This window comes from Alligator sinensis, unplaced genomic scaffold (assembly GCF_000455745.1).
Source record: "Alligator sinensis unplaced genomic scaffold, ASM45574v1 scaffold216_1, whole genome shotgun sequence".
In the NCBI taxonomy this organism is placed as follows: domain Eukaryota; kingdom Metazoa; phylum Chordata; order Crocodylia; family Alligatoridae; genus Alligator; species Alligator sinensis.
This window is the reverse complement of record NW_005841868.1, coordinates 2,115,194-2,187,282: the sequence shown is the minus strand read 5'-3', so window position 1 is coordinate 2,187,282 and position 72,089 is coordinate 2,115,194.

Here is a 72,089-nt window from a genome sequence, read left to right as displayed (position 1 = left end):
CTCACCTGATTGCTTAGTGCCCAGGTGCTAGACCAAATGAGGGTGAAAATGTTTCAGAGCAGCCCTTTGATAATAACAGGCATAATAAGAATTAGATGGATGTGTTTGTGTTGTAGAGAGAAGGAAGGAAAGGAGAAAAGGAAGAAGAATAGATCAAACAAGGGAGAGAAATGGAAAAAAAACCCTCTAAAAGATGGAAAGAGTTAGGAAGGGAGAAAGATGCAGGAACATGGAGAAACAGACAGGGAAAGGCCAGGAGGGGAGAGAGAGAGAAGTGGGCTGCCATGGCACAGCCTGACAACACATGACAGAGTATAGATTGGCCCTAAGGCAGCTCTGGGAACAGGTCACTGCTGACACCTTGACAAGGACAGAGAGTAGCACACAAAAAATGTTCTAAGCTATTAGACAAGCCCCCTATGTGAACAAGAGGGGAGGGGGCCACAGACCAAGATCAGAGACCCTTGCACAGAACCACCTTGCCATCACCTCAGTGAGGACACAGAGAGCCTCCTTCGTGGCCCTGGGGAACTGAGACACTGTCAAAGCTGTGTAGGTGTGGCAGAGAGGTGACTGCTCCTTTCTCAGCAGAGGACAGGCCAGGCAGCCTTGGCAGCAGCAAGGACTCTGTGTCAACTCTGGGAGAGGTTTGGATGTCTCCTCCGCCTACTTTCCCCTGCTCCGACATGCATCTTGCACACTCTTCCCTATCAAGCAGGCTTAACATGGTGAATATTGAAAGCACCTGCCTTCCCTGGAATGGCATCAAAGGCCACAGCGCACCAAGCCTGCCATTTGAACAGAACAATTATCCCTGGCCAAATGCTGTGCAAAAGAATTTAGGGCACCCTCTCAATTTGAAGCCTCCTAAATAGGAGCACAATGCAATTAAAATAAGCAATGCCAGATGGTTTATTAGCAAATACAGAGCTGAGGGCTGAGGCTTGTTTTCATGTTCCAGCAAGCAGATTAGAAGTTGGTATATCACCGACACACTCACCACCCCCTGCACATACATATACACACCATATCAAGAGGAAAGTGGGTTATTTTATTTATTCAGAACCATGGCCCATGCTAATTCTCTGATCAATCTGAGAGACAGGATTGACACAAATACAGACCAGTATATTCTATTAACATAGCCAAAGATTCAGAAGACGTAAGGTCAAAAGGTGACCACTGGATCATCTAGTTTGACCTGCTGCAGAACACAGGCCATTGCTTTTCACCCTTGAAATTGTGTTCGCTTGTTTATGTTTGACTTACTTCTTTTGGAAAGACATCTAGTCTTAAGTAGAAGACACTGAGCCCTGGTGAATATATATCCTCTTTTGGTAGTTTGTTCTGATGATGATTCACATTTGCTGGTAAAAATTGTGCCTAATCTTAATTTGTCTTGAAATGGGCTTTCAGCTTTTGGTTCTTGTTTGGGCTTTTGCTGCTAACAGAAAAAGCAGAGTGCTGATGTTTTAATCAGAATCTCATGTGGTCCTAAGACAAATCCATTAGACATGTCTATTGCATCTACATTGTTATCTTTACAAACCAGCCTTGTAATCTCAAGAAAGGATAAAATCTGGCTTGTTTGACAAAGTATATTTTTCCATATGCCCATGTGAGCTGGCATTAATTATATTCCTGTGAATATAGTGGATTTTTTTTTCAGTGACAGGATCCCACTTGGTATCCTACCCTGTTAAAAGGTGTTGTAACCTGCATCTTAATTGTTCCTGATTTAGGGGGACAGATGTGACTTATTAGACTCCAGCCTGCATAAAAGGCTGGAGTCTAACAGGAGAGAGGGAAAGTTGCCTTTGTTAATGTGACATCTGGTATGAATAAAGTGAAGCAGGTGTGTAGGCATTTTGCAGGAGAAGAGCTCTGTTAACATTTTGGGGAAAGATACCCAGTCTGTATTGTCTATGAAGACTGTCACAACCCAAAGGGTGTGATTTTTGTTTTTGTGTGCTTCGGCACTGCTAAATTGTTCCCGCTAAGTTACAGCTTGCACGGTGGAGTTTTCTGCTGCAAAAGAGAACCCCGGTGCAAGGGAGAATTTCCCGCCAATTTGAAGCTTTCTTTGCAGGGTGCATTTCTTTGTTGCAGCACAGAAATGCTCGTTGCAAAGAGTTCCCGCCATTTGTATGCTAATTCGAGTCCCATTATTGGTCAGTTCTAAATTATTCACACGTGGCGGCTAGTGATTGGCTTGCTAGCCGTATAAAAGGCTTGAGTGGTTTCCGCCCAAGTTGGAGGACTCCACGAACAAGGGAGGAGGAGACTTCACGCTGTGTGAAGATCTCTAAGCACTGCGGATCCTTACGGACCCAGTGCATTTAAAGCAGGCAATAGAGGTCTGATCAACCTCTAGCCTCTCCCCGTCGCCGAGCGCAATCCAGACGTATCCCTTCCCGCGCGCAAGAGAACTGGACCCACGGAGCCTAGCAAACTTCGTGTGAGTGAGTGAACAGAAGAACCCACGGAGCCTAGCAAGCTTCGTGTGAGCCCTTACGACCGGCCTCAGAGCTCTTCTACCCGGGTTCAAGTCCAGCAGGTTTATTTTTCCCGTCGCCAAAACCCTTTGCGACGTACCCTCGTGCCCTGCAGGTTCGAGTTTTGTTTTCTTTTCTGTCTGTAACCGCAACTGAAACAAGTTTTCCAGCCTGCACCACTGCCATCTCGGTGTAAGTAAACAATCTTTTAAACTACCGATACGCGTTTGTGCCTAATTCCAGCTCAACGGCCTTCCCTCTCTGACCCGGCGTGCCCGGGCTGCTGGCCACAGCCCGCATGCAGCACGAAAAAGGGCTCGGGTCGCTCCCGGCCCGCACAAAGACTACAAACCCATGGCAGTATATTCAGAGGGGCCAATAAACCAGTGGAATAAACGATCGAAGGAGACAGGATTTTTTGTCTCTTGATGCCTTCCTACAAAATATGCCATAGCCAAAAAGACAAGTTATTCAGTTTAATACAAGATAAAATTCGATGTCTTGTGTGATTAGATGATCTAATGTTCCCTGTGGCCTTAACATTTCTGACTGCTAAATGTTAAATAATAAAGATGGTAAGACCCTGCAGTTGTATGGTGAGATTTTTTGCTCTAGGTGGTGAATTGTTTATAAGTGTTTATGAGATTTTTGGACATCTTAAATTGTGTAAGTCTCATCAAACTAGTTTTTCTGATAAGTTTTTCAATGTGTTGGGATTTACAGTGTTGCTAACTTCCGCAATTTTGTTGCAGATATTATGATCAAAGCCTCCAATTCCGAGTCATGAAAATCTCAAGTTTTTATTAAGAAAATAAAAGTAAGTTTCTAGCTATCACTGTTGAGAAATTAGAATACCTGTCTTAAGTGTAGAGCAAAAGGTACAAAAAAACCCATAAAACAAAGTATCCCAAATGTGTAATATTTAAAAAAAAATCATGAATTTAAAACAAATCTCATGATTTTTTTTTTGAGTCCTGATTCACTGTTTTGGAACATCTAGGGTTGAGAATAATGATTTAATTTATAAAATACATAGCAAACAGGTTTCCTGTATTTATTATGTCTTATGTTGAAATAATGCCTAAGAAACCTAGTCATGGATCGAGATCCCATTGTGGTAGGCATTGTATAAGTACAGCACAAAGGGGTGATCCCTGTGTTAAGGAATTGAAGTAATGCTGGCAGAAATCTTGTCATCATTAACTTTTCCATTAGTTCAAATGATACAGGCATTTGCTGACAGAGCTATAAGACATCTCTTTGGGAGTTTATGATTTATATTTCATGGAATCATAGAAAAATAGGGCTGGAAGGGACCTCAGGAAGTCCAAATCCCTGCTCAAAGAAGGATCATTACTATCCAAACCATCCCCTACAAGTGCTTATTTAACCTGTTCCTAAAACAACCTTGTTGCACAGGAACATGTCAGGAACCTGTTTTTTTGTGGTTTCTGTTTTCCTTGTAGTTTTGGCATTTGTTTTCTTCTCCCCCCCGCCACCCCCCCCCGAAATCCCAAATCTTCTTAAAACCATGTTGCAATTATGTTTTTTATTTCCCAGGGTGGATACTTTGATGGATATTTGGTGACTAATGTTTTTTTCATTCTCATGATTGACTTTGACTTAGCATCAGCACGATCATGTAGATTCATTTATCTTCTGAATCAGCTGTAATTATCCTATAATTATCCTTCCATAAATTTAAAGATTTAAATTTATGGAAGGATAAATTTAAAGCTATTTAAAGAACTGGTTGCAAAAGTTGAAAGTGTATCTGATACCTCATTCTAACACTTATCTGTAGATCTGAAAAACATTTAGGAGGAGGTTTATTATCATTCACTGTATTTTATCCACTGACACACAAAAAAAAGGACGCTTAACTGAAAATCAGTCTTTAGCAGAGTCAAGAATAGATGCCATGTTTTCCATGTCACTCCAGAGCATTGACTACACACAAAAACCAACTGTTTCATACTCTTTTCTAATATTTCAGAAAACCAAACTGCTTGAGCCTGGACCCCCATATTGCAAATGTGTTCATGAGAGGAGATCCTTTCATTTTAGTAGGGACCCATGGATTCTATGCAAGTCCGAGGACCCAGCCAAAGGGATCTGATTGGGACCTTTCTGATAACCTACTTGCAATGACCTATCCATCAATCTTCTCAGCAATAACTGGTATGACTCAGACTGATGTACAAGGCTTTCAATTACTTTGCATACTGGCACATGGCATATTTGATGATGCAGCCAATAAGAATGTTAACTTTATTATATTCAGGGGTAATTGTGCTAAGTACTGTATGGAAAGATATGGAAGCACTGGCCATAAAAAGCCAACAACCTCAAGTTCTGTTCCTGCAAAGGTTGCAAACATATAACTTCAGCATACAACTGAATTATCCAGTCTTCTGTGTATTGTTAGGATTGAAAATAGCACTGGAACAGACTTCAGCAGGTCCTCTAGTTAACACCCTGATCAAGGCAGAAAAGTCCATGTCTACATCCTCCTGGACAAATTGCACTTATAAACAGCCAGTGGCAGAGATTCCACAGCTTCTCTAGATCATACAATGCTTAACCATCCTCACAGTGAGAAAGTCCTTCCTGATATCTGGCCTAAATCTCCCTCACTGCAATTTATGCTGATTACTTCTTGTCCTATCCCCTGTGGGCACAAGCAATTGATCTCCATCTCCTGTATAACAACCTCTTTTCTCCTAATTGAAGATTTGGCCAATCTCTCCTCAGTCTCCTCTTTTCTACTCTCAGTTCTTCCAACCTTTTCTTCTAGGTCATGTTTTTTGGACTAAGATAATATTTGTTGCTCTTTTGGATTCTCTACAATTTGTTCACATCTTTCTTTACTGTGGTACCCAAAAGTGGATACAGTGCTGCAGATGAGGCTTTAACATTTGCTGAAGACAGTGAAAGAATCACTTGCTGCAACTTGCATATTCAGGATCATAGGTTTAGAGTGCTTTCAACTGGAGAATAACTTCCTGAGCTTTATTGGTTACACCAGGAAATGTTTTTGTGTGTCATGGTAGTTTTTTGTCTGTTGTCCGCAACACAAGTAACATAGTTTGGTGTACTGTGCTTACAGGCAATGCCAAACAAAGCTGGAATTAGAAAGTGCTCCATTATACTTAAATTGTCAGAATACTTCTCCATCAGCCTTGCAGTCAGGTACTGGTTCCTGCTACATTGCTCTAATTCCAGAGTCATGCCATTGTGATAAAATCACAGCTGCAACCAGTGAAACCTGGCATAGTTGGGTGAAATGAATTGTATGCAGTTCTGCAGTCTTGCTTGTACACTGACCTGTTCACAGGCTGGCTATGCAGCAGCCTTGTGACTACTCTAAACTTCAGTGGCTGGCTTTTCAGTCACAAAGGGCCAGATCCTGCCTGGCCATTGGGATGAAATCCAGAACCCTGAGTTAGGCACCTGGCTCCCTGCATAATACCCGAGTAGAATCAGGCACTCAGAATGGCCAGTACATTGAGTGGGGAGGAGGGAAGCTGAGAGTTAATAATAGGAAACTGAGCAATAGGAGGTAGCAAGAGAAAACTCTAATGTAAAACCAAGGGGCCTCCCACTGCTTCTATGGGATACTACCTCCGTTGTTGGAAAGTAACTGAACCAAACCGCTGGGCAGCAACAGAATGGGACAACCACTGAGAAAGATCAGACCTATTCCTACAGCGTTTTATGCCAACATCGAATGAGTCCGCCATCGGGCACAGCCTTGACAGAAAAGCATGGGTCAAGCTGAAATGACTGAGATCTGGATACAGATGCTTCAAAACAACACTCTACAAGATGAATATCTTGAATGGACAGCCCCCTGCGTGAATGCAATGTTCAACAACCAGCACAGCATTTAATAAAAGCTGCAGCCTATACAAAGGGCTATTACAAATGTGGAATCTGCACATTGAGAGATAATACCAGGCAGTGGATCATAGATTTGGAAGCTGTTATCTGATGTCATACAAAAGAAGAACTCCACAGCTGAGCAATTCTCTCCAATAGGAGAGGTTTCCCCTAAGCCCCAAGCATTTGTGCTCATTTTCCTTCTCGTATTCTACAACCCGCAGACCTATTCACAATAGCTCTACTCCCTCTGCAGTGTTTATGGTCCTGTAAGCCCACATCTGAACTACTCACTGGACGCCTCTAACAGTTTATATACTGTGTCGAGGTTCCCTTGAACAGTAGTAGGAGATTTTAGTGCCCTTTTAAGTATGGTTAAGTATTACAGCAGATCTTCCCAGGAGAGGGATGGGAACAAGCTGTTCCATCTGGGAAAATCTCCTCAGCCCTCCTGTTACACAATGGCTTGGCAGCATCTGCTAGTACAGAGACTCTCCATCCCTAGTGGCTAACAAAAGATAATTGATCCCTGCAAACAACCGTGGTAGCCTCAATAGTTAGAGCAGAAGCAGCACATACTATGGAACAATAGAAATGGACCAGCAGTTGAAATGAGAACAGTCTGATATGTAATATGACCAACTTTGGGGTACCAAAATCAGGATACAGTCCTAGATGCTCCACAGATGTGAAGCCCACCACAGATCTCCAGAATCAACATTTGTCTCCACCACTTGCAGTCAGAGGAACTGCATCAGTGTGGTTCTGCAAATAAGCTAATTAGCTGTGCAAATGTGGTCATGACTCTTCTGGTTCAGGAGATAGCTGACAAGTCACCTCAGATAATTCAGGACAGCTAGTCACTTTGATTTCGCAGCAACAGCAGGAGCACTGCATGTCATGGACCCATGGCAAGGGCTCTCTAGAAACATTGAGAGGCCAGCAGTAATAGCTAGATCTTCTGTAATACAGGAGATGAGGGCTCCTCATCTTTCCTCTGCACATTGCTGGGGCTGTTTGTTTTTCTGTCTGGCAAGGCTGGATGAAGTACAGTTGCCAGTCGAGGGGCTCTCCAGTCCTGCAACTACAAAGGGGTCTGACACTTTTAATGAATTACAGTAATACCAGCTTGAGGTGAACTCTAAAGTGCCTGTTTACACAAGCACTGAACTCCCTTCACCCGCTCTTTGGCACAATGAGTCCCGTCCTTGATGGATCACAGCTGAATAGATGTAGAGGCTTGTGTTTATCATGTCACGGTGACAGACTTTTGGAAGGGAAATACATTACTGTATTTCCTTGACTATTGGCCACAGTTGGTGATAAGATGCCTATCTGACATTTGCTCCATAAAACATAGTTCCCCGCCTGTTTTCCAGCTGCTGGAGAACAACTCTTGTATATATAAAGCACTACATATTAGTGCATACCAGTGCTTTAAAGCTACAGCTGCTGAGAATGGTTTTGATGCTAAGATGAACATAGATGGTGCCCAGCATAACAGCAGTGTAAGAATACAAGGTGTGGCTGCTGCACACAGGGGCAGCAGTGATTTCTGGTTGCTGCTGCTGGTGAGATTTCAGTCATGTGGCAAAAGTTGTTTCTTCCATGCCCCACCATCCCTGTTGGCACCTAGGGTGGTTGCTTCTGTCACCCTACCCTAGTTATACCAGGGCCCTAAATGAACTGGGTGCAAGTGTTTTCCTACTTTCTGCTTGAGAAATGAATGCCCTCTGGCCACCTGCCCACCCTTTTTTCCTTGCAATGCTCCTGACTCTGACAGTATGTGACATAGGGCCTGCAACATTGGCTCTGAATAACAAGACATTCTCCATACCATGGAGTGATCCTGCTGTGGACAGCAGTGCTGCTTCAGGGCAGCCAAACATCACCCCAAAGTCTCATGTGTTTGCGTAAGGATCAGAAAGGAACTATACTATGAAGATGTAGCCTGGGTGTACATGGGTTTGTACTCCCCTCTCCAATTGAGGGAATTATTGGCAGGGTGGTGTGCTGCGGAGAGACACAACAGCCCAGCGGCCACTTCCATCCCCTATAGAGTCAGGCCCAGTCAATCAATTACTTAACTATATACAAATTCATTATTACAACAAAACAATTAAAGGCTAAGGACATAAATTATATATATATGTACAAATTTACAAAACAATAAACCCTATACCATTTATATACACAGACACACACACAACCAATTATTATTTAAAAATACAGATGAACCATAGAACAACCCAGAACAAAGGATATTGACTGGGCAACCTTTTAACTCTGTTAATATACAAAATATTGCTTCAACTTATTCACATAAACTATAAGGCACAGACTACAAGTATAACCAGCAATCCTAGACTACCTGGGTGCCCTCTAGGGCAGGGGCCCCACTCCCAAGGTACCACTACAGGAAAGGAGTGGGGGGAAAGAAAAGGAGAGGGAGATCCCAAAGACTCCTAAGCTCCCCCGGTATCACCCAGGAGCAGCCCACGTGGTGCCCCTTCGCAACCCTGGGAGGTCCCTCCCCTGTTGGGACCCTCTCTCCAGGGTAACTTACTACTTCACAGTCCCAGAGGGTTGCCTCCTGTTCTCCAGGTCGAGCACTGTTCCCTGCCAGGCTTTATTGCCGCCCAACTTTGCTGCCGCCGCCCTGGCTTACGGCCACGTGCACTGCTGCGTGTAGTGGGCGTTTCGCCTTGTGCTAGGGGTTGGAGGCCCGGACAGCCTTGTGCAGCACCACAAGGGGGCTCGGTCTGCTCTCAGACCCTCTGGGCAGCGTCGTCTGCACTGAGCTGCTGCCGCGAGTCAGCAGCTGTAGACCCGAGCCACCTCAAGAGGCTCCCAGGGTGTCTCACCCTCTGTGCAGCACCTCCTGCACCGAGCTCCCAGCCTCATGCTGCGGGCTGTGGACCTGAGCCTCCCAAGGGGCTCCAAAGACCCTGCTCCCTGCATCAGCCTGTGCACCGTGTCTCTGGCCGCATGCCAGAGGTTGTAGACCCAAGCCACCTCATGCAGCTCCCAGGGTCTGGACGCTGTGCGCTGTGTTGTGCACAGAGAGCCTAACCACTGGAGCTGTCCCCCGCTCCCCGCTGGTAGAAGTCTTCTGGGGCTCTTCTTGGGCTACTGCTTCACCCTGCTGAGCAGCTCTCTTCAGCTCTTCTAAGCCCCACTCTTCTCTCTCCTCTGTCCCCCACGCATTTCCCTTGTGCCGGGCATGCAGCTCCTTTTATACACTCCAGGGCTCCGCCCCTGAAGTCTTCCAGACCTGACAGTTTGCAGTCTTAAATCAGGTCCAGCTAAGCTCCTCTCCCCCTCCCCTCAGGAAAGGGGTGTGACTTTATTTCCCTTGGTGCCTCCTGATTGGTGGATAGGCTTCACCAATCTAAACAGCAGGATCTCAAGCCTGGGACTCAACCCAAGCTCTGAAAGGTAAGCCTGCTACAAAGCTAAATATGACTGTGACCAGGGAGCCAGTGAACAGGGACTGCAAACAGGGGAAGCCAGTTCATGGGTAATAGCATAGCCCATTACCACACAATCACTCTCAGCCATGGCGATGGCTCGTTGTACCCACAGGTGTCCCGGCATCGCTGAGACCTCCACCCAGACAGAGGCCATAGCCCTGGACTGTGAGGGCTGCCTGGCACAGCTGCTGGTAACTGGGCAGGGGCACCCCCACTTGTGGGGTGTGCTTCCTGGTGGAGTCTCTGGAGGGCCAGGTGTGGGAGCTCGAGGAAGAGATACGTCAGCTGTGCACTGTCAGGGCCCACGAAGACTTCATCAACGGCTACTCCAGACCCTTTTCCGACAGAGGCCATAGCCCTGGACTGTGAGGGCTGCCTGGCACAGCTGCTGGTAACTGGGCAGGGGCACCCCCACTTGTGGGGTGTGCTTCCTGGTGGAGTCTCTGGAGGGCCAGGTGTGGGAGCTCGAGGAAGAGATACGTCAGCTGTGCACTGTCAGGGCCCACGAAGACTTCATCAACGGCTACTCCAGACCCTTTTCCAGAAGAAGGAAGAAGAGAAAGAGATGGAGATGGTGGCCAACATGATAGCTAACCAAGAAGACCCACTCGGAGTGACCTGGAAGACAGTCATCTCATGCTCCAGGAAACACAGGGCCAGGGCTGCTCCTCCCCTGGCCCTGCACAACAGGTACGCTCCCCTCCCCACGTATGAGGAGGCTCTGATGGTGACACCAGAAGAGGAAGAAGGTAAGCAGCTTGCTGCTACCCCTAAGAGGAGGCACAAGGTGGTGGTGGTAGGGGACTCCCCCCTGTGGGGCTCTGAGGGTCCCATCTTCTATCTAGACCCCCTAGCCCATGAGGTCTGCTGCCTCCCAGGGGCTTGCACCTGAGATGTAGCAAAGAGGATCCCCAGGCTCGTGCAGCTCTCCGACTACTACCACACGCTCCGCATCCATGTGGGAACTAATGACATGTCCAGGAGTAATCCAGACCAGGTTATGAGTGACTACAGGGCTCTGAGGGCTGGGCTTAAGGCGTTGGGGGCCCAGGTAGTCTTTTGTGCTCCCTGTTGCAGGCTGCGGTCCCAGAAGAGAAGGATGCATCAAGGAAGTGAACTGGTGACTCCGACACTGGTGTCACCGAGAAGGCTTCAGATTTCTTGACCACAGCGCACACTTCAGGGAGAGAGGACTCCTGGGAAGGGACGGCATCCACCTCACGAGGAAAGGGTAAGTCCCTGTTCACGGCCAGGATGGCCAGTCTTCTGGACAGGGCTTTAAACTAAGATTGCAGGGGGACGGGGATACACAAATTCAAACATGTCCAACATACAAGTAAGCCCTGTAGATAGGGACACTGGGAGAGCCACTTTTGTGGGAGCTGAGGGAATAGTTCTTCATCAGTGGGACAGGGAGATGAGGGCCTCAGTTGGAGGACTCAAGTGCCTATATACCAATGCTAGGAACATGGGGAAAAAGCAGGAAGAGCTACCCCTCCTACTCTCCAGTGGGCATTATTTTCTAGTAGGGATTATGGAGACCTGGTGGGTCTCCTCACATGACTGGAGCATATCTATAGAGGGCTACACCCTGCATAGAAAGGACCAGATGGGGAAAAAAGGTGGAGGCATTGCTCTCTATGTGAAAGAGAAGTACACCCCCTTGGAGACTGACATTGGCTCCAAAAATGAACATCTTGAAACCCTCCAGGTTAAGTTGCAGTGTACACTACAGACCACCAAACCAGGGGGAGGAACTTGATCTGGAGTTCACCCGATAATTGACTGAGGCTGATTGACTGAGGCTGAGGCATGATATGGTTGTCATGGGTGATCTTAATTATCCAGACATCTCCTGGGAGAAACACTTGGCCAAATTGGATTGGTCATGTTCCTTCCTGACCTGTGTTGAGGAGCTTTTCCTGACTCAGGAAGTGCATGGGCCAACCAGAGGTGATGCTCTGCTAGACTTGGTCCTGGCCAAAGGAGACGACCTAGTGACCAGCTTAAATATAGAGGGAAGTCTGAGTGATAGCAACCATGAAACCATCGTGTTCACTGTCTGACATACAGGAGACAAATCTGATAGCAGGATTGAAGACTTGGACTTCAAAAATGCAAATTTAAACAAGCTTAGCTCACTAGTAGGGGAAGTGCTGTGGAACCAGGGACTGAAGGCGAAAGGTGTGCACAGAGTGGTTGTTCCTTAAGGACAGGATCCTTGAAGTACAAAGGAAGTCCATTCTCATGTGGAGAAAAGATAACAGAAGGACTGGGAAGCCCTCTTGGCTAAACAGGGAAATCACGGTCCTCTTAAGAAAGAAGAAAGAGGCTTATAAACAATGGAAGCTTGGGGCAGGCCCCAAGGAGGACTGCATTTGCAGGGAACGGATAAGAAATGTTAAAGTGGTGACCGAACTTAGATTAGCAACGGGAATCAAGGACAACAAGAAGACCTTCTTTAGGTACATAGGGAACAGGAGGAAAACAAATGGGAGTGTGGTGCCATTGCTCAACAACTCAGGAGAACTGGTAATTGGCACCCAGGAGAAAACTGAACTCCTGAATGACTACTTCGCCTCAGTCTTTCACTGGACCAAGGGGAAAACAACACCAGGTAGAGTACAGGATGAGCATGGTAGGAATAATCACCTTCCTACTATTGCTATAGAATTGATGTATGACCAATTAAAAAAATTAGACATATACAAGTCAGCAGGACTGGGTGATCTTCATCTGAGAGTGGTGAAGGAGCTGAACAAAGTCATTGTGGAACTCCTGGTGAAACTCTTCCACAACTTGTGGTGCTCTGGAGAAGTCCCTGAGGACTGGAAGAAGGCCAATGTTGTGCCCATCTACAAGATGACGGGCTTGAAGATAGGCTACAAATACAGATGGACCTTGACAGGCTAGCAAGTTGGGTGCATCAGAACCTGATGAAGTTCAATGTCAAGCAATGTAAAGTGCTCCACCTGGGGATGAGCAACCCCCAACACACCTACGGGCTTGGCAGCACCAAACTGACTAGCACCACAAATGAAAGGGACCTGGGGGTAATAATAGGACACAGTATGAATATGAGCCAGCAGTGTGATGCTGTAGCCAGTAGGGTAAATGATACTCTGGCATTCATCAATCAATGCATCTCCAGCAAAACCTAGGAGGTGATTCTTCTGCTCTACTCAGCACTGGTGAAACCACAGCTGGAGTACTGAGTCCAGTTCTGGGCACCACACTTTAACACATGGACAAGCTTGAGAGAGTTCAAAGAAAAGTCACCTGTATGATCAGAGTCTTACACAGCAAGCCATACGAGGAAGGGCTGAGGGATCTGGGACTCTTTAGCTTGAGGAAAAGAAGGCTGAGGGGGGACCTGGTAGCAGCTTACCACTACACTAGGGGAGTACATCAAGGGCTTGGTGAGCAACTATTCCCCAGGGCATCCAAGGGGAAAACTAGGAGTAATGGCCACAAACTCTTGGAAGATTGATTCAGGCTCAACATTAGGAAAAACTTCTTCATAGTCAGGGTGTCCCGATTGTGGAATATACTCCCTCCAGAGGTGGTACAATCACCTACCCTGGAAATTTTCAAGAGGAGACTGGACAGTTACCTTGCTGGGGTCACTTGACCCCCCAGTTGTCTTTCCTGCTTGGTGCAGGGGGCTGGACTCGATGATCTTCCGAGGTCCCTGCCAGCCTTACAATTTATGATGTGGGTTTATCAGCAGGTGAAGCACACTGAACTTGAAATTCCTTCCACTCAAGTCAGAAGAGAGTCACTATAAAGGAGAAAGACTTGCTCTAAATGGGACCCTGGCAAGAAGAGGTTCTCTATCTGGGAAAGTGGAGGAGCTGAATTTCACCTTTATAGATGTCATATAACTGGCACCCTCCAAAAGAGTTGGTAGCAGTGCTAGCTTGATGGTTACTGAAGAAAGCTGCTTTCAGCCAACAAAAAAAATGTATAGAAAGCAATCTTATCCTCTCTCAGACTTCACCTTTCTGGGCTAACAAAGCCCAGCTCTTCTAGTCTCTTTTAATAAGACAGGCTTTTGATTCCCTTTACCATCCCAGTAACCCTTCTCATAAGTTGCTCTTGTTCAAATTCATCTTCCTTGAATGTAGGTGACTAGAATAGGAACAGTATTCCAGAGAGGGTTTTACCAGTGCCTTGTGTTATGGCATTAATAATTCCCCAGCCCTTCCAGATATACCCCAACTGATGCATCTTAGCACTGAATTTTCCCTTTTGATGACTGTGAAAGCTTGGCTGGACCTACGCATGAAATTAAAACAACAGTGCATCTTGCACACAAATGCAAGATTGTGATTGGGACCATGCAAAATAAAGCAATCCCAATTGATTTCTTTTCCTGTGCTAGTTGCAAACGTACCCAATGTTTTATTATGCGAAAACATTCATAAATAACTGCATATCCCTATATGACTGTATCCTCTTTGTTGACTCATTCTTTCTTGATTAAGGCATAGTTCTCAGAACAGGCATTAAATGTCTGTTTGGGGTTTTGCAAATGTCTCCATAGAACTTCACCAATGCCGACTACTTTGAGTTCTGCCCCACTGTCAAAACACCTACCCAAAACAGTGTCCTGTAATCAGTGCCCCAAGGTATCCCACTCAGTCAGTCAAGACCCATCCCATCTGATTGAAGTGTAACCTCAGGACTGATCAAAAGCTTGCAAAAACAGGTTTCACAATTGGACAACCCAAAACAGGATCCAAGCAGTTAGCAGCTGTAATGTGATGGCCCCTCCCTATCTGCTTTGTTCCGACTTTAATCAACCAACTATCAAGAAAGAATGCTTTGAAGCTATACAATTGAACAGTATAAGAGGAATGCTGGTAAAAGGTGCACTCCAAGAGAGAGAGAGAGAAATCACTGCAACATTGTAACCTGCACCCAGAGGGGCTGCACTAACCTGTCTTTGTGGCAGGGAAACACCATGTGTCTGGATCCATGAAGACAGTTTTCCTTAAGCACTCCGGGGGATAACTGTTCTTCTGGCGTGGTTTAGTACCCGCCAAGGTGTTGGGGCTTAAAGCCCACTTTATGAAAATGGGAGGCGCCTCCCTGTGGTGTCCGACCGGCTTGCCGGGCTATGGCCAGGAGCCCGGAACGTCAGGAGGGTACTTCGACGAGTGGAGTGGAATTAGGCACAGATGCGTATTGGTAAAATAGATTGTTTACTTACGCCGCCGATGCGTGCAGCGCAGGAAGAAGCTGACTTTGAAACGCAGTTACAAACGTAGCGGGAGCTCTTTGAAACGAGATGAGATGTTCCGTAAACGGCTTATCGAGCGTGCAGGGAAAGGGGTACGTCAGGGAGGTAGGTGACGGGGAGTCGTTGGTGGGTGATCAGTCCACCAAGTTTACTCCAGGATGCGTGCAGAGTTCTCCAACGAGGGCGGAAACTGCTTTTACTTTTATATAGTCAGTAAGCCAATTGCTAGTTGCCAAGTGGGAATAATTTGTAACTGACCAATGGGTGGCGCGCATGGTTAACTAATTATGAGGACTTGTTAAAGTTTAAACAAGTGTAGCCGTTGGACTTGGCGGGAGTTTTGCTGGGGATTTTCCACTGTGCCATAGGCATTTAAACAATGGGTACTGACACTCCCCAGCGTGCTCCTGTGGCCATATGGCTAAGAGCAGGAGAAACTTGGGGGCATCTGAACCCCAAGCCTCTGGGCTTGGGCCTGCACATAGGATGCCTGTCAAGAGACTCTGGGAATATCTGAAACCCCTGGTGGGGGTGGAGGATGTTTGCCGGTTGTAGGGCCACTTATGGTTCTGGATTGACTCACGGATTTGGACTTGATTTGGCTGATTTGGCTTGGAACACGAAAAATTTCATTAAAAAAAAAACAAAATACAAAAAAACCTGGACCCAGCTGATCACTCTGGGTGACAAATCCATACCCAGTGAAGGCTGCAAATACTGAAACCTTTTCCTGCCTGCATTGGTGAGACACTTCTGCAGCTAACGTATACTAGGACTTTTGTGATAGCTCATTTACTGAATATTGGGAAGGAGTCTTTTTCTATCTTTTTAGTTTTATAGCTTGTGTGTGGTATAGTTATTAAAGTCTTTCTGTCGTTAATCAAATGAGGTGTTATGCCAATCCTTAGCTGCACTAGGTTTGAATCCTGATTTTGACAGCAACCCTTTGACCATTCATATCACATTGGCAGCTCACAGCAATTCTGCGAACAACTAGTAAAGTCAGGTCCTCCTCCTCCTCCTCCTCCTCTTCCTCCTCCTCAGTCGCTGTTCATGGGCTTAACAGTGCTTGAGAAGGTGTACTTTGGGTAGTACAGTCAGTACAGACACAGACATCTCCTCCTAGCCAGCACCCCTCTTCTAGAACATCCTTCTCCCTGAAAAATACAACTTGAATCTTCAAGGGAATCTCCTGTCTCATGCCTCAAATTAACCACAGATCACTGGGCCACAGAGGAACTCTTGAGTTTTTGCCTCTCAGGTTCATTTCCTAAACTTTATTCCAGCTATCATTCATCAGTTCACCAAGAATATCTCCATGCCACACTACAAGCTCTTTGGACATGATATTGGAGACACGCTCCCCCCTCCACATACACACACCTTCCCAGCATAGTACAGTGACTGTTTAGGGGATGTCCAGAGAAGTTTTGTCAGAGTCTAAGTTAGTCATGCTGTCTCCCTTTAAATTTCCCCCTTAGTAACATCTACTGGATTCCAGGTCACCACATTTCAATGATGGTGGCTGGGAAGTAATGACTTTACTAATAGAAAACCTTGATGCTGGGAAAACTGAATATGAAGGCAAAGTATCATCTACACCTGTCCAGTACAGAGCCAGGAAGCACAGGTGGCCTCAAGGACAGCACAGGCCAAGCAGCGCTCTAGCTTGGTAAAGAGACTTTAAATGGGATTACAGACCTGGCTTGGAGGGTATAAGAAGGTGTTTCTGAGACTCTGAACACACCATGCCTTAACTCAGCCACTCCATTCTGATTTAAAACTATAGTTCAAGCTGACCTCCTTGCTCAGTGGTTATAAGTCCTCATGAAGAAAGATGGGTAAGAGATAGAGAAATGTTTGAGAGCAAAAAAAGTTGACAGTGTAGCTGTTACACCATCCCCTGATAGGAAATGCCCCCAGTCCCTACTGCTAAGGCTGGCTAGATAGAAGACAATGGGAGAGATAAATAGGGTTAGACAAGGGTCTGAAGGGAGTTGTGGGACAGATAGCAAGCAGGGAGTAAATACAGTAGGATTTTCCCCACCACTATCATGTACCTGCTCACATCTCCATATTGCTCACTTTAGCTTTGTCAGTGGGGGAATGCATTTTATTATAGCCAAGTGTTCCTTCTCCAGTTATTTGGAGGAAAAAAGTCAAGGCTGGCCCTTGGGGAAGTTGCTTCTCCTTCCCCACTCATCTCCTGACCCCCTCGTTTTGTTCGAGTTATTTTTGGAAGTAAAAGCTTTTCTCCCTCTGCTTCTGGCATGCAAAGTGCCGTTTTAAGCCTCCTGTCCAGCCAACCAGAAAAATGGTGGCTACGGCTTGGAAGAGTTAACCTTTAGAACCACTAGAGGAAATGAGAGGCCTTCTCCATGGATTAACCCTCTGTTAACTCCTCTCACATTAGGAAGCTAAAATGAGCAACCACAAGTGAAGTAAGCTGCAAGCTCTCAACCGCCTTTTTGCTGCTCAGTTACTTGAATAAGAGCTCTGATGAGAAAAACAATTTTGAGGAAGGGGCAAAAGGATAGATGGCAAGAAAGAGAGATGGATGAAAGAGACAGAAACAGCGGAAAGGCTTCTCCTAAGGATGGAGTCAAAGGAGGAGAGAGGTGTAGGAAAGCAGTAGCATATTCATGCCAAGTGCATCAACCTCCATTCTTAACAATCATCTGGTCAAGCTCTTATCAGCATATTATTGTAGAATAGCATCACTCTAAATTATTATTATGTATTATACCTATTGCTGGTAGGTGCCCCGATTTTAGACCAAGGCCCCATTGTGCTTGCTGCTTTATAAAACCAGAGCAAAAAAGACAGTCCTTCCCTCAACAAGCTTACGATCAAAGTAAATGACATCAGCACCTCTAGCATCTCCCCCCACCCCCACCCCCACACCAGCAGTGTGTGCACATAGTGGAGAACAGTCCTGGTCCCAGAGCTTGTGGTCCAAATAGACAAGATAGATAAAGGGAAACTGAGGCCCAAATGGGGAAGTGACTTGCTCAAGATCACACAGCAGGTTAGTGGCAATGATCTTTAATGTAGTTAACTTTATGCCTTCATTTTACAGTGGGGAAACAGAGGCACAGAGAGGCTAAGTGACAGGCCTCAAGTCACACAGATAGTACATGACAAATTGTTCATGGGAGGTCTGCAATGCTATTTCTCCATAGGAGGGGTCTCCCATCTTCCTTCACAAAGCAACCAGCTTTCCCTTCACAGCTAGCAAGGCAAAATGATGGTGTAGGCAGTGCTGTAGCAAGAGGGGGGCGATGCAAGCAGGGTGACTGCCCCGGGTGCTGAAGCGAAGGGGCACCAACAGGTGCTGCCTGCCTGGGTGGGTTGCGGGACGGAGTTGTGAGCAGCTCATTTGGGGAGGCACAGGGATGGCGGAAGGGCGGCTCCTGCCGCTGCATGCACTCCCGGGCAAGCATGGGGGGTCATGTGCCCCCTGTGATCTAGGGTGGGCTGCTGCTGTGGGCTTTGCCCCGAGCGCCAAACTTTGTTGCTATGGCACTGAGTGTAGGTTGTGGTCTCAACCAGTTCTGGCAGTGAGTGAAGCTTTTCTGGCAAATGATGCCAAGTCCATCCCATTCACCAGCATTATCATGGGTTTACCTCAAGAGAATACAGTTGGCCATTTTTTTGGCTGCAATTAGCTTTTCTCAGCACTGCTAACAGTTCCTTCAGAGGGCACTAATTGTATGACAGCTCAGAGGGGATTGTGCAACTCTTCTGTATGTCAGAGATGACCTAGAGGCCCTGCTAGAACTTGAGCTGTGGGACTGAACTGCAGAATCAAGGAGCCACCTTTACTCTATTTCACCCCTTCCCTTGTAACTGCGCTTCCTGAGGCCTAGCTCAGTTCAGGCACAGCATCTTTAGCTTATGTCAAAACTAGTGACAGACAGGTCGGGGAGGTAAGATCAAACAGTGTGTTGCATTTCTCACAAATTGCACAATCCTACAATCATAGGCTGGAGAGAATACTCCACTGCTCCCTGCAGAACTTTTGCTTTAGGCACTGATTTACCTTAGGAGACCATAGACCTGAGTCAAGATCAACTCTCACACAGCTCCTCCCTGCTGCTGCTGTTCCTCCTTGCAGTGCAATCAGGTCTCCTTTTAAAGGGCTAACAAGGGACTTGGAAAGGGGCCTAAGATAAATAACTGCTCTGATACACCCTGTGACATGTACATGAACTGTCTCACTCACCAGCCAAGGCTTGAAACAGAACTAAGTGTGAAGAGGCAGATTGAGGTGGGGCGGGGAATGCCAAAACCTCACACCAGTGGTACACTTGTTTTCAATATACATGCCTGCCCACCACCTAATACACAAGTGGTCATAGATCTGGAGTCATAGAATTCAGCAATTATGAAACACTGTTTTCAGCTGAGCCCTGGAAATTCATGACACTTCTGCCACATTCAGGGCATGCTGCTACATCCTCTGCAGAGCAGGGGTTGAAAGCTGAGAGTCCCTCAGGCCTGTCTAGATCATGGTAACTACCCACTCAGTTAATGTCTCAAAAATACCCATTTCACAGGTTCAAAGAGATTTTTCAGGGGAAAGTGGAGAACATTTTAGTCTCCATCAGTCTGAGCAAGAGCCAGCCCTTTGGTTAAATGATCTTTGCTGTGGAACGAGGAAGGAAAGTAAGCACTAGAGCACGTTTTGCCTGCTGGAGGTGTTACGGCTCATTCAGCAGTCATAGAGTTCACAGGGGGCACGTCTACACATGCATTTGACCATAAACTACTCCCGATCACAGAGCTGGTGCTGGGACATAAGGATCTCCCAGTGCTGGCCCGTCTGTCATGGAGCTGGCAGTGGGAGATAAAGATCTCCCAGCCCCACACTCCCCAATCACAGCGGTGAAACTGCTCCCTCGCTCCCCCAATCGTGATCTTGGAGCAGGGGGCTTGGAGCTGTCTGCTGCCGGGGTAGGGGGGACATAGTTCCCACCTGGGTTCTGGTGGCGAAGCCCATCCCGGCAGCAGGCAGCTCCCAGGGGCACGGAGAAATCTCTTGGCCCCTGGTGGATGGCTGACCAGGAGCAGATTTGCTCTCAGTCAGTTGCCTACATGAGCTCTACTGCACTGTTACTAATTGAAAGTTTGCTACTTGAATTTGCATGTTACAAATTTACTCATGATTAGCAAGGTTTACTGTATAGTAAGTATGTGCACATATAGACGCACATGCTTACTTTGCGGTAAACAGTGCTACTGCACAGTTAAGCATCTCATGTAGATGGGCCCAGTGTCCAGTATAGATGGCAGGGAAATGGACACCTGTGGGTGGAAGGAAGCAAGTGTGCTGTCACAACTGCCCTCTGATAGCTTGGGGCACAGGGCTGGAGAGTGAGCAAGGAGAGAGGAATGCTCATATTATAGTTCACATGGATGGATGCTGCCCCAGCCATCTGTCTGGGACCAGGCACAGCTGCCAACTAGTTCTGTCAAAGCAGGCAAGTTCAGCATTCACTCAAAGGTACAGCCCTCAGTTCTCCTCTTACCTCCACCTCCATCCAAGCATTCAATTACTGCTTCAAGTTTCCTGGCACTGTCTGTTTTCCTCCACTTCACCGCTGTTATCATGACACCAGTGGGAAGAGACTTGAGTATGAGGGTTGGGGGGGGTTAAATAGGTTAAATACTTTGAGATAGGACAGAAAGAAAAGGGGCATTTTCCACATTCATTGCATGAGCCTGGAAGTCAGTGTAGGTCAGGCATCAGGTTAAGACTATGGCAATAGACATTCAATGAGAGATTAAAATTGTCTACAAACATCAGTAGATCAAGCCTCTCTGGCACCTAGGAAATTATTCTGAGTGTTTTAATGAGGCAGCCAAGAGACATAGAAGGTAAAGGGTTATTCAAGATTGTGTGTAATGAGTCACTGGGTGAATCTAAGAACAGAATCCAGGCATCCTGATTCCTGATTTCCCATTCTAGACAATAAGCCACAGCCCCCTCCCAAGGCCAGGCACAGATCTGAAGCAATGGGCTGTGTGAGCCTTCATTTCTCAGTCTGTTGCCTGAACCAGGTATCTAATACATTCTAATCGCTTCAAATCAAGCTGACACCAACCATCCAGTTTTCACACTGACAGAAACAATCAAGGGGCAGAGAGAAAGTTAATATGGAATTAACAGAGATCTTTTGTTTCATATTTTGATGTTTTCTACAGTTCTTTCTTTATATTTAGGCAACTTGGTCACCAAACATTAATGGAAAAGAAAAATTATGATGTCTCATTTAGAGAGGGCGCGTCTACACATGCGCTTTAATACACATTAGCCTATTTTAATGCGCATTAAAGCGTCACTAAGGGCATTTTTATATTTGGCTCCAATGCGGCACCAGGCGCTTTTAATTAGTGAGCTATGCTAATTAAAAGTGCCTGGCACCACATCAGGAACACATGTATCAGCGGTGCAGCACACCTCCGCTCTGAGAAAATGGTGGTGGTGTGCTTTGAACTAAGACACATTGAACATGTTCTAATTCAAAGCGCACTGCCTCCATTTTCTCAATGGGGAGATGTGCTGTGCTTTTGAAACATGTGACACACAAGGCTGACAGAGCACATCAATTTACATGCTCCAGCAGACTCAATTAATCAAGTCTATTCTGAAACACTGGATTTCTAGCGCATCAGAGCAGGCTCCTCGCATGTGTGTAAGTGCCCTAAAATAGTGCTATTTAGTTAATGCACATTAAAATAGGCTAATGCTCATTAACTGTCACTTAAAAATTGTGCTCTTTAGTTAATGTGCATTAAGACAGGCTAATGCGCATTTTCCTAGTACCTCACAATGGAGGTACTAGATTTAATGTGCATTAACTAAATAGCACTAAACACAGAATATTCATAAACACAGAATATCCAAAAGTAAATGTCACAACTTTATGAACTTTTTTCTTTTGGTTTCCATCCAAAACGACCAAGTTCAGCAGTTCTCATCCACCTGAAATTGCATTTTCCAGTGAATAAATTATTCTTCTAAAAAATGTTGTGCAGTTCTATCCATGTATCCATCCCAGCCCCTTGCTCTAAACACTGGACCATGCTCTATCCTTATAAAATCTTCATGGCAGCAGAGCAACTTTGCATGGGTGCATGATGATGATGGTGTCATGGCACTTTCCCTTCATTGCTGAGCGTCAAGGATCACCAATGTAGCAGCACAACAGGAAAACACAGTGCTGTTGAGAACATAAAATTGCTCCATGGCCCAGCATGCCACTCAGATCAGACTCCAGACTCTGTCCCAGGGTATCTTTGTGAAGTTCAGGATGGCTAGCATCCCTCCTGCCCTCCCAGGGGCCTCATGACAAAGTTGTCTCATCTTCCTGAAGCTCATGTGTGGCTCCTTTCCAGACATGACATCTCTCTATCACCCTGTCTTTTTTTTTTTTTGGCTATTTTTGCCCTTGTTTTTGTGTTTTCTTTGAATGTTTGGAGCCCAGCCCACAATGACTGTCACAGTCTGAGAAAGGGGAAGAAGGCTTCAGAATCTGACAACCCCTCCCTCGGGCCCAAACACTGCCAAGTCAAGGGCATGCATGGCATCCATGGACATTAAGGTTGACATGGTTTCCACCCAGACTCCAAGGAAACAAGCCCCTGTTACTCACAATGACGGAGACCAGACTGTGGCAGGAGACTGGATGGGAGCCAGAACACAGACAAATTCTGAGGGAAAAAGAAAAGGCACTTGGGCTTTGTGGCTTCTACACAGATGATACAAACATGTAACTGTGGAGGGGCAGAGCTCCCAGAGATTTGCACCGCTTGGAACATTAACCTCTTCCTTGCCAAGTGTGGAGAATGATGCTGAAGTCCTAAGAAATCTGATGCCTTTAAATCCCATGTGCTCTCTAACCTCAGAGCTCTCTTCTGCATAAGGTGGATGGAGACTAGGACCATTCTAGACTAGATCACCTTTCCCTCACACTGATCATCAGAGGTGAATGTGGGACGAAATGGGACACTTTTTGCTACTTCTCTCAGGTTATGTCTTCTGGATCTCAGCAAGGCATAGGCTTATGATGGGGTCATCTGAATTGTGTCACTCTGCAGCCAAACAGGAATGTGCCTTAATGCCCCATTGTAGCCTGCAAACAACCTTTTTCAAAGGTTGGATCAGAGAATGATTTAAATGGTGCAGAAGTAAAGCCAGCACAGTTCTACCCATTCCATTGGAATTATTCAAGAGTCATCCCACTGGAGGCCTAGACCAGAACCTGGCTACTTATTCTGTGCATTTCCCTTGTTCTTAAAAATACCAGATAAGGAGGTTCTTCAATTGCTGCATGCTGTTAAAAACATTTACAACTCCCATTAAGCTCTGGGAAGAAAGTCCACGTGAGGTCTATGTTCCATGCAGTTCCCCCTACATCCTTTTTTGAAGTTATGCATAGGACTTGAGCCATAAAATATCTGAGCCTCTTCATTTGGATAATTTGAAGCAAAACTCCTTACAAAGTTCAATGACTAGTCTGCAAGAAGCAAAAAACTTTACCCAGCCAGGATTGAGAAGGGGGAACAGATCAGAGGATGCTGGAAGGTCTCGATCTCTCTGATTTGAACAGATCAAGATTTTGGATAAGCTTCCTCTGCTATTTTAAGGGTAAAGTGCACATGCCACTGGTGAGGAAAGACCTCACCACAAGATGTCACCAAAACCCTTCAAGCAAGAAATGGAGAATCCCTTGTGTTTTGTTTCTCAGGCAGGGGGAACATGATGAACTGCACCAGGGAAAGGTATTCACAGGCCCTTCCTTGTGTGACTACAGCCTGCTGCTTTCTGATGCAAAAGGCACATGGGATATGAGGAATAATTCCAAAGTAGCATACTGCTTCTACATTGTTACTATGGTGATGGCCTGGATAGAGCATCATTAGTGAGGTAAACTAGATAGCAGCAGAACTGAATGATATCCACCTGAAGGTCAGGCATGGAATGAATTGAATCCATTCTCCACATCCAATATGTTAAGAAGGGAAGGCACACAGATTCCTTTAATGATGAGGCCATATCCGTACCTGAAGTTACTGTTTAAACATGAAGCTCTCTAGTAGGGCTGTGCAAAGCTTTGGGTGGTGATTTGATTTGGAGGAGATTCGACGCAATTCGGTGGCCAAATCTCTGAATCCGAATTGAATCAGGGGACCAATTTAAAGGTCCGAATCGATTCAAAGCTTTCCAAACCTTCGGAAAAGATTTGGAGAACTTTGATGATTCGGGCAGTCCCCAGTGGCTGCAGCAGGGAGCTACGGCCGGACTCCGAGCTGGTAAGTAGGGGGTGGGGGAGGGAGAAGGGGACCATGGGGGGATCCCTGCCAACCCCCCCAGACCTCTCCCCACTCCCCCAGCCCTCCGACCCCTGCCTGCTGCCCCAGCACCCCCGCCATGGCTGCCTTGCCTGCCCCAGCTCCCAACCCTTTAGAGAAAAGCCCCAGTATTCAATGGATGCTGCCGGGTGGAGGCGGGGCTGATCTCTGCTGCCCCCCATTGCCCCACGCTGCATGAGTCCCCGATCCCTCCCCCTTGCTCCTCCAGCCCCGCCCAGGCCAGCTCCGGCCCTTTAAGGAAAAAAATCCAAGAAACCCCTGGGACACCGCTCCTGCAGCAGCCTTGGGGCTTTGGGGGGCTTGTGCAGAGCCCCCCATGTGGTGTGGGGCAGCAGGGGGGGTAGCAGGGATCACCCCCCCGCTGGCAGGAAGGGTGTGTGTGGGGCTTTTCTTCATGGCAGAGTCCCCCATGCAGCATGGGGCAATGAGGATTGCCCCTTGTCTGGCAGCACCCAGTGAGCTGGGGAGGGGGGCAGTTTTAACAAGTGTTGGGAGCTGGGTCAGGTGGGGCAGCCATTGCTGGGCTGGGAGAGGGGTGGGGGATGGGCCTGCCTGCTTTAGAGATTCGGAGATTTGGCAGCAGCCAAATTTCCGAATCAGATTTAGCCGAATCAGTTTGGGACAGTGATCCGAATCACCGAATTGAAGCACTGTCCCCCAAATCAACTGAATCCGAATCTGAAGCGAATACTAGCCACTTCGCACAGGCCTACTGTCTAGTGAACTGAATTATTTTACTGTAACTTTGTACCTATTGAAAACCTTGGGGACAGAAATCCTAGTTCACAAAGGATACTAGCTAGTCTACACTTAGTCTTTAGTAAACCGTTTTTTGTAGATACGGATGGTGTTGTCTTGAGTGGGGGTTGGACCAGATTCCCTCTGGAGGTCCGTTTCAGCCCTACTTCTCTATTATTCTATGAAACTTTCATTGTTGGGAATAGAATAATGCCAGTCTGATCTCATTGGTATTTCTGCTCGGAAAAGGCATCTATCTGCATAAGTATGGGCCAATTTAAGTAGGACTGGTGAAAGTTTGCTTCTTTTTCCTGTTGGTTGATTAGCCATTTCAATTTCATTTTTTGCTCCATTTTCATTTGGAACCAAACTTGAATTTTTCAGCAAAATGAAATTAAAAAAAATTACTTTCAAGTTGATCCAAATGTCTTGTTTTAATTGAATTTGAAGCATTTTGTCTTGGGCTTGAGCTTCGAAAAATGGTCTAATTTAAAAACAAAATGAATAATATTGGCATAAAAATGAATTTCCATGTTTTAAAAAGAAAATCACAAACCTGGATGTGTTTGAAATCATCACAATCTGAAAAAAAATCAAAACCGAGTTTCCTAAAACGGACATATAGTTACATAACAATTCAATGCCTTGACTTTGCATATGTCACTGAGAAGAGTTTGGTGTGAAGAAAATTCCCTCTGCTTCAGTCCTAGGCATGTGGGCAGAGCAGCGTAATGAATGCAGGAACCAGCCACTGCTTTTTATTTTGTGACCCTAGCAATACGCAGGGTTGGGCCAAAGCAGTGCTGGAGCCCTGAACTCTCCACGCACATGGAAAAGCTGCTTGATGTGCAGGTGGAATATCAAACAGCAGTGGTATGCTAAGACAGGCATCTCCTTCCAACCAAGAGAATTGCACAGTTTACATTACTTAAGGATTTGTCCCATCCTCTCTGAGCTCCTGCTGTTCCAGATGGAGGCTATCAGCAGGGGGATTTGGGGAGGCTGGTTTTAAGGCCTAGCTTGCTTTTCCCAATGCAATTCCTGCTTGAAATTTATCCACAGCTAGATGCCTCTCAGTCAGCCAAATGAACTCACAGAACCCTGCACTTAGGAAAGTGGACTAGGTGCAGCTTTCCTTTCAGCTACCTGGAGGGGTCCAGAGGCGAAAGGGGAGAAGAGGGAGCTTCTTGGTTTACTAAAAGCTTTTAACATCTGTGGCTTTTTTCTGCAGAGCACTGATAGACTGTGAAAGACAATAAGCCAGAGTATGCCCCTGCCTTTCACATACAGTGCTTAAACTGGGACCTGGCTCTTGTGTATCTTGCCCAAGTCAGTGGGGCTAATGCTTCTTCCCAGCCACCTGCCACTAAAAGCAAAGAGAAAAAAATAAATCCTAAATTCTCTTCCTCTTGCAGATGGGAGTTAGGGAGACAGCTAGGGAGGGGGAAATAAGGGATGAGACAATTTAGCCAAGCAACTATTTCCCGCCCACAATGTCAGCATAGATGTTTGACTGTGGAGATGCATATTCAGCTCTGAGGAGGAAGCAGCCAGCTACCTCAGAGCACTGTCTCCTTGGCTGAATAATAGCAGAATGGCCAAACTCAGATCTAGGGTCTAACTTTAAATTTCAAACCCAACGTTTAACTTCTGTTTGGCACAGGGCTTTCAAGTACACTTTGAGCATCCTAGGCTAAGTACAGACAGTCAAAAAATATGAGGCTGAATCGATTCAATCTTTGCAGGTTAATCTAAGCTGCATAGATTGAACTAATAAGCAAGTGAACAGACATTTACTTTCGATTCTGGAAGTGCAGCCACATGCCTGCAGTGGCCCAGGCCACAAGCTGGCACTAGAGCACACCTCCCTCTGGGCTGGAGCAGACAGCTTGGGCCAAGGCTAGCCCATCTACCTGTGAGGAGGGTGGGGATTTGCAGGGGAGGTGCAAAGCATTCTGGGATGCAGAGGGGACTGTGAGTTAACTTGTATCTGGAGGGAATCTGGGACAGGAGTTCAATAAACCAATGAAACCTAAATCAGTTAAGTCTGATACTACATCCATCCAGGTTTATCTTAAACCAGTTTCACCATTTTGAAAGTGGTTTATGTGCATTGAATTTCTGTTGTGTTACAGATCTGAGATGGTTTCTGATCACTTACACTGGTTTATATGTAATTTCTGTCCCTAGCTACTGGGCTGTGCAGTGCAGGACAAAAGGTCCCCAACTACAAAATGTGTATCATAAGAAGTTGTAGAGACACTTGAACTACAGATTTGCAGGCTAAGATCAGGCTTGAGGAGGGGGCACATGCCTCAAGTTAGCTAAATCCTCAACAGAAAACTCATATATTTTCAGATTCAATTCCTTCCACTCCTTCTTGGCAGCCAGCCTATGCATAATCCCCTCAAGACAACTTTTCCAGGTCTCTTCTCTCACAGAAGCATCCGTAACTCAGAAGCTTCTTGCTTCTGACCTTCTTCTCACTCATCCTATACATCCTACTAGTTTGCTTTCCTTATTTTCTTCCTCAGTAGCACAGCCCTACCTTGCAACAGCGGGATTCAATGGGGAGTACACCTCTCCTGCAGCCTGACCATGTTCCGTTTAAGTTGGTGGGAGCTTTGCTTTACAGAAGAGAGCAAGTACTGTTATCCAGATAGGGAGACTGAAGTCTGCCGGGGTGAAGTTACTTGCCTATGGTCACTCAGCTGACCAGTAGAAGAACCCATGTTAACAACTGATAAAAAGAACACATGTTAACAATTGATCCCCCATCTCCTGAACGTCATTCCTGTGGGCTATACATTAGGCCATACCAGCTTTCTTTTAAAAGGAAACCTGAGAGTCTTATGTAATCACATGGCTCTGGGAGCCAGGGCTTTAAGAAAAATCAATGCTACAATAATATCACAGGAACTGGCCATCCTGTTTCTCCACTGATTCCATGTGAGCACAGTAAGTTCAGCATGGACCACTGGAAAGTCCCAGCCCAGGTCTTCATCTTTGACCTTCTGGGTAGCAATGCATTAGATTCTCTGTACACGCGCTGCTGCCTGTGTTGGAAGCAAGATGCCACTGAGTTTATTACAGAAGAGGAGATGCTGACTCTGCAAGGTCTTCTGAGGCCTCATCCCTTCCCCCTACCAACTGTTTAGATCAGGTTGCATTGTTTAATGGACTGGCTTACAAAAGGCACGTCTGTTGCAAGCCTCCGCAGTGTCTTATAAAAGTCAGCACTGCCGACGAACTGCAAGCTTGGCTGTATGCACTCACTGCTCTGCTTTGCAAGCCAGTTATTGCCTTGTAAAAGCCTCTCTCTGGACTGAGCAACACTCCAAGAGGGCAAATCAGTGTTGCCCTTTGATTTGTTAAATAAAAGCCCCCTCAAAGTAGATTTTTCAAGGAACAGTTGGTAGTTGTTGCTCTGTGGTGGCCAGAAGGAAAAAAATTACTAGCCTATTAACAACTACCCTCTGGCCTGTTTTTCCCCCCTCCTGTTTCAAACAATGCACTCAGAATTGGCAACTGGGTCTGCCTTAAACATTTGTTTTCCCTCAGATCATTTGCAACACCCTGTAAACTTGATGGCTTTTCACTCCCTTGCTAAGGGGATTTCTCCTATTCATATTTCCATGTGCTTCCAACATATGGAGCAATAAAAAAAATGAGCTTGTAGCTGGTGTCATGAAATTGTTTTTGGGGTAAGGAGGGGGGAGAGATTCAGATCTGCATGACCTGGCGGGGACCTGGTCCTGAAGGAAGCTCATGTTTTTATTAGCCAGGAAATTGCAGGCTCAGCTCGGGTGGTGCTGGCTGTCCCTATTTGTCCAAGTTTCACATCATAACTTTTATCTCCATGGAATTATTAAGATGGAAGGAGAAATCGGTATGGATGGGATGGTAGCTGGGTGTATGAAAGGTGTTCGGGGAAATAGATGGAGAGTTTCAAGGAAGGACCAGCAAAGGTGTGAAAGGAATAAGAAATGGATGGGTGGATAGATGGGCTGGTGGATGGCTGGATGGCTGACTGAAGAATAAGTGAACATGTAAAAGGAGAATTGAATGAGTAGAGGAATAACTTGGGGCAGGATGGACAGAACACAAAAGGAAAAGGAAAAGGACACAGCAAAAACAGAGGGGTGTGCTGGTTTGTAACAAAGCTCGTGTATCAACGAACCTATTGTCAGGAACTGGAGTGCTGCATATAAACGTTAACTGGACTCCACTGAATTTGAGTAACTGTGTCCATGCTGCTTTGCCGGTGCCTGAATGTGTTTGTATGTTCTGTGCATGTGCATTTATGTCTATTAAATGTTTGTGTGTGCATAGTGCAGATGAACAGGCTTGCAGGCAGCTCTTTAGGTGTGTGATATATCTGTGTGTGAAAGGTCTGAATTGATCACTGCCAGCTACTATGAGTTTGGGAAGAGGGGCACTGTAATGTAAATTTCTTGATAAGGAGTATTTGAAAAGTCTTTTGTGCTATCTTCTCTTTCTGCCTTCCTTCCTTCCCTCTCTTGGGTTTGCAAGGAGGGGTGGAGGTGAGGAAGGCAAGCAGAAGGCTGGAGTTTGTAAAATTGTGTCCAGCTGTCATCGCTGGCATTTGTCAAATGAAGTGACCACTCTCAGGACAGGTACTATTTCAAAAGTGGACATCACTTTAAAAAAGTGCTAATGTACAAGACTGTCAGGTCCTGGCCTCAGGAGCAAAATCAGTTCTCTGATGTTTGAGAGAAAGATAAGGCCGTGGCATAATCACTGGCTGTGGTCAGTCTCTCTCTATAACATACCCCCAGGAGGGGGTTGTTGTCTGGGCTGTTTCTACAAGTCACTCAGCACAGTGCAACCAAACCTTGTTTTTCAGAAATGCTTGATCCATGGAATATCCTTCTAGGCATAACAATCCTACCGGTGCTATTCCAGAATACGAAAAAAAAAAAATTTACAATGGATTATTGCCTAAGTAAGCTCAGGGCTATTTTAATGTTGAGAAAAATAACAATATTATAGATCAAGCTTGTTCAGCTGGTGGTCTGCAGGCAGCATGAGGTCTATAAGGAGTTAATGTGTAGCCCCTGGGTTCGCAATTTGGGCACTGCTCCCCCATTTCTCTCTTGCTGATGCTACTGTGGTCTCCCTCCCGCAACTTCTTTTTCTTGTCTCTGCCCTATGGGCAGGGTGCTGGGACATGGTCCACAGGTCCCAGGGAGCCCATAGCCTAGAGGACTCAGGGGCACCCATGCAGTAGGGCAAAGTACAGTGGGAGGCTGCCTGTGGTGTAGCAAGGAAGAGAAGGCCACGTGGCACAGCATGTGCCCGGAGGGTTGTGCAGTGCCCGGCCACACAGAAGTTGAAGGGCCCCATTCTAGATAGACAATACTCAACTCAGGAGCAGGCAAAGGCCTCAACTGAGATCAGAGTCCCATTATACTAGGCTTTTCAAGAGCTGATACCCCAAAGAGACAGGACACAAATAGGTGATATTCATGTTTTATAGATGGAATATTAAATACGTTGCACAAGATCAGAGAGAGAGGCTGTGACAGAGCTGTGAACTGTATCCATCTCCCGGTCATGTCTACATGAGACGCTAACGATGAAGTAGCTCATTACTACTGCACAGTAACATTGCATGGCATGAAGTGTGATGCAGTGCTATTGTGTAGTAGTAACAAGCTACTGAGCAGTCAACGTCACCAAAAAGCCAGTCAGGGATACTATTGCGCAGTAACTCCAGTGTGTATGCAAGTACTAAATGACTGCACAGTAACAACTGCAAAGTCAGCATCTCGTGTAGATGCGGCCTCCCAGATCTTACTCCAGTCTTAACCACAACACTATCTCCCTATCTCAACACTGAATGAATATTTTTTATTATGGCTATTATTTGGATTATTCCACTGCATCAGCACAGGATCCTAAGTATTCCTGAATTATTCCTGTAGCTATTAAAAACTCTTAAAGGCAGGATGTGACAGAGCAATGTGAACAGTTGTTATTAACAGGTAAGGTACAGAAGTCTGTCTTCCCACCTCTCCATTAGGGTAGCCCCCCAGTACCTTACATGACTCTCAACAAGCATATTTTTTCTAACTCCAACATGATGAGCATCACACATGACAGACCTTGTGGAAAGCTGAGTTTGCAAGAAATCAGCTAAGAAAAAGAAATGGAGATATTTGTACTGCAACAAATTTTCCTTGCAGGATAAGCTGGACCTCTCTAGAAACTGGCCTCAGACCATTTTTCAATTTTTCATCCCAGGAGGCAAGAGCTACAAAACCATGACTAGTTCCCCTGTTCTCCCACTGATACCTTTCCATCTTGTCAGAAATATTGGCTATGCAGTAGACCAACTGGTTTGGCAGGCTTGCAGGGATAAAGTGGTTTGGCACTCCTATGGAAGAGCTATTACAATGTCTACAGAAATCAACAGCAGTTTTTACACTGATTTCAGCATGATTTAGCTTTTGGCCCTTTGTGAGGAATCCTAACAAATGGGTTTCAGCACAAGGATCTGCAGCTGGTAGCTACCTAGAATCAAAGTAGCACATTTCAAAATTTCAGTTAATACCTATCCAAATTGCAGATTGCTTAAGGTGCTGGGAAAAGCTATTGGTGTGGTCCATTTCTTTTCCCTGCCTTCCATGTTGCATCTTGTCTCTTAACACAGACATCTCTTCAGGCCAATGATCAATTCTTACTATGACCAACTTTTTGTTACAGCACATAACTGTAAGAGACTGAGGCATTAGTGGTCTTGCCAAATGGTTAGGCTGCCAAAGGACAGCAGGGCCTGGGGCTGGGTCAAAGGGCAGGAGCCAAATACCAAAGCCAGAGGGAGATCCAGAAGCTGAGTCCAGGGTCAAGGTCTGTGGGTCAGATCCTGAGTACCAGTCCATAAGGCAATCCACAGGGTGAAGTCCAAAACCAGTGCCAAACCAGGGGCAGGAGCCAGGAGGACCGGGGCAGGAGCCAGGAGGCTGGCCACAGCACAGCTGTTGACTGGCATGCAGACCCAGTGCCTCAGTGGGTGCTAAATGGATGGGTGGTGCTCCCAACAGCCCGTCAGTTCATTAGCTGCGGGTTGCTGCATGTGTAGCTGCTGTGGTACTTGGTTCAGGCTGGTCTGCCTGATCACTCAGAGTGCCTGACAATAATAAAAAGAACAGCGATCTCCTTTGCTATTTCTTGGTGTGCTGTACAAACAAATAGCTATGTGACATCAACAACCTCTTCATCAAAATGGCACCATATGTTTACCATTTCCTGTCTAGTATCTAAATGACTATTGCCTTACATTTTTTCCCCACTGGACCTGCAGTCTCATGATCTGTGCTGCTAAACCCACAGTGTGACCTTTCAGTACCTCACTTGGTTTAATTTTAAAATCGCACCATCTTATCTAAGTTTGTTATTCCACTTTATTTCTCTGCCAGGTGTTTATACAGATAGGCAACGGTTGTCCAAAAGCTTTTCTTCTAGTGCAGTGGTACTCATTCTTCTGGCCCCATAGGCCAGGTCAGTGTTGTAAGGCCAGCCCATGAGCTGGATCAGGCCATGTGCTGCCTCTGCCTAGACCCACACACCTGGATCAGGCCTCATTTTGTCCCTGCACACTGGGATTGGGCCTCATGCCAGGATTGGGTCCTGGGGAATCCCACCATTGGGATTGGGACCACCACCACCTGGCCCCACCTGCTGGGATCAGGTCCCATGTGCCACAGGGCCATGCTACCTGGTCTGTGGAGCTCTACAATGGTCTGGAAATTTGGTAACTGGCAAGCTGTGCCACAGTTCCCCTACCACCAAATTTACAGACCCATGGGGAGCCCTGTGGGCCAGATGACCAGGTTCCAGGAGCCAGATCTGGTCTGTGGGCTGAAGGTTGAACACCCTTACTTTAGCATCATCGCTTTGGGTGGGGGGGAAGGGGGAAAGGGAGGACCCTCCCCATTTGTTTCTCATCTCTGCTGTTTACTAGTTAAGTGTGCAAGTAATCAAGCCCCAGACTGGAGGGCTCTTTTCGGTTTTTAAGAGATCACCAGCTTTGCCCTGAGAGGAATGATATAATTACCTTGTTTAGGATCTTCAGGATCTACTGCAATGTCCAAGAAATTAATAAGAGCCTTTCCATTGGCTTCCCCATGTACTAGTTTGTGCCCTTCATTTCCCTCTACAGAAAGGTAAATACTGACCCTGCTGTCTGATAGAGGATACTGAGCTGGGTGCAGCAGATATGTGAAACATCCTTACCAGAATAGAATAGGTATATGTAACAGGGGACCCAAGCCTTTTTAAACAGGTAGAATGGGTGGGGGAGGAGAGGGGACAGTAACAGGGAGCCAGGAAGCTCCTGTCCCTTTAACAGGAAGCAATAGGCTAAGCCACAAAGCCAGCTGTTTGGGGTTGCAGCTGCAGGAGGGCAAAGTGGCCCTTAATTAACAGGGAAAGCCCCTACATCAGTTGGGGAAGGCACAAAGTGGGCCTGGTTTCCAGGAATATAAACCCAGGGTCTGGGCCAGAGCAGGCAGTCTGGCCCTGCATGCTAGAGGGACAGGAGCTGCCTGCAGCTGACAGATTAGTAGTAGGATGAACATGCATCCCAGTTTGGCTAGGACAGTCCCAGATTTCAGAAGCTGGTCCTGGCTTGCCAGTGAAAATTAAAATAAGCATCCTGGGCTTGGGGCAAGTAGGCAGAGTGGCCTGAGCTGTGAAATAGGAAGTCCTAGCAGACAGCAAGGTTGCCCTACAATAGGTTAGCTTGATTAGTGTAATGACCATTAAAAAGGGGAGATGGTTGTTAACACCTGTGAAGTAAAGAACAATGGGTCATTAATGGGCTACTGACTCCCTTAGCTGCCTGAATAGTAACACCAGAGCTGATCCATGTTGTTCTGCCTGCAGCAGTGCTGCTGACTTGTGGGGTGGGACCGTGTCCCAGATCTCACGTTGTCCGGTATGGTTACCCTAACTAGTGGGCACCTGAGCTGTTCTCTGGAATTGCCTAGAGGGAACTAAGGGGAGCTGCTGGCCTGAGTGAGGCAATGACCCTGAGCTAAATAGGCTTTTAGTTGGGAAGTAGTGGCATATATTTGCTTTGTGGTTAAGCTTTATACTGGTGGACTGTGTGGCTATAAGGAGTGAAGTGGGAGCCACAGGGGTGCCTAAGAGGCATACTACTGAACCCTGCCAGGGACAGGGGTATGAACCAAAGGGGTGGCACAGGGGCACCCAGTCTAGAGCCCTTCCAGGGTCTGGGACCTGGGAGCTGCTTGGGGCAGAAACCCAAATACTTGAGGCAACAAAGTTGAGCCCAGTTAAAGAGTCAGAGGCAGGCATACAGGTATAACAGCCTTGCCCTGAGCCAGGGATGCCAGGGGAGAAGAGCAGAGCTGAAAGCAGCTTTGCCCTTAGCCCAGAGATGCCAGGGGGGCGGGGAGGAAGCAAGGGCAACCTTGCCCTGGGTCAGAGACATCAGGGAGGTGAGGCAAAACTGGGTCAGGGATCACCAGGGCAGAGAAGAGCACCTAGGCTCACCTACCTCCAAGGGCAGCCTCCCCTCATCATTTTCTAACAACAAGACATGGCAGATGAGAAAGCAGGGTGACACCCTAGGAGGCAAGACAGAGAGAGCCAGGCAGGGTCAAGATGGCCACAAGGAGGCATCATGGCAACCCCAGGGTGCTGCCCCTGTTACAGCATGCATCCTGATCCACTGATCAGGATAAAGTAAAGGACAGGAGATGGATTAGTTTGTGGACTAAAGCATCCCTTTGGATAAATGTATTGCAGTTCCAGAAGTAAATGATGACAGGGATAAAAGATTGATTTATTTTTAAGACTAGCCAAACTTAGGGGTATTTTGGAAAGAAAGGTAAGTTCAGCCTGGAAATAGAAGCCCAGGGGGGTGAGCCTGCTGCTCCTGGAAGTTGTCCAGGAGATAAGAAATCACTCAGAAAGGAAGAGAAGAGAAAAAAAGATGCAGAAAAAATTCAGATTAGGAACTTTGCTGTTTGTGGACCCAATCCAGAGTGGTTTGAATACCCATAAATCATTTTCAAGAGAATCACTAGTTCTAAGCACCAGTCTGAGTCAGGCTCTCTCTTATCTACAATAGGGTGATGTTTTGGAACTGGAACTGGTACACAGAGATTTTTATGGGACAAGACCCAATCTGCCACCTGGGTAGGAAATATAGCAGTGAGAACTCAGCACTTCTGATGAACAAGGAGCTACGGTTAGTTCCAAGTCATCAGAGCTGACATATCAGATCAGGCCAGTGCTCCATCAACTCTAGCACCCTGTATCTGGCAGTTATCTCAGAAGACAGTACAAGAAACCAGCAGTAGGTAATAACTTGCTCTGTGGGGAAATTTTTTATTAACCCCATTAATTAGAGTAGGCTTATTCCCTGAGTTTCACTTGCAGTTTCAAGTTCAAGTACAGTCCCTAAAAAAATGATTTTATGCCTATTTTTGGTTGCTATGCCATGCTTCACTCAACCAAACAAGGCTTCTTCCTTTAGATTCATTGCTCTCAGGTTCGGTCCCTATTGCAGGTAATCAGGTACAGTGTAAGTGTACCAACTAATCCAAATTTACTTGATGTGCCAGGGTCCAGTGTTGACCAGGATTTCAGGTCCAGATATCTCAAACTTCAGAGCCCTTGATTTATAAATCTCAGTTCAGTGAACAGAGACTAAAATCCAAATCCAAGTCCAAAGCCAGCTAAGTGGTGCCTCTTTGTAGACTTTGTCAGTAAAGCTTGGCCAGCCTCACTAAAATAACTTTAGGGGGAATATTGAAAGACACTAAGACCGGTGAAAGTTCCACCTCTTTGACTGTCTGAAAGTGCCAGGTGTCACTTCTCTGAAAAACCAAACCTTTAAGGCACCCAAAATGGACATACCCCAAATCATTACTCAGTTTTAAAAATCTTGGTCATTACCTAAATGATCTCTGGGTTAGGAGTTTCAAAGCTCATTTTTAATTTAGAAGATCACTCTCAGACTGGGTGCTGCTAATTTATTTGTGTGTTTAACCATCTTTCCGTCTCTTTGAAATGTTAGCTAAGTTCTTCTCTATCAACCTACTATGAGAAAGCCCTGTCTTTTGCTCCCTTCCATTGCAGGTCCCTGTTTATGAACTGATCCCCTTACTCATGCCAGGGTGAGAAAAGCCATCTGACTATTAGCGCTGACCACTTCCTTTTAACCCTGCTGTTCTGTCTCCAAAGCCAATTTTGTTGGCAATGGAGCAGGGAAATAGCAGAGGCACCCATGTGACCTCTGTTGGCTCAGAAGGTAGGCACTGGCTGTGGAAGAAACACCCAATTACTTAGCAGCTGTCAGCGTTAAGCTAAATAACCCCAGGACAGGGAAGGTTGAGCTGTGTGTGAGAGAGAGCAATCTTCCTAATGCAGAATGAGGAAAAGAAGGATGTATGAATCAAATATATTGCACAATACTGACTAGATGGATCCCTGGTTTTCTAAGAATGAAAAGAAGCTGGGGATGTCCTTCCAGATGCCCAAGTGGGGCTATGAGCAGACAAGCACCACCAGTTCATCAGGGGATGTCAGGTTCTCCCAGCCAGCCATGGGATAAATCAAACTGCAAGGGGGGAAGGGGGAAAAAAAAGTGCCAGAGGGGGGCCCAGTGGGGGGGTGGGGGGAGGGGCAGAAAGGCAGCGAGAGGGAGAGAAAAACTAGATCAAAGGCAGAAATTCGTCAGAGATAACGGAATTATTTATTTTTCCTGCTGCTAGTGGGGCTTTTTTCCCCTTTGAGGCCCCCCAGACCCTCTGGGCTCCTACGTCTCCAGCCAGTCTGTTATTCTCAGGCATCCCATCACCCCGCCCCATCCACAGAGCAACATGTTCATTTCATCACACTGTTCTGCTCGGTACGGGCAGACCTTTTGATCTCCATCTTTCCAGTGTTTATGTGTGACAGTGCAAGAAATGTATTTACAGTACACGGGGCTCTGTGAGACGCTGTCTGCATTCATTTGAACATTAATATTGGGAGGAGGGAGGGGAAAGGAGCTCTCCTTTAATTCCCCCACCATTTATTAAAATGTTTATTTATAATTCCCCAGGACCATTTGTCTGGGTATTACTCATTGCCTGATCAAATAATAACTTAGATTCTCTATGTCACACAAACCAAATATACTCTAGATGGGGTCTTTGCATAGGTGGGGGTCTTTAGAGAGCCTTATAGACATTCTCTGGCCTCATATCTAATCTTTTTAGGGACCTGGGTGGGCTCAGGGGACATCTAATGATACATGGAGCTTGTCATCCCTAGGTGCACCAGCTCGGATCTTTCCTAGGTTTAGTAGTGGCTGATTGTTCTTCCCATACGATAGCTTTTCCCTAGACTGCTGGGTGGTCTCAGTCTAGTTCAAGAGGGCAGGTCGGGAGGGGGAACCTAGCCCCACTCCTAACCAGCCCCTCTCATTTTGACCCCTTCGGGGCATTCTCAGGTATTCAATGGGTAAAGAGAATGAACTCCACTGTTGCTGCTGGACCTCTTCAGTTTGGGAAGCGAACTGGGGACTCCTTTGTTAAAGCTGGGAAGAGACTTTTTTTGCTGCACTTGCAAAACTGGACACATCTACATGAGATGCTACTGTGCAGTAGCACCAGCGACCACCTTTTTAGTGATGCTACTGCACGGTAGCCTAATAAAACTGAGCAGTGTATTAGCACTGTCCGTGCTGTGATGTGTTACTACACAGCATTATTTGGCTACTGCGCAGTTAGTGTCTTGTGTAGATGCACCCACTGAGTAGAAAGCTACAGTTTCCATATCTAATATCTTCAGCTCCTCTTTAACCTCTGAACTAGACTTCCTTAGGGATCTCTTCTGTTTTCCTCTGAAGTGAAATAGACTGGCATCATCACCCAGCCTTAATCTCCCTTTTAAAGAGGTTTTCTTCTGTCTCCATTACTTTTCCTAGCAATGGGCAGATCAACAACTAGACCAGGCCTCCCACGTGACTATCCAGCTTGAGATGGGTATGCCATTGTGTTTCAGTAGCTGCTGCACCCAGTTCTCATCACCAGAACCTAAAAAATAAATGATAATGCTAACTTAGTAATATTTTGGAATACATTATTTCAAACAGCTTATTTTCCTTATATAAAGAGACATCATCAGCAACCAATCCATTCCAGTTCTTGTTCCGCAACATGTCTGCTTTTGCAGCTGATAATCTACACGTATCACTATTAAATGCATAAACATAACATAATTTCATACTAATCTTCCTTTCCCAACACATTTTTGGTGTTACTTTCATCCTCCCAAATTTTATCATTCCAATTTAATTTGCAACTTTGTGGGCGCACCTACAGGCGCACCTATAGTTACAGGTCATTAAGTTTAGTACTTGTATAACCAAGTACTAAATCAATGTGCAGTAACTGGCGTTGCTGTGCAGTAGTGCCGGCGCATGCCTTTTTAGTGGTGCTCTTGCGCAGTAGCTTAATAATACTGTGTGTTTCTGCTGTGATGCGCTAAACTATGGCACATTTAGCAGCTCGTGTAGATGTGCCCTGTAAGTGGTATATATATCAGGAGAAATCAGTATTGCTAGGAATGTTCTTCCTTAATGTTTGACTTTTTCATCAGGTTTTTCCATCAGCAAAAACTTCTGAACTGAGTATCTGAATATCTTCCAAAATGTGCTCTTCATATTACCTTATCTATTTCCATGCCACAGCCACCTTTTTCCTGAATATTAGCAATTGAAAATTGTAGAGGTGGGCTTTAAACAGGGCAACTTATTCTGAATAGACTGATTAAAAGGAAAAATCTTTCTTTTTTTATTCTGCTTTCTCAAAGCAAGGCGTGTGTTTTATTTGGGGTGAGGGGTTATGTATGGTATGCAATAAAATACGGTATGTTATAAAATACATTGCCTGGATGAGGGAATTCTTAAAATACAAGGCATATAATGTGGCACCATCTTACATAGCAGTGGCTGCGTCTACACAAGATGCTGGCTGCGCAGTTGTTACTGTGCAGTCATTTAGTACGTGCATACACAAGTACTAAATGACCGCACAGTAACTGGAGTTACTGCGCAGTAGCATCGCCAAATGGCTTTTTGATGATGCTGACCGCTCAGTAGCTCATTACTACTGCACAGTAGCATCACATCACACTTCATGCCACACGATGCTACTGCACAGTAGTAACGAGCTACTGCGCAGTTAGTGTCTTGTGTAGATGTGGCCAGTATATATATATAGTGTTATGTATTCCTTCCCAACAAAGGCCCAGGATAGCTTACAGTAAAAGAACAGAATAATTTATAAACCAGGAAAGCAAGCAAGAAAACAAATGGGAATGCCTAGCAAAAATCTGTGCTGGTGGGATGGCCACTATCTTAATCAACTCAGTGAGGACTGAATGGGGCCTCTTCTGAGCTAAACATGTAGGCTGCTCTTCCTTGAGCTAAAACTGCCTAGCTGAGTGCCATAAGGACTCCAAGTATCTGCATGGAGGAGCATCTGTAATACACATACCCAAGTGCTGCACTGTCATATTTGCTCTGCAGTTAATGGCATTAAGCCGACATTCTGTGTCCTGGAATGCAATGTTCTGAAACAAACACCTGCAATCTCATGTTGTAATATACATATGGCACTCTAGAAACACTGACAAACCTTTGAATTGAAAATCGCATCAACAGTTCATTCATCTGTTACTAACATACATATTTGATGCATACGTTTTCTGGGAATTGAAAAGTGTATGTGGTAAGGCACCATAAAATCCAATGGTGGAGAAAATTTTATGCCTGTTACATATTATTTTAACAGTATTTGTAAAGAGAGCTTTGTTAAAGCAATTAAGTCAGGTTTTATAACAGATGTTCCTGAAGTCCATGAATGCACAACATTGCCATGTAGCAAGGATTTATAGGGCTAGATCCTATGCCCCTAAGTGGACTTAGGCATCAACATGTGATCCTATTCCACCCTGTTCATCCTGGGTATGACTGTAAACTGCATTTGACAGGAGGGTTTCGTGGCACCATGGTAGGACTACTCGTGGCAGGGTAGCTCCTATAAAATACCACAATGTTGCAACATCTAGAGTAAGGCAAGTATATGGCATCTCAAAACCCTAGCCCCCATTGTCTTGTGAGTACTTTTTGATTGGAGAAAGGCTAAGGGACATCACCCTGACAGAAATGTGCCCTCACTGAGCCATTAAGCAGTCAGCAGCAGCTCAAATCTGTTGCTCTCTGGCAGAAGCTACATTTGTCAAGGCACTGAACATCTGGGCTAGGGGCAGACATTTAAAAAGCCTGAGCCTGAATTGATTCAACCTTTGCAGATTAGTCTAACCTGGCTAGGCTGAACCAGTTTCCAACCATACAGACAATCCCTGTGGACTGAGGAAATTCAGGCATGTGCCTGCAGTGGCTCGGGCTGGAAGCCGGGGGGCACTAGAGCAGCCCTCCCTTCCCTCGCACAGGGTTGAGCTGAGGAAGGCGTGGCCAGGCCAGCAGGACTCTCTCATTAGGGAGGCCAGCCTGCACCATCCTAGGCTTTTCCCTGCTGGCTGCTCAAGGGGTGGGAGAGTTGTCAGTCCCCAGACCCTTGCTAGCACCCTGAGGCAAGGTGGGGGGGTGGGACGGGATGGGGTGCAGTGCATGTATCTGTTGATGATATGGAGCTTTTCAATCTCCCTTCCTGCTTGTTAGACTGCCTGCAGCAGGGTAGCCTGGAGCTGATAAGAGTCTTTATCGTCTGATTAGCAGAACAATAGCCTCTCTCCCATTACTTCAAACTCTTCTTAAACAGCTTACCGGGGGTGACCTGTTGATTAGCTCCAAAAGCCCTGTTCTGTCCCAATGAAATTGGAGACACGTGTGCCCAGACACCTCTCCACATTAGCTAGCACACCACATGCCTAGGGACCATGGGGCTGGGGTCTGTCCTGTGGGAGATGGAAGGGAGAGAGGGGGTAGGATTGAAGCCAGCAGACCCTGCTATGTCTGCAGTTTCTGCTGGAGCCTTATACAGCACTAGCTAGTACACCACATGCTGGCTATGGTCCGTGCTGTGGGAGAGGGGAGGAAGGGATTCCTGCTTAAGCAGCAAGTGGTGAGAGGGGAGGGGGATGGTGGTACAGGGAAGCCAGCAGACCCTGCTGTGTCTGCAAGTCTATGCTTGAGGAGCTCTGCCCAGGGAGCAGAGGGGAGGGGCCAGCCCATCTGTGAAGCAGAGAGCCCCGCCCAACCCAGAAAGTATGCTGGGATGCTGGGGGTGTCTGGTTTATCTTAAACCAGCAAGGAGTCTGGGACAGACATTACATAAACTGGTTTGAGCCATATCAGTTAAGTCTGATACTACATTCAATCAAGTTTATCTTGGACTGGTTTCAGCCATTTTCAAACTGGTTTATGTGCACCGAACAGCTGTTCTGTTACAGGTTTAAATCAGTTTCTGATCACTTAAACCAGTGTAATGTCTGTCCCTAGCCCTGGACTCAGTCTGGCCTTTGGACTCTGTCTTGATGGTCTGAAGGGGACACAGTAGGTCTAGGGCAGCTTCCACTCCTCCATACTCTTGCCTAGGTGTACATGTTTAAAGTCTTGGTGTGATGGCTGCATGAACTTCTTGTATGCACACCAGGATCCAGAAGATCAGCAGTTGCCAAGGAGATTCTACCCTGCATGAGTCCCTGAAAATCTATCAATTCATTTACTTCTGTAACAGGTTGTTATCTAAGCCTTAAGACTCAGACATAAAACAGCCATGAAGAAGAGGAGGACTTACCCATCTTTTGTATTAACAGTTTTTCATGGACTTCATCAGGGTAAAATAAAATGGCACTTAGGTATCTAAGGGTGACTACAGACATTTAAGGCCCTGCTCTAACTAATGGCACTTTACTTAGGGTGAATTTTTTGCTCAATCAGCCATTTTAAAAGCACTCTGCAGCTGTGCATGTTTATTATGTCACGGCTGTAGAGCGCTTTCAGGGGTCCAAACATGCAAAATATGTAACTTGTGTAAGCACCCTAAATGAATTTAGCTGTATAACAGCTGGGATTGGAACTGGCCCACCATCTTTTGCAACACTGTCAATAAAACCAGAAATTAATGAGCAGTATGTTTCCCATCATGCTTGCATGTCCACTACCATGACAATTTTTTCACAAAAGTTTGAAAATGCCACTGACAAAACTTTTCATGCTATCCTATTAATCTGCATGAAATTTGGTTTGACATGTCCAACACTTAAAATGTTTCATTTCAACCTTTTGCAGGAGAGAGAATTAAAATGTTTACCTTTCAAAATGACTTTCAGTTTGAAATTTGTGTTTATAATCAACAAAAAAGGATGAAATTGAAATGCTTTGAATTTATCCAAATGTTTCAACTCATCCAAAAATAACAATTCTCCTACAACTTTGTTTTGCAAAAACGATCAAAATCTTGGGTTTTCATCTTGATTTGAGACAAAAATATATTCCCAAATCTCTCATGGTACATAAAATTGATTTTTCACCATCTCTACTTAAGACGTCTTGATATTATTTTAGCCCCCCTCCCATCACTGTGATATATGCACACTCCAGCTGCTGATGCAAAACCAGCTATATTCTCCACCACCACAGTGTTACATACAATACTGCAAAAAGCAAAACTCTTTGTAATTAACAGCTTGTAGTAGATTAGTTTTGCCCCTCCTTTTCATTCCTAATGCTAGAAGAACTGGTGAGTCACGGCTTTGAAATCTGCACTGGATGCCAGCTGAAAACAGAGGCTTTATACAATCAAGTTGACAGATGATGCAAAGGCTGCCCTGCTAGGCACAGACTCATCCATATTCTGAGTTAAAAGAAATATTGCATTTTTAAGGGTAAAGAAACATATTTAAAAGATAAAGGGGAAAAAAAAGCTTGCTGGTCATCAATTATAATAATAAAACAGAGGAGGGGGAAAATTCACTTTAAAGACATGTTAAAGCCCCCTAATCTTCAAAGAGATAAAGGAAGGCCAGACGCCCCTGAGTGAGAGAGTCCACCAGGAGGCAGGCATAGTTCCTTAGAGTAGGAGGACGGTAAATGCTACTCCTGCCACTGCCATGAAAATAGGCCAAGAGATAAACTTGAGCAGAGCTTAACTGAGCTCAGTTGATAAAAGGGAGAAAGAAAGCCGAACTGAAGGACATAGTCGAAGTGTCGGAGTAGTGGAAATGGCTGACAGCTCAATGGATTCATTGATCTGAGGGGAAGCTCTGTCCAGTGACATCAAAAGTCACAACTTTAAAGGGCGGGTGGATCCACTCTTCAAAAGTTCTCCTCTCTCTGATCCTCCCACCACATGAACATGCTTTAAAGGCCTACTGGATAGCATGGTTTCCCCAGACTGTGCATGTCGATTACCTGAGCTCAGGATGGTGTGATAGATCGATGGCTTTGACTAATTTCACTAGCTCTGGTACCTGGATTCTGGTTAGACCAGTTGTGATGGACATTCAGAATCCTAGGCATACAGGGATGGAAGGGACCTCAATGGATCCAACCCCCTCCATGGAGACAGGATCAAATATACTGAGCCCATCACCAATAGATGTTTCTCTAAGCTGCTTTTAAAATGAATCCAGTGAAAGAGTTGCTACAACCTCCCTATTAACAAGTTGTGCACTGACTTGATGGAAACTGCATCACTCTTGTTCAGGGGTGGCCAGCCTCATGGCATGGGTGCCACAAGTGGCATGGGCAGCTTCTGTGTGTGGCAAGCAGCAGACTGGGGAGGGGACAAGCAGCACAGTGGCAGATAGAGAAGGAAGCAGAGAGCAGAGCAGCAGATCAGGCAGGAGAAGGGAATTGGAGTGGTATTTGGGGAGGGTGCCAGGCTAGCTTGTGGCAAACCTGCCAAAAAAGGTTGGTCCCACTGTTTAAGATCATATTTCCATAGCTTGCTTATGAGCATGTCATGTAGAATGGTGCCAAACACCTTACTGTAGTCAAGGTATATCACATCTACTGCTTCCCTCTTTCATATTAGGCTAGTTGCCAGATCAACAAAAGATATTAGATTGGTCTGATGTGATCTGTTATTGACAAAAACCAGTTGGGTTGTTTTTAAATTGCTTTATCAATTTACTTTTAAACAGCTAAACCAAACGTGGCACAGGCTTGTCTATTAGCAGGCAGGCTAATTAGCATGTTGGTACTGTCACTCAGCGATGCTAATTAACCTGCCCAAACCACTGTTCAAACATACCTACACTCCTTTTGGCTTAGGTAGAAGTCTGTGATGTGATGACATACTTGAGGGTGCTGCTGCCAGACAGTAAATTTTCCCATGTAGATGTGGCCAGGAAAAACTTCATGTGAAACAAAGACCCAAATTAACTGATGTGACAGGGGGACAAGTCACTTAGAGATCGTTCTCCAGTACTCACAGGTGAGCTGAGTGACCCATAGGTAGAAGCAAGGCAAATGTAGCATATCAGCTATTCAAAGATGTGAGTTATAGCACTAAGTGCAGAGAGCTTCCTAGAGTGAGGTAAACCTTGCAATCCACTCAATACATTCCACACCAAACTTTCAGAGCAGTTTCCCAGAAATGCAGAACCTAGAGACACACAAGAAGAAAATTAGAATTTCTGCTCTCTGTCTGGATTATGGCTAGGGACTTGTAAATATTATATATTGGCTTATTAATACTGTATTTACTTAAAAAAACCCAAAGTCCAACTGGTGATCTGCCATCTGGATGCAGCTCATTCCAGCCAAACAATATAACCAAAACGAGTCCAAGCTAACTTCCAGGAAAGTTTCTGGAGTTGGCTTTACAAAGTGCATTAGATTAACGTATTAACCTGTTTGTGAACTAGTGCCTTCCCTGGTTTGTTCTACATTTGCTGGGGGGCATCCAAACTTACTATTAGAAAAAAGAAACAATCTCTCTATCCTTAAGATAACATAAACATTAATCTAAAATCTTCCCTTTAGGCTTGGTGGTTTCTCGGATTCTCCCTTAGGTCCATTCAGTGCATACCCTAGTGCCTCATACTGCAGTCTGACAATCTCACTTCATTTATATTTGTGGGGGATAAAGAAAGACCATTCTGAATTAACCAAGAGAACCCACTCATATGTTTCCCACCAGCGTCAGCACTGGGGAAGGACAGCCAGCCATATCTGTCCTGGTCAGATATGTCTTATCTGTCATTGCCTTTGTCCCAGGTACCCTAGCAATAACTGGAATTGAGAACAGGCAATAGAACAATATACAGATCAAGTTAAAAGAGGAAATCAATACATCACAAACTAAATTCCACATTAAAGGAAAGAAATGGGCCTTGTGTTTTCACCCCCAATATGGCGCTAAGGTAAATATTTGGTGAATACTTTCTAATATCCATTTTGTCCAGGCTAAACACTACAAGCATACATTGAACTGAAATAGCACAAGAGAGAGTGCATTATTAAAGCTGAGCATAAATTCTAGCTGCCCCCCATATACACAGAGCTTGCTTTGCCTCTTGGCCACACTGAAACAGAGCTGGAGTAACTCTGCTGAGGTCAGTGAAGAGGCACCAGATCAGAGCTGAGACATGTATGAACAGAATTTGGCTCACCGTTTTTTAAAGGGAAAAAAGATAAATACCAGAGGAAATCAGCCCTGATAGTCATCTTTCATGTCTTCAATATGCTTGACTTTGAATCAAGAAACAGGAGCAAACATATCCCCTCCTGTAAAAAGACATTTATAATGCATCTCAGAGCATCCCCTACTACTGCTTTGTAGATGTTACTCTTCCCCTTCCCTCCAATTCCTGATGTCTGATTCCAGATACCACTGAGGGTATATCAACACTGCAGTCTAGCATAGAGATACCTGGGCTACCGTTGAATAGGCTAGCTTGGGTAACAGGCAGACAGGAAAACTCAGGAGTCCTGGCTTTCATTCCTCTACTTTAATATCCAGACCACACATCTCTCTTGTCTGATGACTCTTATCTAAGCCACATTGGCTCCTCAGTTAGTGGTGCACCAGCATCTCTCTAGCTTTAAAGGCCCCATGAGACTTTTAAAAGTTGTTTCCAATCTAAGAGCTGTGCTAGGGCTGAGAGTTTATCATGAAGTTCAACACCAGAATTTTTCTTCAGCTCACAAGCCAAAACTAACATAAACACCCAGCTCCTCATTCATTATTCTAACTCCATCATAAAACATGCCAAAGCTGGCTCTGTCTGAGGTTTTATTTGATTTACTGCCTTTTCAACAGGCAGTGTCTAATGACTTGGGTAAGCTTGCAGGTCAGGTTATATTGGAGCAGCAGCTGTAGTGAAGCGCACAGCTAATCTGGCCCCTCCAAGCACGGTAGGGGATAGAACAGAGCTCACAGTGGGAGCTGGGCAGGAAATGGTTTTCCCATGGTGTGAACATTTTTGTGATTTCAAAAGTTTTCTCATTCTACAGTGGGATTAACCTGAGAACTTTCCATGTAGGTTATTATATAAAAGCCTAGAGACACCCCAGAATAGCCATGCCAGGAACTTGACAGGTGGAATGCCCAGGTTCAAGTCCATGGATTGAACTGGTTACAGCAGGGATTTACATCTGGGTCTTCCACAGTAATCAAAGACGATGCCCCTAAATCCTCTGAAAATGCACTTTGGATCAGGTTTTGACCAGAAATCCCATTCTGTACCTGAGAAGACTTGCCCAACAAAAGTGGAAGCAGAACCAAAATGTTTCTACTCAAAGACCTGGTTTCAAGGCATAGGCATTTTCCAACAAAAAACACCAGTGACGAAAAATTCCCACACAACATTACTCACAGCTAGTGCAGGTCCCCCCAGCAGGTGTCATCTGAGCAAACGGTGCAGGAGCAGAGACTGGAATACATTTCACCATTACTTCTGGCTGCATCTCACCAGAAGACGCCCTTCAGGAAGTCATGATACCTTTGAAAGTTTCCAGGTAGGTTAATCTGAGCCAAATATAAAATGTTTGCTCTTGTGTCAAGCCTTAGTGTCTGCTGGATTTTTCTGGAAGGTTATTTCCCAAGTGGACTAGCACTTGAATAATTCAGATATTCTGGTGTGCTTTAGCCCTTTGCTGTCCTCACTGCTTGGTTACCTGCATGCTTGTTTTGAATGAATATCCTCCTACTTTTCCTCCTAGGCTGCATCAGTTTGAACCGAAGCCAAGTCTGTATGCAAAGGTTTCTAAGTGAGATTATGCAAAGTGACATATCTTGCAATTAAGGAGGCCAATAGAAGCATAGAATTGGAAGGGACCTGTAAGATCATCAAGTCCAGTCCCCTGTCATGGACAGGAAGTTATTGGGCTCAGATGAGCTCAACAAGGTGCCTGTCCAGCCTCATCTTGAACACATCCAAGGAGGGTGACTGCACCACCTCTGCTGGGAGTGTGTTCCAGATTCTGGTGACCCTTACAGAGAAGTTCTTTCTTATATCTATCCTGAATTTACCCTCTATTAGCTTATGCCCATTGGTCCTCATCCTCCCTTGGGGTGCCTTCCTGAAGAGTTGATCCCCTAGATCCTGGTGCTCACCTCTGACATACTTGTAGGCAGCTATCAAGTCACCTCTTAGCCTTCTCTTACTCAGGCTGAGCACGCCCAGTTCCCAGAGTCTCTCCTCATACAGCCTGTCCTTCATGCCTTTGACCAAATGGGTGGCCCATCTTTGTACCCTCTTAGGCTTATCCATGTCCTTTTTGAAGTGCATTGCCCAGAACTGGACACAGTACTCCAGCTGAGGCCTCACCAGTGCCAAGCAGAGAGGGAGGAGCACCTCCCTGGATCTATTGGCCACACATTGGCTGATGCACACTGGAGTTCTGTTTGCGTTCTGGGTGGCGCCCTACAACAAGAATGCAGAAAAGCTTGAGAGAGTCCAGAGAAGGGCCACCCGTATGATCAGAGACTTGCAAGGCAAGCCATACAAGGAAAGGCTGAGGGACTTGGACCTCTTCAGCCTAAAAAAGAGAAGGCTGAGAGGGGACTTGGTAGCATCTTACCACTACATCAGAGGACTACATCAAGGGCTCAGCAAAACCCAGGGCATACCTGGGGAAAACCAGGAGTAGTGGCCACAAATTCCTGGAAGACCATTTCAGGCTTAACACTAGAAAAAACTTTTTCACAGTCAGGGTGCTCAGACTGTGGAATAAGCTCTTTCCAAAGGTGGTGCAATCACCTACCCTGGAAATCTTCAAGAGGAGACTGGATGGTCACCTTGCTGGGGTGACCTGACCCCAGTTGTCTTACCTGCTTAGTGAAGGGGGCTGGACCCGGTGATCTTATAAGGTCCCTCCCAACCCCTTGCAATCTATGAATCTATGACCTTCTGGCAACCTCATCGCACTGCTGGCTCATATTAACTTTTTGGTCAATTGTGACCCCCAGATTCTGTGCCAGTCAGTGGAACACCACCCATTGTGTAGTTGTGGTGAGGGTTCTTCCTACCCAGGTGAAGGACCTTGCACTGTCTCTGTTAAACTTAATCCAATGTCGTTCCCCCCAAGATTCCAGTCTGTCCAGGTCAGCCTGGATCCTGGCCCTATCCTGCAATGTGCCTGTGTTTTCCTACAGCTTGGTACCATTCGTGAACTTAATCACTGAGCTCTCCACCCCATCATCCAATTCATTAATGAATATATTGAAGAGCACAGGTCCAAGCACCAATCCCTGGGGGACACCATTAGAGATGATCCTCCAGAATGAAGCCATCCCATCAATTACCACCCTCTGGGAGCGGTCTCTGAGCCAATTGTCCACCCACCTCACTGTCTACTGGTCTAACCCAGCAACCTCCAGTTTTTTTGAGAGTATCCCATTGAACACAGAATCAAAGGCTTTACTGAAGTCTAAGTAAATCACGTCAATCTCATGTCCCTTGTCCAGATGGCTAGTTACCTGGTTGTAGAAGGACACAAGGTTTGTCAGGCATGATCTACCCTCAACAAAGCCATGCTGGTTACGTTTTAGCACCCCATTAGTTACCAACTTGTCATTGATGGCCTTCTTAATACATTTTTCAAAGATTTTACACAGGACTGAGGTCAGACTCACTGGTCTGTAGTTTGCAGGGTTATCCCTCTTCCTTTTTTTGAAGATGGGCACCACATTGGCCCTCTTTCAGTTGTCTGGGACCACTCCTAAGTACCACGACTCTGCAAACAGCTTGGCCAGTGGTGCTGCTATAAGCTCTGCCAGTTCTTTCAGGACTCTTGGATGCAGGTCATTGGGCCCAGCAGACCTGAAAACATCCATGTGTTGTAGGAGATCCCTCACCTGTTCAGGACTGATTTCATGTGGCCTGCTGTCTTCCCCATGCTCCCTAGGCCTCTGGCCAGGTGAACGGCCCGTGTTTGATTTCAGGAATACTGATGTGAAGTATGTATTTAGGAGTTTTGCTTTTTCAGGGGCATTGACTGTGGGCTGCCCCTGAGTATTCAGTAGGGGGCCCACAGTACAGCCCAATTTTTTTCTTGCTCCGTATGTATCTGTAGAAGGACTTTTTGTTGTCTTTTATTGCCAGCTTGATCTCCATGCCTGCCTTAGCCTTCTCTGTTTTGTATCTGCAGGCCCTGGCGATACAGGTATATTTTTCTCTGGTTGCTGAGCCTTTCTTCCAGTGCTTGTATGTTTCTTTTTTCTTTTTCAGCAGCTCACTAATGTCCTTGTTGAGCCAAGTAGGTCTCTTGGCTCCTTTCCCACTTTTTGTCTCATGGGGATGGCCTGTACTTGAGCTTCAAGAATTGCCTCCTTAAGGAAGCGCCACTGTTCCTGAACTCCCAAATCGTCCAGTTGCTGGTTGCAGAGGGTCTTACCAGCTAGCCTCTTGAGTTTGCCAAAATCTGCCTTCTTGAAATCCAGGAGTTCTGTTCTGCTGACTGATTTCCCAGTTTTACGGTGGATGGTGAATCTACCTACCAGGTCGTGATCACTATCTCCCAGAGTACCACAATCCTAAAGTCGCCTGTGATGTCCTCTCCTTTGGCTAACACTAAATCCAGAGTAGCTTTACCCCTAGTAGGCCCTTCCACTACCTGTGTCAGGCCCTTCCACTACCAGGTCATCTATTGTTGCCAAGAAATTGGCTGACCTATTGAAGGTGGCCAAATGATCTTCCCAACAGATGTCAGGGTAGTTGAAGTTACCCATGACAATCATGTCTTTACTGCTAGCTGCCTCAGTCAATTATTTAGCCGACTTGAAGTTCAGTCTGACATGGTCCTGCTAGCAGGGAACTTTTGGATTTGAATCTTAACTTTGCAGCTCAGTCCTAGCTTGATAACCCATGGATTTAGGTACCCACATTTAGGGGCTTCCTAGTATATTCATTGCTGAGGTAGGGAAGGGAGAGGGCTAGGAATGGGACTGGGTTTAACTAGGGCTGGGTGACTGGGGCAGCTGCCCTGGGCTTTGATTTGGTGGGTGGGTAGAAACAACCTACCTGGCTCTGGGCACTCAGTTGCATTGTTACACCTCTGATAGAGCACAAGCCCCTGCACACCCCTGCAACTTTCCCCATTCACTTTACATTTAAGAATCCCCCTTGCAGGAAGCATCCAGCCATCCCTCTCTGTTCTTCATTTCTCCCTGCCAAGTGCTGGTGGACTCTAGTTGTGCCAACAATGGAGGCTGTCTGATGCACCAATGGGCTGCTTTGTTTTCTTCTGGAGGGGCTGGAAGAAATAGTGCTGGAGTCAGATGCTCACGAAAAAGGTCTTGGTGGGCTCTTTAAAGCCTGACAGCCTCCGCTATGGACAGTGTCAGCGGCTCTCTCCCATTGCAGTGCCCTGAGCATGACTCTGACCACAGGCCTGTGTGTGTAATAAGAACCCTCCTCTTTGACTATATACTCTCGGCGACGGCTCCAGTCAGATTGTTTCACTGGCTATTAAGATACATTAGGGACAGGGGCGAAAGGAGGGGGGAAGTGGGAAATGAGAAGAGAGGGCCAGACAGACTGGATTTTCATATACCAGTTGTGAGGAGAGGGATCCCAAGTTCCCACACTTAGTGAGTCCAAGTGGATTTTATTCCACGTTGCTCCCACTTTCTCAGTTGCTTGCTTTCCAGACCGCTAAGCTTGGGAGTTGGCAATAGAGCTCTTAGCCTCTTAACAGCATATCCATTTTCATGTATTATTCCAACTCCTGCTCACTTCTGCTGTCCAGAGTACTTCTGTGATGATTTACGTCTGTATCAGTGATGGATGAACATTCAAAGGACTGGACACACAGCAAGAACCAGGAGGTTGGAGGCTTATTCAGAGCATACAGACCCTTTTTAATTTGTTGACTTTGGGTGGGAATTCCCTGAACAAAGCTTCCTCATGAGAATGCTAGGATATCCTACTTCTGGTGGAACTGGAAATACTGGAAAGAGCAGCTTTCTTAAAGTACCAAGTTTCTGCTGGTCCATGTCAGAAGAAAAGGACAAAAAAAGCCTTGTTTAGAGGCAATCATTGCCATGCTTTAACTAAACTCAGGTTTAAAATCAATTGAGTTGACCACTTCTACATTGCTTTAGAATGGGCTTGTAATTGTTTTAAATTCACCAAAACAGATTTAAGACTGCTCAGGGATCATAGGACATTGGGGCAAGGAAGGATCACATAAGGTCATCTAATCCAGCTGCTGGCTCAAGGCAGGGGATTGCACTAATTTAACCTACCTGATTTTTAAAAATATGGTTCTAGTTCAACCACTGCAACAGAAGTATGTAGGGAAGGCCTGGGAGATGCATGCCTGTGTGCGTGTGCATGTTTGGGAGAGAGGAAAATGCTAGTGGGAGAGTCTACATGTTAATTAATGCACCTTAATTACTGCACATTTAGTTTAGTACTTGTTTAATGAAGTACTAACTAAATGTGCAGCAACTAGAGTTACTGAGCAGTAGCACTGGTGCATGTTTTTTTTGTAATGTTTACTGCTCATTAGCCTAATAACACTGTGCAGTAGGCTATTAGCAGTTTTTAACTGCCACACTACTGCGCAGTGTTATTAGGCTAGTGCAGAGTAAACATCTCATGTAGATGCACCCTATCTGAACCTTTTCAAACTTGAATAAAGAAAGGTGGGCTTAGGCAGTAGCAGGGCACCATGTGCTTATTTTATGGATGTGGCCATGTCTAACAGTCTCTTCCTTATAACAAAGTTAAGTGCTGGCTCATTCAGAGTCCTGGCACAACTGCACACACGAAGTTTTTGTATGGACAGAGGTTGATTTGAGGCACAATCAAGCTGTAAAATGAGTTTGGTGTGAAGTCAAGCTTATACAGAATCAAAGAGCATCTCTATACTTCTGCTGTCTTTCACTTAGGAGTGCTGCTGTGAAGCATACCCCACCCACTTTCTCCTGCTCTGCACACACCAGATCCCAGGAAGGAGGCTATATGGTTGTCTTAGAGTGGCACCAAGACTGTGCCAGCTAAAAGCACTGGGCATGCACTTAGTGTCACTCTAAGGTGATTATATCACTTCACCTCCAGGAGTTCACATGCACTGAGCAGAAATGTCCAGGGCCAGAACCTTCCTCCTTCAGCTTCTTAAATGTTTAACACTTGTGCTCAAGGGCAGCACTGTTAGCTGGCACTGGTATTAGGCCGTTCATGCTCAGCCAATACATGGCAATGGAACTCACATTTACATCCAAAATCTTGCACATCGCACTGTTTCATCTCTTCCAGCCCTGCTCTGAGTGCATCTTCCAGTAGCCTTGAGGCCTTCTTTTATATATAAGTTATAAAATGGCTGTAAGGGACTTTGCTATACAAATCCACCTGGATATCAGTTCTTCTGCTGAAGTATGTGCAAGAGGAAGGGAATGGGCATGTTCACTGCAAAAAAATAAGCTGCTGATGCAGCATTCTGATCAAAATGAAGACTCTTCTGAAATTTAGAGATTGGGCCCAACTCTATTGAAAGATCAGGAATGTGTCATTGGAAAAGGACATTTCCATTTCTACTACTTGCAACACACAGCGATCTGGGCTCTTTTCTTCCATTTCTTCATTGCTCACGCTTGCCAGATGACCTGTTAGGAGATGACCTGTGTTTTCCCTCCTTTCTTCGGCCGTGTGTAGCCAAAACAAGGGGCATGTGTGCATGACACTTTAAAGCTGGTAAGTGTTTTTGCACCGCTTTAATGGTGTTGGTGTTTGCATGCATCGGTGGTGTATTGCACAGTAATTCCAGCCGCTGTAGCAAATTTGGCAGTGAAATGCACCTTAAATGACTTGGGGTGCAGCAAACTAAAACTCCTCTGGGCCCTCCGAGGAGTTTTAGTTTGCTGCTCTACAGCCACAGAGCGAAGCACGGGGCTCTGCAGAAAGCCCATGCAGGCAACTTGGCAGCAGCCCAGGAAGGCAGGCTCTGACTAAGAAAAGCAGTGAGCCTGATCTTTTTTCTTTTTTTCCCCTGGAGCCTGCCTGCCTGCCTGAGCTATGTGAGGGCCCAGTGCTTCCCTCCGTGGCTGCGGTGCCCCCCAGGATCGCCTGAGTCGGATGCCTCCGGGTGGGTGCTGCCTTGGGGTGGAGGTGCCGCCACTGCTGCGGAGGGAAGCACTGGCCCCCGTCCCCCAGCAGCCCAGGGACTGCTCCGCCCGCTGGCAGCTCACCCTCCTCTCCCACCACTTTAATTTAGGACCCCCATTTCATCTACACACGTCCTTATCAGTTGTAAACTTTACCAGCAGCTCAGCCCTGTGTTTCTACTGGAGTCCCTGCAGATGCTTCAGGATCCAAACTCTCAAGGTGCAGTGTGGGCGTCAGATGTGACTCTGCAATAAACCAGCTGTGGTTTTGCTAGAAGAATAAGTTTCTTTAGCCAGCAGAACTGATCAACACTCCTACCCCTACCCCCATCCCCATCACAGCCCCTGCTACTTTTTGTTCCAGAGCTCTGCAGTGATATACTTACCAGTGATGAATAGGGGGAAAGGGATCACAGCATGTTCATTAAGCAGGTGACATTACAGTTCAGTAACCTTTCTCCACACTGTCCTCCAGGCTCAAATGCAGTGCAAGTGATTTAAATTACATGGAGGGGTAAGATTTAACAGGCTATTGGGGAGTGAACTTAGTACACGGATTCCCAAATCTGGAAGAGGTCTGTCCTGAGTGTTTTCTGTTATGAGACAAAGACCGGGAAAACACCTGGAATGCTGAAGCCAAGAGGGACAAACACGCCATGCATACTTAAGAGATCTGGAGCATTTGTAAGGTGCCTAAGGATGCAAGAGGGACCTAGTGGGTTTTGCAAAGGTAACTCAGTGAGTTAAATACCTCCCTCCCATTGAGATCTCAATTGGAATTAGGCACCTAACCTGTATTGTGCTGTATAGACATACCCAATGTGGCCCCAATAGCTCTCATTGAATTCATGGGACATAAAGTTTATTTAGAGCTGGCTTGGGCTTTTAGACAGATTTCTTTGGGAGCCAGTTCTGTGGTCTGATGGTGCAATGCACTGTTACCAAGAGCGAATATGCATCTGGGAGCTAACCACAACCCTCGCTGCTAAGGCAGAATTTGTACCTTGGGAATGCTGTTTCCCAGAGAGCAACTAGCACACTGTGCTGCACTTACACCCCCAGTGCTCTTTCATGGGCTAACTCTTCGAATGACAGAAATAGGCTCTAAAAAAAGCTGCCTCCAGCTCTATTCCACCCAAGGAAATGTTGTCCAGACACCTCAGATGGTGATGTAGTCAAGAAGACAGAAGTAGATTAGCAGACAAGGGTGAAGAGGGAAAAGGAGAGGAAATCTCAAAGAAACTCCCTCCTTCTCTATTGCCTCCTCATTTATTTCCAGGGAAAGCTTTCCCCATGCCACTACATCCCAGTTATGAAAGAAGAGAAGTAATGCAAAAGCCTTTTGTACTCTTGTCTTCTGGGAGCAAATTAAGTACAAAATGCCAAATGGCCAAGAGCGTGCAAAGGTTTCCAATCCAGTAAGAACTTTGACACCTCCTGAGGCTTCAACCAGTGAAGGACCTGAACCCAACCAGTTCCAGACATCACTTAACCCAGACTTGGAGTTCAGATCTAGCTGCAGGTGCAAACTCTGTTCCTCAGACCCTGTGCAGTCTGGGTCAGTTCACTAATAGCACACAAATCCACTGCCTGGTACTCGAAGGATGCAGGCATATTTGAGGAACTCAGAATTATGATTTAAATAACACATGCTTCATTTGTAGCTGTTTTAGTGTTGTTCCCTCTGTTCCCACCCTGCCCTACCTCGAGGCTTGCTTGGTGCAGAAGGTAAAGCCCTATAAATAAATGACAATGGGAAGGATATCACAGGTTCTCCAGGAAAACTCTTGGAAGCTGAGTTGGAGGTGAAGAGGGAGGAAGGGAGCAGGAGCGGGGGAAAGGGAGAGCTAACTGACAGGGTGATTTAAAACCTGTCTGAAAAGAAAACAAAAGCAATTGAAAACTGCATCATCTAGGAGAACTTAGTAGGTTGTATTTTCACAAGTGCAGACTGATGGTAAGACCAGCCTAATCCCCCAGTGGACTTTCCACACCTCTGAACACAGTCTGACAGGGCCAGCTGTTTTGTCTTGCAGCTGATTGTTGAAATAACATTGCTGGCTCTTGTGCTCTTGAAATGGAGTGGGCTGGGGGAGGTGAATGGGGAACTGGAATGACCAGTATTAGAAGTCATACGAAGGGTTTGCAAGTCCTGTGGTGTTGCCTTAATTTCCATTTCCCTTTAAGAGTCAGGGTGGCATCTCTTTTCTTGGCAGTGGCAGGTCTCAAAATGCTCACTTTGGATCAGTATCTTTGGATAAAGAAATGGGCTTTAATTTTCATGAGAACGGTCTCTCCTTCTGCATTGAGATTCCAGCTTCTTTTAAGGGCACTAAAAACATGATAGAGCATGTCTTTTACTCTTGTTTACTTTCAGTACCAGTGGGTGCCTCTACACATTCATTAATGTACCGTAGGTACTGCACATTAAGTTTAGTACTTGGTTAATCAAGTACTAAATCAATGCGCAGTAATTTGCACTACTGTGCAGTAGTGCTGGCACACAGGCTTTTAGTGATGCTTAATGTGCAGTAGCCTAATACTACTGTGCAGTAGCATATTTAGACAGTTTTTACCTGGCACACTACTCCGCAGTGTTATTAGGCTACTGCACAGTTAGCATCTTGTGTAGACATGCCCAGTCTGAAGCAGAAAGCTTATTAGCCTGTACCAAAGTCACCAATGAGAACAATCTCATGGAGGTGCAGCTATAATTCAATGCCTTATGACAGCCACTGTCTTCACAGATATACTGGGGATTGAAACAGGGTCCTCCAGGCTAAATACAGACAGTCAAACAGTCGGAGGCTGAATCAATTCAATCTTCGCAGGTTCATCTTGGCTGTATAGATTGACTTGATAAGCAAGTGAACATTCACTTTTGATGGAAATGCAGCCACATGCCTACAGTGGCTGGGGCCAGAAGCCAGGGGATACTAGAGCAACTCCCCCTGTTCCACTGGAGCAGACAGCTTGGGCCATGGCTAGCCCACACACCCTGCAAGGGGGGAGTTGCAGGGGAGGTGCAAAGTATCCTGGGATGCTGGGGGGCTGTGAGTTAACTTGAATCTGGAGGGGATCTGGGACAGAAGTTCAATAAACCAATTTAACCTAAATCAGTTAAGTCTGATACTACATTCATCCAGGTTAATCTTGGATGGATCAGTTTCAGCCACTTTGAAAGCAGTTTATGTGCACTGAACTTCTGCTGTGTTACAGATTTGAACCGGTTTCTCATCACTTATACCAGTTTATGTGTAATTTCTGTCCCTAGCCCCAGAGATAAAAGCATGAACTACAGCCTGCTGGAACTGTAAGCAACTCCGAGCTAGAGTTGGGCAAAATTTTCCAATGATTTGGTTATGAAACAACTTTCTATTTCAAAATGTCCTTTAAAAAAGCTCAAAATGGAAATGAAGCCAATTGATTTTTGTCAAAACACACCGTTTCAGTCAACCAAAACTCTTTTTTTATTTTACAAATCATAACATTTTCTTTATCAATAGTGAACATGCTAACCCCTCCCCGCCCCCAAACAAATCCCCTTTTCCAGTACTCTGCAGTTCTCTTCTGTGGAGCAGGCTATAAGGGCCCCTGTAGCATTCACTGATTAGGCGGTTGCATAATTGCCAGAGAAGAGGTGATAAGGGAGAACTTCTCTTCCCCAAGCTCTCAATTATCCTCCTGTTATTCATGCACTTGCACAACTAATGAAGCCTTTCTACTGATCCTCACAACTTTCAGTTGATTGTGTTACTTATCCACAGTGGCCCAGAAAACAAAAGGCATATTAAATCCAACTCCACATATCCACATTTTTAAAACTTTTAAGCCCAAAAATCTTATGTTGTTTTTTAAGAGGGTCAGGGGTTCATTTGTGGTTTTTTACATACTTAGGGGTTGCAATCCTCCAGACCGCTTCAAAAAAGCAACCCAAGTCTGGCATCTGGGAACTCAGGACTGCAGAACACATAGACTCCAGTTGCTTATGGAGGTGATGATGGTGAGCTATTGTGTGTGCAGCTCTGTGTATACATGTGGTTGTATGTGCATGCGTGTCTGTAAGCATGCATGTTTGCACAGCTGTACATCTTTTCTCCTTCCGCCCTCCTCATGAGCTTTGTAAAATGCATCATTGCAGCACCTCAGGTACTCATATGGAAATAAGAAAACTTGAGAACATCTGGAATCCAGACCAGATTTGACTTGCTCCTTTCCTCATCTTGAAGGTGGGGGTGGAAAGTGAAATGACTGGCATTTGGCAGTATGAAATGGAGTTGTTAAAATGGACATACTAGGTGTCAGTGAGTAGCACCTTTAGGATATGGAAAAGCTAAAGCTTGTCAAAAAATGTGGATGGAACAGGTTTTTCTCAGAAAATTCACCTCCATCAACATCAAAGCTTTTTGCGGGAATGTGACCATTTTGATAAAATTTCCAGCCTGAGAACTTTCTTGTTTCATTCAAATAATGCTCAATAATTTTAATGAGGTAAACAGGTTTTTTTACTTAATTCTTTTTTCACTTGAGATTTTTATATTAAACTATAACTTTTATGCTAACATTACAGAATAATTCATAGCTTCTCACAAACTGTTCTGATGGTTAAGAACCTTCTAGTTTCCATCCTAGGTTTATTCAAGGCCAGCTTGTTTCTAGTTGTTTTTTTTGCCAACATTGTCCCAGAGTTTAAATGGTTCCTTTCCCCTCCTTAGTGTTTACTGCCCTGATGTATTGAGAGAGTTATCATATCTTGTCTCAGCCTCTGTTTTACTAAGCCAAACAACTTGAGTTCTTTTAGTTTCTTCTCATTCTCATTATGTTAGTAGTCCTTCTCTTCACTTGTTTGAATTCATCATTCTTAAACACTATACACAGTTTTCCAGATGAGAGTCCTATGCCTTGTACAAAAGTACTGATACTTTTGTAACCCTGAGCGTGACACTACATGTGCCCTCACCTGAATAATGGGATCCTGGGGTACCCGGTAGCTCTGCCCAGCCCCCCTGAGAAGCTGCTGCAGTGCCCCCCAGTGGAGAGCCTCCCCTTACAATCAAGCACCCTCGCAGACAATTCTCAAACTATTTACAAGATTTAATTATTTACAACATAACAAATAATCATTAAATAAGCACATGGATATACTGACTAATAAACCCTCAAGAACTTATTTACACAGTCTCTCACTTGCACACGGTGTACTGGGGATCCCGTGTGCACTGCCCCTGGCGGGGTATCTCAGGGAGCGGGACTGTCTGTGTCCCTGCATGTGGTCTGTGGACGCTCCCTGGCGCTAGTGTCCGCCTCTGTGCTCCTGGAGTCTCCGGGCAGCAAGTGGTGACTCCTCTTCTGCAGACCCTGCAAGACAGCCTCCCCCTGCCTTTGACCCCCTTCCCCGCCTCTGCTGTGAACAGTGTCTGGGCTACAGGCTGTAGCAACTCTCCTGTCCCACACAGCCTCACAGCCCTGGCAAATGCAGCCCCTCCCTGGGCTTTGCCTGCCCCTGGGGTCCCTCACCCATCAGGGAAACTAGGGCAGACTCTGGCAGTCCCCCCCCCGCCCCGGCTCTGCTGTGCTCACCCAGCCACACCAACTGCAGTCAGGTCTCTCCAGGATTGGAGTCTCCACACAAGCAGTCCCTGCCTGATCCTGCCCCTGCAGCCTCCCTGGTGGGAGAGAAGAACTGGAGACTGTATCACACTGGATACTGTGTCACTCCCGTTGCAACTTCTGCTGCTGCTTCCGCAGGGCTCTCTCAGGGGCTCTCCAAGGGACCACTGCGCTTGGACCCTGAATCCGGTCTCCAGCCTGTCACTCAGCCCCTCTCTCTCTATTGTTTCCCCCCCCACGGGAAAACTGCTCCCCCTTTAACCAAGCCTCTCAGCCAACCCCAGCTCAGGGCCCTTTCCAGGCTTTTGCTAACGGCTCTATTTCAAAACTTTGCTGGGATCAAACTTGTTTGAAAGCTCTGATTTTATTGAGATCAGAATAACAGGCCTGCAGCTTCCTGGATTCCATTTCCCCACTTCCTTAAATATAGGTGCTATATATGCAATTCTCCAGTCATATGGTATATAATCCTTGACTCAATAGATTTATTAAAAATACCTGCCAACCAACCTTGAGGACATGCCTGGGATTAGAAGAGCAGGTTTTTCTGCAGATTTCTGCAGATTCTGCAGGTGGTTGTCAAAACCGTGTGGCTATTCAGGACTAACAATTTCAGATGTTGCAGATCAGAACAGAGAATATGAACTGAAAGAGTTGTGCAATAATCCTAGTACTGACTGACTTACAATACAGAAATTCAGAGTTCTGGCACAATGTATTGCACCTGTTTCTAACACACCTGACTCAATAACTTGCCAAGCAATTCAGTTTTCCCTTTTATCTCAACAGATTCACAGGATTCTGCTATTCTAAACCCATTTTTAATTTTTGCACTGACTAGAGATTTAGTCCTACATCCATCTCCTGTCCCCACTCACTCTCAGAGTTTTGTGGGGCTCCACATTCAAAGGCAAAGCAAAACATGTTGCAGCCAGCATTTGATAGTTGAGACTTGATCCTGAGCTTTAGAGTGTACAACCCCAGCTCAGAATTTTGCAGCTTAGCCTTACAGCCCATCACGATGCATCTCCAGACTTTGTCCATTTCAGATAAATGACCCTTGTGACCTCTCAAAATCTTGTCTCTCTGTCTAACCTTGAACAGGAGGGAAAAAAGGCACAGAAACATAAAGCCCCAGAGCGAGTGGGCTCTGCTGCACTTTAGCTGTGAATGCAAGTAACGGAATGGCACTGTCTCAGGATGAAAACAGTTCCATAACACTAACCTTAGACATTTTCCTGAAAAAATGAAAGAGAGGAAGAAAAAAAGCAAGCCAAAGGCCTCACATCTAATTGATTTCCTGATGCAGACTTCTGTTTTATCACTTGCTATTTATTGAGTGTACCTGCACTGGAGAGCTGTGGTGTTTCTGCTCCCTTGGGACTTTTCCCTGCCCCCCTTCTAGACCTCAGCAAGGATGATGGACTCATTCGCTTCCATTCACCCTGTCAACAGCCCCCAGCCCTGATGGAGATGGATTATCAGCAGTGCAGGCAATCAGGTACACTTCATTAATACTGCATTCCCCCAGTTAGCAAGCATCCACATTTAGGGTGTGCTCAAAAATTCTCGTATGCATGGTCCTTGACCATTAACAACAGGTTGCTATTATATTTGTGTGGCTGGAGTTGAGGGGGTACGGTTCAAAAGTATCATCCTTCCCTCCCCACACTGCCACCTGAGGTAGTCTTAGGGCTTATTCCAAGGATGTTTTGAACCAACTTGGTTAAAAACCTTTTGGTGTATTTAATGATTTGTCTTTTGGTTCCTATGCTATTGTATCACTAAGGCCTCTACTATCTACAGAAATAGGCAGCCATTTTGTGTTTCTTAAAATGCAGGCTGTTACAGAAAAAGTGCATAGACATGTGCATGCATTCACTATACTCTCTTTGACAGCTTCATTTTGGTCCCTACTTTTATGTAACATAAAGTAAAAATGATTGTAACTGAAAATTTCTGTTTGCTTTGAAAAGCAAGTCAGGATAGACCCTAAACTTTTACCCATTATGTATATCAATCCTGAACCACTAAGTAGTCCAGTCATAGATATAAAGGCCATGTGTTTTTTTAGGGGACTTTTTATGACTGAAAATCATTGTTGAGTTGCTTAGGATAAAATTTGACTTAGGGGTGACTTTTCTAATCTTAGTGTTTGGCTACTGTCTTTAAAAATGGCAGCCATGACTAATGAGATAAATAGATGTCAATATTTTGGTACCTATAAGGCTGATTTTGATTTTCTAAATGCCTTTAAATAGGTATTGCAATAACCTACAAACTTCTAAGACTTTAAATGCAAAAACCATCAATATTGACCACTGTTTTGACAACAGAATAAGATTGTTTCAAGTGGAAAGTTTTACCATTTATTTCTTCAACGTTACATTTAATATTATTAATAACAAAGGTGCAAATGATTATGGAACGCATTTAAGTAAAATAAAATGCTTCAACTCAAATTTGAAGTTAAGTCTTTGATGTGGCATACACTGGATATTCTTAATTTAGGTAGTCTTCTGTATCACTATCTTCTTCAGATGACTCTAGAACAGTAGCTTTAATTGGCTCATCTGAATGTCCATTTTCATTGTGCATGAACAGTGGACAAACTATCACTCACAGAATCATTGTAACATTCTGACAGTGAATAAAGCCAGTTTATAGAACAGATCTTCAGTGAGCTCCTCATTTTTTCCAAGTTGTTGTTTAGTCTCCATGTTCATTAAATCTTTTGATTGTAAGATTCACTCCATTGATGTCATTTTACCACAGCCAAAGAAACCTCCCACTGTGTCTACTCTAGTGAACCCATAAACTCCAAGAGCAGCAGATGCTACGTCAAACTGTGGAAGTGATGAATGGCAGTAGTAGTATGATGGTGCATCTCCTGGTTTGTTCTTGTACATGTACATATCTTGCTTAGTCACATGACTGATGTAGGAAGCAGCAACCCATACATCAGTATCTTCAAAATCAAAAACGATGGTGCATGAATTATCCATTTGAGCTCCATGGAAGAATGCCCTTGTGTCAGCCTCACATGGAGATTTCAATACAAAGCGTGCATCATGTTCTCCGGATTTTAAATCAGAGCAGACGAGATTCATTGTGAAGTACAGGTCAGTGTGGTGGAAGTAAGAATGTCATTCATTCAAGAGGAAACATTGTAGTCTCATTTTGTTAAAATGCTTTGATAGAAATGAGTGCTGGGATGCTCCAGTAGGCAATTGCTGGTCAGAAACAGGATAGACATTAGGAACAAACTTGAATGACTTTGAGCAATGCTGCTAATCATGCTGTTTTGTACTAGTCTTCAACAGTTCTTCATCATAAATATCATTAATGAAGTGAAATGCCACTGCTTGTGGGTATTGGCCAGCATCACCCTTGAAGAGACTGAAGGCATATTCAGACCATGTCTTGCTTGGTAGGACTTTATTTCATATCATTCCAACATCTATTAATGCATGATAATGTGATGGTGGTGAAATACTGGAGGTTCATCAATGTTATGAATTTGATTTGACAGGTTTGTGGAATGTCCCATCTGCTGTGAAGAGCAAAAGGCACACAGAAATAACTCTGTATTGAATGATTTCTTCTAAAGTCATTGTAGTCTCTCAATGACTTGTTTCATTGAAATGCAGTCAACCATTTTTCTATATTCTTGCTTGCTCCTGGATGCAGTTGTCTTTATCACAAAGGTCTTGCTTTTCCTTGTGGTGATAATGTCATGTATTGACTGAGTTCTGGAAGAAAGTGTCTCCAGAATGTTTTCCACCATCACATTACCCTCATCATGGGCTGTGTGGAAACTCTTCCTTATTTCTTCTGTTACTGGCTCTCCAGAGCAAAGGGAGCAAAGAATTGATCGATTCAGATCCCACGGGTCTGGGTCTCATTCTTCTAGACCTATCTTCACCGCATCAACAACCTTGTAGTCCGTCTCCATTATTAACAGACCCAGTTCTGAATGGTGATACAAGGGTGGCTTGAGATAAGCCACCTGTTTTAGTTGTTCCCTTAACTGCATAAGAGCTGGTCTACTGTGTATGTTGATTGCAACCATGGATAGATTCTTGGTAAATCCAATCCAGCCCTCACTTCTTCTGTTCTTGGATTCTTCATTCATGGTCATTTGAATTACCTGGTTTGGAGGCAGTTTTCTGTAAGTCTTTCCAGTCAACAAAAATGAAAACATTGTAGCCACGAGCACCTTTTTATCCTCTTTCAATGTTATCATTCCTCAGTGAAACAAGGACAGGTATCTTAGATAGATGATATTTCCATAAGCTTCTAACAGTGGAACCATTCTACAGCAAGTCAAAAAGTACTCTTTGAAAGTTGTTCCACTCCTTTGACAATGGTAAGTCACAAATTCATAGAAGTTAGGGGCTGGAAGGGACCTCATGAGATCATCAGGTCCAGCCCCCCTGCTCTAAGGCAAGAAAGACTGCTGAGGTCACATGAACCCAGTGAGGCATGCATCCAGTCATCTTTTGAAGATCTCCAGGGAAGGTGACTGTACCACCTCTGGGGGGAGTCTGTTCCAGACTCTGGACACACGAACCATAAAGACATTTTTCCTTATGTCTAATCTGAAGTGATCTTCTGTCAGTTTATGACCATTGTTCCTAATCTTCCCCTGGGGTGCCATGGTGAACAGATGTTCTCCTAGGCCCTGATGTTGGCCCCTTATATACTTAAAGGCTACCATCAAGTCCTCCCTGAGTCTTCTCTTTTCCAGGCTGAACAGTCCCATGTCCTTCAGCCTCTCCTTGTATGGTCTGTTTTCCAGACCTCTAATCATTCATGTGGCCCTCCTTTGGACTCTTTCCAGCTTCTCTGCATCCCTCTTGAAGTGCAGCGCCCAGAACTGGATGCAGTCCTCCAGCTGCAACCTCACCAATGCTGAGTAAACACAAGGATGGCATCCTTAGTTTTGCTTGTGATGCATCAGCTGATACACGCCAGAGCGTTGATTGCATTGCTGGCTATAGCATTGCACTGGTGGTTCATGTTCATTTTGTGGCTGATCATGACCCACAAGCCTCTTTCAGTGGTGGTGCTGGCTAGTGTAGCACCACCAAGGTACAAGTATGTTGTGAATTATTTCTCCCCAGATGGAGCACTTTACATTTCTTGGTGCTAAACATAATCAGATTTAGATCCACCTACTTTACAAGCCTGTAATGTTGACGTTGAAAGAGGATTTCAACATCAATAATATAAGACAGACTGTATCTGATTCGGCACTTTTAAGCACTTCTTCAAACAGTTGTGACGGACTTACTGATAACAGCCTAGTGCGTCCGGGCTCGGAGAATTTTCAGTGTGATTGGTGGAGCCCATCCACCAACCAGTAAGGCTGTGTGAAGTTTTGGTCTCTGATTTGATTCGGCAGAGATTTGGCCTGATTTGGTGGCCAAATCTCTGAGTCCGAATCAAATAGGAGGACCCCTTAATCTCTCTGAATTGAATCAGAAACCTCTGAACTGATTCAGAGAGATTCAGAAAGATTTGGTGATTTGGACATAGACACAGCTTTAAATGTTTTTTCTACATACCTCTAGGTAGCAGGCAGCTCATCAATGCTGCGATGCTGGGGAGCACGGAGTGTCCCACAGAAGTGCAGGGGGCTCCCCAGTGGACCCAGAAGCACTTGTGGTCCACTTCCTGGTCTGTTGGAGAGTGTGCTGCCTCCCTCCCCCACATCCCTCCAGCTTGGCGACTGGTGCCTCCTGGGTCTGGGGGGCACCCCTGTGGCTGATCACTGAGCTGGGGGGCGTGGGAGGGGGCCTCCTGCACATTCCCCAGTGGACTTGGAAGTGGGGTTTGCCACCAAGCATGTGGAGGTCCCCCCCCCCCCCACCCACACTCTGGTGGGACACTCCATCTGCCCCAGCATTGCAGTGTTCACAAGCTGCACTGGTACCTCAAGGTATGGAAAAAAAACTTTTAAATCTGTGTCTATGTCCGAATTACTGATTCTCTGAATCAGCATTGAATCTTCAGATTTGCATTCGACCAAATCGAATCAGGGACAGTGATCCAAATCAACGAATCAAATCACTGTCTGTGATTCAGGCTGAATCCAAATTGAATAGGGCCCACTTTGCACACCCCTCCCAATCAGGTAACGATGGGGAGGGGCTTGCCTCACTCCTTCCCAGGGTCAGGTGGAGAGCCCCGGACCTGATTTAAGCCTGCACTCTGCAGGTCCAGCGGAACTTCGGGGGGCGGAGCCTCCAAAGAGAATAAAAGAAGCTGCATGCCTAGCATGCGCCAGATGCAACAGGGGACAATGAAGAGGACGGAGCTTAGAAGGACTGGGAGTGCTGCCCAGTGGGGCAAATGCAATTGCCTCTGAAGAGCACCTGAAGACTTACAGTGGTGGCGGGGAGTGGTGGTTGGCTCCGGTTCCAGCACTTGGTGTACAGTGTGGTGCATGGGGTGAGACCCTGTGAGTGGTGCAAGGCAGTTTGAGTCTGCAACCCCAGTGTGAGGCTGGAACTTCAGTGCACAAACGGTGCATGGAGCTGGTGCAACACTGGGAGCCATTGACAGCAGCTTGGGTCCCTACCCCCTGGCCAGCGGCCAGGCAGCAACACAGTCAGCATTGCCCAGCAGGCCTCAGTGATGACTGAGCCCTGGTGCTACATGAGGCAGGCCAGGCCTCCAACCCACCAGCAGAAGACAGAGCCCTCAGTGTACGTGATGGTGCACAGGGCCAGAAGGGCCCTGGAACACGGTGCAGGGAACGCTGCATGGAGGATCCAGGAGGGGCCTTCAGTGCGTGCAGCGGTGCACAGGGCCACCTGTGGGTGGCAGCCCCAGGGGAGCCAGGACCTGGGAGGCCTTACATGTGAGGAGTACCTCGGCCGAGGAGATGAGAACCACCCATTCATTCCCCTGGAGTTGTGAGTTGCTGGGGAAAGGATTCACACAAAGGAGCAGAGCTATCGTGGCTGTAGGGCAGCTTATTCACAGGGAAGCTGGAGCTAGCAGGAGCTCCCAGGTCTGGGATTCCCTTAGGGAGACAGCCTTTGGGCCCACTGTAGGCCCAGGGAGCACAGAGGATCTTCTCTTTCCCCCTCCATTCAGGCTTGTGAGAGAGCGCCTCATATTTTGTGACACCAGCTTATATTTTGGGGAGAGTTTATCTTTGTATTTTAGTAGTTTAATACAGCTTTGAATTAATTCACATCTTTTCATTGGTCTCCTGATTCAGTTCAGATTCGGAGATTCGGCCACCGAATCGGGCGGAATCTCCTCTGAATCAAATCAGCACCCGCAGCTTCGCATAGCCCTACTAGCTACCTTTCCCTTCTATTTGGAGAGGGGAACACATACTTGGGTGCACCCGAATTACACAGTGAATGTACCTATTCCTGAAAAGCAGTTGAACTGATGAATTCATCATGTCCATTTTCTATAGTGATATCTATCAACTGTTTCAAGCTGTCAATTGCTTGAGGAGTCTTCTGAAGGTATCTATGGATTAACATACTCAGTAAACCTTCTGTTACTAGTTTGTGGAGGTGCATTCCTCTATTGTAATGTTTATCTGAAAATGCTCTATGTGCCCTACCTGCAGCCACACCCCCTGCAGCAACAGCCAATTCTTCAAGACCACTATCTGCATATCTCTTTCTTAGAGCATTGAGATAAGACATTTCTGTGTGAAAGCCACAAAGTACCCTTTTCACATGAGGCCATCTCTTTTCATCTTCACAAAGGACCTCTTCAATATATCTATACAATGTTTGATCTGCAAGCAACTGAATCACTGGCATCTTCTTCAGGTCAGCAACTTTTTGGCACCAGTACACCATATCTATGACAACTTCATTGCTTGGAGTCTGTGTGTAACATTTAATGTTTTATGTTTCCCATTTCATGCATTGCTTTCAAGAGCAATGATATCCAATGCTGGGACTTTTCCATGTGGTTGAATCACCTGGAGAAGTGCATGGGTGGTTAACCAGTGCACCAGTATTCCTGTAAGGGAGTGAAGGAGCAGCCTGAGCCAGCAGGAAAAGCGGCAAGCCGAGAGACTATTTTATTTGTGAGTGCCAATCCATCGTGGCTAGAAGCGGCAGCAGAGCTATGTTTTTCTAGCCAGTGCTTCCTCCAGATTGGAGCAGGGAGCCCAGTGCCAGCATTTGAAACCTGGACTGCAGGCACTCGGGGAGTGGTGAGAGCCTGGAAGCTGGATAGGGGCTGGCCCACTGCAAACCAGCCTGACCCTGCAGCCCAAGGGCAGCTCGAGGGTCTTGGTTCCTTTGAATCCACAGGCAGTGCCGAGATTTGGAGAGAGGAAGGATGACAGAGCAGAAGCCACCGACTCCTCTCTGAGTGAGTGAAGTTGCCTTTTTTTTCCTGCTTTTTTTCCCTGTGAAATATTTCTATAATTTGTACCCTTGCCAGTTGGTTCAACACTGCTTTAAAGGGCCTGGGAGTATGAGTATACATTGAGAGGGTTGAATGACTATGTAGGCTCCAGCAGTCATACTATAGGAAGTCCCAGCAGGCTTCCAGAGCATGTGTGTATGTTTTTAAAAAACAAACAAACTTATGAGTCAATAAAATCACTCAGGGAGACTGAGTGATACAGGACCTGGCCCGGGTCAGAATTACTAGGGCATAGTTTTCTTTTCTTTTTAAATATATGCATCTGGACACGTGCCCTAGTTGGCTGGTAACTAACTCTGGAGAATATTGGATTTGGACTGTAATTAGTGGTAGTAAAATAAGGCAACAGACGCTACAAAGAGGTGAAGGCATTGTATTTTTTGTTGTTCTTTATTGTATGGTTCATTAGAGTGAAAACGTTATTCATCAGTCAAGACAACAACCTTACACAGTGTGGAATAGGTAAGGGGTGTAGGGGAAGGAGGAGACCCCCTCCCAGAAGATCAGGTCGAGAATCTTAGAACCGAACCTATCTGCAGATTCTTCCTCCCAGTTTAATTAGTGTATCATCAAGAGAGCATGGCAGTTTAGTCTAACCATAGATATAGACATCCCGCGGATCATTACTGACTATCTAGCCAACAGACTGTGCTAGAGGCACAGACCCCAAATCATATTGGGTAAAGTCCTGATGACCTGACAATTCCCTCAGACCTAACCTCCAGTCTCCAAGGTTGTAGATGAGCACATAATTTGTCACTTGCATAATTTCTGGTGATAACTGGGTAGTCTAGACTTTTCCAAACTTCAGGTTTTGGTATAACCAAGGCTGTTATATCTGAAATAGTTCATTCTTGGTGAAATGAAATTGGTTGTGCCATAATTATGTTTGTATAATGGCTTGTTTCAGAGCCTGTTAACCCATCTTCACTGAAATCATCATTATCTATGACAACAATACAAGGCTGACTTGGAGCAATTTCACTTGGATACAACTGACCATGCTGAACTGATTGCTGTGTTTCCACTGAAAGTATTGAACTATGGTCAGATTTGTAGCATTTCTGCAGTGCCCATGCTGAAAGTTAATCAAGAAAATCATTATGGCTAGGTACAGACAGTCAAAAAGCCCGAGACTGAATCAATTCAGTTTTTGCAGGTTACTCTGGCCCCAGACCCCAGCTGGGGTTTGCCTGGGGTGGGGGCAGTATCCCCCCATAGACTGGACTGCATCCCCAGCCGGGCTTGCCCCTGCTGTCTCCTTGTCAGCCAGCCCTCACTGCTCCAGCTAGGAAGCAGAGGGGTGGGGCCAGCCCTACTCTCTGGAACAGACAGCACAGCCCAGCCCAGGACTGGAAAGCACACTGGGATGCTGTGGGACTGTGATTTAACTTGAACCAGGAAGGGGTCTGGGACAGAAGTTTCATAAACCAGTCTGACCCAAATCAGTTAAATCTAATACTGCATTCAACCAGGCTTATCTTAAACCAGTTTCAGCCATTTTGAAACTGAGTTATGTGCACTGAGCTTCTGTTCTGTTACAGGTTTAAATCAGTTTTTGATCATTTAAACCAGTTTACGTGTAACTTCTGTCCCTAGCCTATTTTGAAATACCAGTTTCATTTCCTTCATGATCTGGATGAGTTCCTTATTACCTATCATGTTGTGAATGTTCATAGATAATGTGACTTGCATTGAATGTTGCTTTCCTGTGATTAGATGCAACAGTCCTTCAGACAGTTAAAGTACAGCTGGGTGCAGTCATTCTGCAATCAATATGCATCCTTCTTCAAATGTAGAATGAGGATTAGCAAGTAATGCCACAAGACTGTGAATGTCACTGGGTATGTTGTCTTTTTTCAGTTCATTGATCCCACATGGCCATGGGATTCCAGACTATGTCCAATGCTTGAAGTAAAAAAGCTTGGCTACATTCCGTATCAGTTCTGGAGTGTCTATACCCCACTATTCACTGTATTTTCAACATATGTTCTTCCATGCTTGGATGAATAAACTATGGACAATTCATTTCTGTGATACCTGCACTGAAACCCAATGTCTTTTCCAAACTGATCTTCAAGCTTCTTGCACAGAGATCGTAGACCATGTCTATTGTTACAAGTATTTCAGATTTCTTCATTGGTGATCATCAAATCTCTTTGTCGTTGCTCAAATACAAAGAGCAAGTCTCAAAATGTATGAGACTTGCATCCTCTTATGGATTTCTAGATTCTCAACAAGAGAAGGACAGAGATGCTGGAAAGCTTTGTACTGTTTCTCTGCTACCCATTTTTGTCATTGCTGGCAATCTTCTTCTTTAGTTTCTCTCATGTGCTTATTATAGACAGCTCTGCAAAGTGATTTCTAGCTGTCTTTATGATAACATATATCCAATGCTGCCACTTTCAGTATTCTACCATCACTGTTGCAGTAAGTAACTAAGGCTTGCAAACGATTCCTTTTTTTCTCATTTTTAACATATTGGACTGCACCTACAAAAGTTTTCTAAGCACTGTCTGTTTCAATTCAGTGAAATTTTACAGTTTACCTGTTGCCTAGGGAGTCTCTGGTGCTCTTCCCTTCAAAGGGTTCCTTACAAATTACACATGAAGAAACTAATGAGGAACATTCTTGACTATTTTTGACTTGTGATTCAGTTGGTTCATCAGTAAGTTCAATACCAGTTTCTTTTGCAGTACTTAACAGATTGTGTGCCTCTTATGCATGCTTCAGATTAATGCCTACAGCATTTAATTTACAGTTTTTATGCACTTTCTTTGGCTTATCATCAACCTGTATTCACTCATAAAGAGTATCAAAACTTGTGCATAAGTCATTCTATTCTTGAACTTTTTGGGGAAGTTTATTCCATGTGTCCTGGGAAAATTGCTGTAAGGGGTTCTTTTTGGATATTGAAGTTTTTTTCACATATGACACACACATCGTTATTGAATGTTTTAGGTTTTTTTCTTGTTTGATTCTGGTAGTGCTGCAACTAAAAGTGCTAGCATCTTGGTTTGTTGGTGTGGCAGTGCACTTGCAGTGCCTGCCACTTTAAGGGTTGAGTCAAGCAGCCAGCAGGTGCTTGATTGCGGTGGCCTTTTGAGACCCGTGGCTGCCTATATAAACCCAGCAGTTCGCTGCTGGCAGCTGGGGTAGAAACATTGCCTGGTTGAACTGCTGAATGGAATATCTGGAAGTAGGAGCAGGAGGCTCTTGGTTCTGTGCATGACCTAAAACTGCACCCTGCTGGGGAAGGGTGGCCTGGTGGGGCTCCTGGTGGTGTGGCAGCCCCCAGGAAATGCCTGGCCAGTTTCATCCCTGGTGAAAGGTGAGGAGGGGTGCCTTAACCCCAGTCCACATCTTTGTGTGGGCTTTGCAGGCAGCTGGGGGAATAGTGGGGGCCAGGCATGCTCACGTGTAGGTGCCTGAGCCCAGCAAGGATATGAGGTCCTGGAGACCCCAGAAGGGATAGTGTGGAGAGCATTGGGAGGCCTTGCACAGAGTAGGGCTGAAGTGTGAGTAGGCCTGAAGGTCTTTGCATGTGAGGGAGCTGAGTAGGGCTGAAGGACAGCCAAAAGGGTGTGCTGAGTAGGCCTGAATGGGAGTAAGCTTGAAGGACAGCACAAGAGCCAGCCCCATGAGAAGTTGTGCCTGGTGAGACGCTTGGGGAAGAATTAACCCAGGGTTTTGGCATAAGGCCGGACCATGTAGAGTAGGGAAACTCAAGGGAACTGAAGGACTGCATGGCGAGGCCAGTATGGTAGTAGCGAAGTCTGATGGCCCCAGATGGGCCGCTCGAGGAGGAGCAAGGGCAGTGGAGTGTGGCCCAGTAACGGGCGGTATGCCAAAGGCCCTGGTGAGAGAGTGGCAGAGTGGAAGAGGCCTCCTGTCAGAGGGGAGGTGGTGTGAATGTGTGTGTGTGTGTGTGTGGAGCCCAACTTTGGACTCAGTTTGCTCTGGTCTCAGACGGGGAGTAATATTAACTTGGATGCCATCTGTGAGGCATGGGCTGCAGGGTAGGGAAGGTTCAGAGCTGCAGATAGTGTCCCCTGGCCTCAGGGCATGCAATGGGCAGTCTCCCATATTTACCATCAGTTTGTAGGAACAGCGAAGTTGTGGCAGGCGAGACCGGGTAGATAGCCCCGTAGAGACAGGTGGGCGGGCCGACATGAGACAGCCTCAGAAGATTGCCCTCTGTCACAGTTGGGAAGTTCCAGCCCCTGGTCTATCATCCATTGTTCTTAACTATTTTTCTTCTTTTCATTCACTAAGAAGA